This window comes from Pleurodeles waltl, chromosome 3_1 (genome assembly GCF_031143425.1).
Source record: "Pleurodeles waltl isolate 20211129_DDA chromosome 3_1, aPleWal1.hap1.20221129, whole genome shotgun sequence".
NCBI lineage: Eukaryota > Metazoa > Chordata > Amphibia > Caudata > Salamandridae > Pleurodeles > Pleurodeles waltl.
Window position 1 is genome coordinate 1,048,554,724 of NC_090440.1, and position 72,089 is coordinate 1,048,626,812.

Consider the following 72,089-nt stretch of genomic DNA (forward strand, 5'->3'; position numbering starts at 1 on the left):
ATATGCTAACGAAACAGCAAAAATAAATAACCAGGCTTGCGCAAAAAAGAAAGTCAAATATTCAAAAAAGTATAATGTAATGGTGAGCAAGGTTAGTCAAAATGGCCGCACTCATGAGGAGAAGTAAGAAAACGTAATTACAGAGTCAGGAAATAAGCTAGGCAGCCCAAAAAACGATAAAAATGCTCACCAAAACATCCCATAGTTGTTCCTAGTGAAACAACATTAAAAAGATGAAAAAAAAAACAGGTCCGGCAGTAGAAACTCGCCCGACGATGCGCGGAGCTCCGTAATCAGGTGGCCATCTTTGTCGGCGGCTCGCACGCACTCGCCTCTTATTTGTTTTTTTATTTCTGATATCATATCATAATTCAAATATGTTTATTAAGTATATGTAACAAATAAAGTTGCAAAAATATTATAACTACAAAATGAAATGACAGAGCATATTGTAATTAAACATTGAACGAATTAACTGCTTGATAGCCTTTATATCTAAAATCTAAATAAAAGTCACGTTTGATGGAATTTCCTTCTAACAGATATTATTTCAGTAAACATTCATTCATGTTCTCATTCTTTAGCCATTTTAGTTACCCATTCTTCAAATGTAGGTGATTCAGAGTTGTTCCGTTTTTCATGTATTATGAACTGGGCTACCAGCATTGCGATAAACACTTGACATAACTGGTTCTTACATTAGGTGGATCGTTAGTACAACTGAATAATGCAATTATTAAATTAACGTTAAAAGGGGTCTCAAATAAGTCACTCAGCGTACACAATATTTTCCCATATTTCCTGCAGAAGTGGGCACAACTAAAACATGTGAAGCATGTCTGCGTGAACTTGAGGAGTTCACCTTGGACTGCCCAAACTCTTATGGGCCAATAATTTGTATTAAAAGGACGGGGTTAAATATATTAGTTATTTGCTATAGAAGTGCATTCTCTGAAAAATTAGTCTTTCTAAGTATTTCAATATATATTAGTAATTTCCCATAGTTATCCAGTCAAGACTATACGTGTTTCTCAATAACTGGCTTTTTTTGGTATTCTTTACCATGTTGAATAGTCATTAAGCTTTTATACCAAAAGCCAATATTTTTTCTCTGGACGTAATTGAATTATAAAGAATGCCTGCCACATCATCTATTTTGAGCAATGTTGAATTATCAATAGCACTCTTCCCCTGAGAAAATGCCCTCCAGAACCATCGTTTTCGAGCAATGACTTGGTGTTAAAACCACTACAGAGGTTCCAACTTGTGTTCATGGCATAATCACTTATTAAATAAAAAACATTTTTTGCCAGGTTTTAGTAACCTATTGCATAACAAATGAGAATGCCTGAGCACAATCTTGCAATCTAATTTAGAGAATTTGTAATGGGTGGTATTACATTTAGAAAACAATTGTTTTTTCAAAAGAAAAACCTCAAATATTCTTCAATCTAGCTTTTTTGAGCTGTGGGACACCACAGCAAATAGGGACTTTTGGAATGAAATAGTTGCACATGATTTTGATGATGGTGTTATCATTCATATATGGGGAATTTAAAAAATGATCCATATAGTTAAGTAACTAGCAACTAAGCAATAGAGTCATAGGTTCAGTAAAGCAAGTCTCCCTGGGCTCTCTAGGTAAGAATATATAGACTGTAGCCAGCTTGGCATACGCTTTAATCCATATAAATAAGTGATATGTGAGTTTCCCTTGCTAAAAGGAATTGGGCATGCAAATTAGTAGGTAGACTTATAAACAGAAAAATGAACAGAGGTAAAATAATCATCTTTACCACGGTTACTCATCCCACGATTGGTAAAGTAGGCAGACTCTATCTTTCTAATAATGTACTGACTTTACAAGGCTTGATCATTCACAGAATGGAGATTGTCAGTCACATAAATACCCAAATATGTTTTAGGGCGTAAAGAGTATCCAGAATTAAGTATATCTGGAAGTACCTGTCTCGAACAGCTAAACAGTAATAGTTTGGTTTTCTGATGGCTTATTGGATATCCTCCTCTTGCGGTCAATGTAGGGTAGGGTCTAGAATCTACTGAATACCTTTCTATGAGCCAACAGCGGCTCCTCCGTTATGGTGGAGGAGCATCGCACCCCTGGCAAAAGATGCTAACTTGAAAAATATAAAGATAAGAAAACAGTTTTATTATCTTTTTCTTTTTCTTTTGGGAGCTGAGGCTTGGGGGCAGGGGCCATCCTCACACCAGCACTGCAGCAAGCACTGAGGGGGAGTGGTGAGCACTGCTGCAAGTGCACATGTCAGTTTGGCCAGCAGCATTAGAATAGCCAAACAGACATGCGCACTGATACCTCTCAACCCGAGCTGCGTTGCCAGGTGGAGAACAGCAGTCATGGGCTCCCAGCCCCAGTGGGAGCGCAAAACCAGCCCACTCAGGCCAATCCCGGAGCTTCTCTCATGCGGGGTGATAATATTATCAACATGAGAGAAGCATCTGGATTGGCCGTAGGAAAGGCTGGGAGTCTCAGTCTGTGCACTAGTAGAGGAGCAGTGAGGTGGTCAGCAGCAGGTAAGTCCTTTTTTTTGTTATTGTCTCCCCGCACTGCCCCACCACTTTTACCACTTATTCCTGATACTAGTTGCTACTGCAATTAGCACTTGAATAAGGTGCAGTGTCACTGGCATAGAGTCTGCTTTTTGCTAATGAAGCATGCCAGGCTATGATACTAGAATTCTAACATACAGAGGTTGCCAAGTGTTCACTTACACAGCACATAGGATTGGGGACATCAGGCATTGCTGTCTCCGCCATCTAGAGATACCAGTGGAACCAGCTGTACTATTAATGATCCCGATAGTGGCTGTAGCATAAATGTATAAATTGGCTATTAAATTAGACAACTCTCAATCATTAAATAACACATCCATTCGTATATCAATATTCAAAGGGAAAATTAAGAAAAATATGTGCAATACTGTAAAATTTAAAAATCATAATAAAAGCTTCCCACAAAACATAATCAAATGCTTTCTCAGAGTCCAATATAATTCTGGCCACTAGAAGATGCACAATGTGGGAGAAGAAAGTTATGGCTTTGATGAGAAAATGAGAATAAAATTGTTGACCGGCTACGAAACTAACCTGGTCCGGATGTATCAATTTCACAGCAAAATGTAAATATTCTATTCACTAGAGCTTTAATAATATTTTATAATCATCAGTGTTATGTTACGTTACATGTCTATAGAAATTAACACCCTGCCGATTTTTAGATCTTTTGGGGAAGCTTGAAATGTAACTTTTAAAAGTGGCAAGGGTATGTTCTCTACTATTATTCATTTACTAATGTTTTGATGATTGATGTCAGGTTGTGAGTAAATGTTTCATAGAATTTGAACTGGATCCCTTCTTCACCAATTGCTTTGTTGGTCAGCTTTTGATAACCTCCTCTATTCCTTGGAACGAGAAAGAGGAAATAGGCTCAGCAGCTTCGAATTTGCTCAATTGCGACATAACTGATTTATCTAAGTATCTGGTTATCTGATGCTGGTCTAAATTACGTGCTTGCTTATAGGCTGTTTATAATGATTGATGAAGATTTGTTAAATGTTGTCAGGATGAAAAGTAGACTAATTAGTAATGGGAATAAGCAATAGTCTGACTTTGTTTTGGCTACTTTGTTTTGCCTAGGATAGCGATTTGCCTGTATCTTGCTCTTCTACGAATCCAATGCTGGGTGAGTGGGATGACATTGCAGCTTCCCAATGATGTTTTTACTGTTGTACTTTACTTTCGAGAAAAGCTGTTCCTTCTACCTTTTCCTTTTCACTTTAATTGCTAATGTTCTTGAGATAATATTTTCCAGAATAGCAGACTTAAAAGCATCCCAAACTATGTTATGTTTAGCAGAGCTAATATTATGTTATTAAAGTCTATAATGTAAGTGGGTTTGCTGCTATCTTGTTATTATTATTGAGAAGTAGCCTGTTCATCTGCCACTCAGCTTTACTGCTACTGGGAATGGTTATGATGATAGTGCATAGCATCAAACACACAAAAGATGATTACGAGTGGTTAAACAAATTGCAAGTGTTTCTCCCATTGGCTTTTGTCTGTTTCATGTAATGCCCTTATTGGGGAAGGTATGCCTAGACGAAGGTCCCATGCACACTGTGCCACTGGAACCAAGTTACGCCCGACTGACAAGCCACAAACAGAGTGAACCCCTTGTTGGGTTGCTTGTGTTCGGATTCAGGGAGGACCAGGCCTTGCAGGTCAGGGTGGACTATTCCTACTGGAATAAGACTGATAGGCATGTGGGTGGGTCCAAACTTAGGTAGCATGGTGGGCAAAACAAGGATGGGTTGGAATGTTACCCCGATTGATTGCCACTGGTTCGACTAATTGCAAGCATTCCTCCCATCACCTTTTGTGTGTTCGGTGTATCACCCTAAGTGGCAAGGGTGTCACTAGATGTGGGCCCTGTGCTCACTGACCAATTGGAACCAAGTTATAACTTACTGACAAGCCCCAATCAAGGTGAAACTAGTCTTGGGTGGCTTGTGTTCCGATTCAGGCATGACCTGGTCTGGCAGTTTGTGCTAGGCTGTTCCCACTGGAGCGGAGTCAGGACTGGTATGCATATACCTGGGTCAAAACTGAGCTGTCATTGTGTGCAATAAAGCAATGGGGAGAAATGCTATCCTGGGTCATTGCAAGTGGTAAACAAATTGCAAGCATCATCTTTTGTGTGTGTTTGAGGTGCCACCCTAAGTGGCACGGCTATGCCTTAGTGTGGGTCCCGTTGTCACTGCACCACTGGAACCAAGCTACACTCAACTGACGAGCCCCAATTAGGATGAAGCCATTGTTGAGGTGCTTGTGTTTCGGATCAGGGAGAACCTGGCCTGCCAGTTCAGGCTGGACTGTAGAAGCTGGGTCAAGACTGATTTGCATATGCCTGGTCCAAACTGAGGAGGTAGAGTGGGTGAAAGAATGATGTGTTGGAATGCTACATCAAGAGATTGCCAATGTTTAAACAAATTGCAAGCATTCTTGCATCACTTTTTGTCTGTTTGGTTCTATCTTATAGCAGAATGATCTGGAAAGCAATTTAGTATGGAGATTAATGCGTCAGCAATTAAAAGGGAAGAGCCCAAATAGAAATCGGTCCTAGGATCTGATTTAAATCTCTCGGAGACCCATGTATATTCTAAAATGTCTGGATTTTAAGCTCTCCAGAGATCAATCAATTCAAATTCTTACCTGTAAGTTGCTTGGACCGCTGCTGTTTGCATTTTTACATTTGCGGTTCCAATTGGAAATTCCCTCCTAGGATAATTTCCCCCTTTTAATGTTGATATAGGAATGAATGTGTTATTTAATGATTGAGGGTTGTTTATTATGGGACCATAGGAGCAGTCAATTAAATTTTATCTTTGTTGAAATATTGAGAAAATTAAAAATGAGATTACAAAATTAAAATGAACAGTTTGTAAATTTGTGTGCAATTAAAACATGATTCTAGATATTCAAAAAGGAAAACATTGTGTGTTAGGTTCTGATGAGTGTGCAGGATCAAAAACAACAATTTTATCATGATGAATGTAAAGTTCTTCTAAAGTATATTTGCTCTTGTGGTGTTTCGTTACTGGCTTGATTGTTCTCCTACGAATTTCTATCTATTTGGATCTATGCACCTAGATCCCATAGACAAGAAAGGAGTGGTCTGGGACTTTTCATGTCACACAGCAGCTGGTCGTAGTTGATATCATGGTGTCATTTAGGGTATTTAGATTTGTTTGAGACAATTGGGGACAGCATGTTGTTCCTTAAGGCATCTAACTCGGTTCCAGGCAACTATGGACAGCTTCGGTCTGTGCACAGCCTTTATCATTGCGCTACCTCATCGGCATTTGTAGACTCGCAGTAATGTACGCTTATTTAGCCATTTACTCTAGGGATGTCCATGTAGGTGGAACCCATGCATAGCAGTTTATGATTATTGGGCTCCCATTTTTGCACTGGTATTTGACCAGACTTATGAATGTTATTTTTGTAATATGCATGGGCTATACACATTTCAGCAAAAGCTGAAAGCAACAAGTGAATGCTCTAAAAAAACAAGTTTAAAGGGAATGATACCCCACTAGATTTGAACTGGGGTCTTGCACCTTTAGAGAAAATCTGTTTTCTGGAATCTGTCACCACTGTTTTAATCTGCTTTTAACTTGCAAGCTATGTAATCCACCTATTGGACACCGGAAGGACCACATTTGATTAAGGAATTCTCTAACAGTATCACAGTGTTCCATAGTGCCCATTCCTGTCCTCAAAAAGTAAATGAGCACTACTTGCATTCCAGTTTCTCTGTTTGTTCAAACATGATTCCATTTAATACCTCAAAATATAATGGGTCAATACAAGTCATTCATGGGCACATATGTAAAAGTCAATTATTTAAATACTTTAGTCACTACAAACTTCTCAATAACTAAATTTCAGTCTTCAGAGCCAAGCTTTGAGTTATACCAATCACAGTGTCCTGGTCTTTTAGGGTATTTTCCCAAAGCAACATATAACACATGAACCCTCATGATGGAGTGGTACACCCATAGGATGATACTGATGATACTCCTTCCAAGGCCCATATTTATACTTTTTTTGATCCGCATTTGCGTAAATTTTGATGCAAAAGCAGCGCAAACTTACAATATACAGTTATATTTTGTAAGTTTCCACCCCTTTGCATCAACATTTTTTGCAAATGCCTCACGAAAAAAGTATAAATATGGGCCTACGTTTCTGCCCAGTGCAAGAATACGCTTGCTAAAACCACGTTATTATGCCCATTTTTACTGGCATGAAACAAATAGTAAGGCCCATATTTATGGGAAAATGACGGAGCGCGACGCTGCACTAAAATTGGCAGTGCTGCGCTCCATCATTTTCACAACACAGGCATGCGCCGTATTTAAGTGAATACGGCGCACCCCTGTGTTGTCCCCTATGCTGGTGCTAAATTTAGCTGCCCGCGCCAATGCAGGCATCCTTGCACCATCGTGCAAGGATGTCGTGTTGAGAGATGTGATTGTTTATGTGCGGGAAGGGACACCTTTCCACACATAAACAATCATTTCTGGCAATTTGTTCTTTCTATGCATGCTGCACAATGCAGCACGCATAGAAAAAGCACAAAATGAGGAGGAACAAAAGTATTACTCCTCGTTGTGCCTTGCTAACGCCACCCCCGGGGGTGGCGTTCGATTTTGGCACTGCCTCAGGTGTACTAAATCTTGTAAATCTGAGGCAGTGTCAAAATGCAATGGGTGTTGCTGTGGCACGCCCACAGCAACACCCATTGCACACCCCTCTAACGCAGATAACTGCCTCGGAGGGGCCCATAAATACAACAAGGTGTAATGCTACAAAAAGTGGCATTGCACCTCCTTGTAAATATGGAGCACATAAAGTGACGTTCCAGTGGAGCTAGGGGCTCAAAAATAGGCCCCTAAATGTGCAGGGAAACGGTCCAGGAAATGAAATCGAATGCGGAATTTGACACGGTTATTTTTGTGTCCAGCGTGTTATTCCTCATTGCAGGTCTGGTGATTTAAGTAGGATATACAGACTAGAACTGGGATCGCAAACCATAGTCTAAATACGAATCGACACGGAATGAAGTCATTAAAGCGAACTTAAAAGTGTTATTTTAAGTCACTGTCTGCGCCCAGGTTTTGGCCTCATTAGTGTAGTTTCATGTTACGATGTAAAGCTATGTCAGTGGTATTTTAGCATCTTTGACAGTGGTAAGTGATTGCACTGGACCGCCAACAGAATCTGCAGGAAATAGCAATGTTGGTTGAAGTCTGTAGCGGCAAAGCACAACTGTTAGAGGGCACAACAACACCACGGTAGTACAGCCTAACAAGATAAATATAACACAAAAGTAACACAACATGATATGCCAGCGATTTCACTTCCCACCAAAATAAGCCATTACAGCATAACCACAATTAAGTACTGTCATTTATTTGTCATTTATTTAATTGTTGTTAGCCTATCCGGCCATAACAATAATCACACAATAAATATCAGTCCATCACACTCAGAAAAAAACACATTAAATAAAACATCTCAATAAAAAGAAAACTGTGCTTAAATTTTGATTTAACATGTGCCGAAATATATCCGATTTGCCCTACATTATCATAAAACTTAATGCGTAGCCATAATTTGCATAAAACTTAACTTATTCTAAAAAAAAAAGACATTATAAATCTAATATTTAAATATCTTGTTCAGGCACAAATCATTTGGGACCTTACGGTGGCTGCCAACCGTTTAATAAAAACCCGATGCCTAACCCAGTTTTGCAACACCCTGCACCAATTTCCCAGGCTAGATAGCTATGGGATGACACATGTAGTTAAGTTTGTGCCAACTGTGGGTGCATTATTGAGCGTAGCTTCCATGCTTCCAATATATAAGTTGAAACTTTTGTCACAATGTGTTTCTCGTCTGATCGCATACATAGCACTTCCGCCTCATTGCACTTCCTAACTCCGTAGGATCTAAAAAGTGGACGTAAATACAATTTGCGGAGTTTAAGCGTGAAGTGACATAATAAAAGAAAGTGGGAAAGTGTTTCTGGGCCACCGTGAAGACATGGACAACATTCTAATCTATCCGGAGGAACGGGTTGCCATCTGTTGGTCACCGCCATCACAGGTAGTGTGCCCATGCGAAATTTAAAATAGAGAAGCCTTTTTTCCTCCGGATAAATACTGTCTATGAATATTGCTGGTTTAAGCTCTTGGTTAAACAAGATATAGCGCTTGAATAAGGGGCTAAGTGTCTCACACATACTCTCAGTCTTTTTCTCCCAATATGCCTTTTTTATGACAGCTAAACTAGGCCTTCTGATTTTTTCTGGATGGAGCCAGAGGTCTTCCTGGCCGATAGCAGCCAGGGTAGTTGAGATGTGTTTGAACCAGGGCAATTTCAGATGGCTTTGTAGCTTCATGATGTCCATAAGTACGTCTCTATATGGTTTGAGCTCCTCTTTTGACCAAATACGGATCCAGTATCTTATTGGAGCCAGAGCAATATAGTTCTCAACCTTTCTCATTTGTAGATCAATTCTTATTGCGTTCATTGGTGTGGCATTGCCTAGACAAAGTAATCGGCGTAGAAATTTATTCTCGGTTACTTGTATTGATGGAGTCTTTCTGAATCCCCAGATCTCTGCACTGTAAAGTGCTGCGGCTCTTGCTTTTGTTTTGTATGCGAGCAATGCAGAACTCACAGAATGGTTGCCTGTAGCTTTTGCAAATCTGAGTACTGCTCCAGCTTGTTGGGCCAGGGAGATGCTGCTTTTATAAATTTGTGGTTTCCATGTCTGTTTTTCGTCTAATCTGCAACCCAGGTAATCATAAGTAGCCACTCGGGCCAAAGGCTTGTTGTTTACCCTAAAGGTCGATTGCATCGTCTGTTTTTGGTTAAGAATCATAAACTTTGTTTTCCCCTCGTTAATTACCATGCTCCTTGAGGTGCAAAATGATTCGAAACCCCTGAGTAGTCGATGCATTGCTATCTCCGTTCTTGCCAGTAGTACAGCGTCATCAGCAAAGAGCAGGATAGGTATACTTTCATTGGCTAGTTTTGGTACGTCCAGATTTAATTCCCTCAGGTCTTGACTTACTTTATTTATATAACAATTGAATAAGGTTGGGGCCAAAACACAGCCTTGTTTTACTCCTCGCTCGATTGGAATTTCTGCCGTATAATCATTTCTCGTAGTATATCTGACCCTGGCAGTATTTCCTGTATGCAGTAGAATTAACAGCCTTAAAATCTTTCCCTGTATGCCCATTTCCGACAATAACTGCCATAATGTTTGGCGGTTTACGCTGTCGAAGGCTGTTTGAAGATCCACGAAGACCAGATATAATGGGCAGTCTTTTAGGGTGGCGTATTTAGCACAGATCATGTTGTACTTTGGCCTCTCCTAAAACCAGCTTGGTGTGTTGATATTAAGTCTCCATCCTCTAGCCAATGGTCTAGGCGCGACTGAATCATTTTGGCAAAAATCTTTCCAACACTATCAAGCAGTGAGATAGGCCTGTAATTGCACACCATGTCCCGAGGACCTTTTTTATGTTTTGGAACAATTATTGATTTCTTCCAGGAAGTAGGGATTACCTCGTGGTGCCAAACACTGTTGAATAGACGGGCTAGAGCGGGTAGCCATAACGTTAGTTGGTTACGGTAAGCGTCTGAAGGAATACCGTCTGGGCCTGGAGCCTTGTGCGGCTTTTGGAGGAGAATAACTTGTTTAATTTCTTTCTCACTGAATTCCGGTATTAACTCCATTGCACGTGGAGTGGCATGGGTTGCTTGCATGGAATTTGTGCTGGGGAGTTCGTTAGGGACTAGTTCATTCTGGGATTCATTTACTGATCTAACAAGCCGATTTGAAGGTACTGCATAGGTCTTTTGAAGTGGAAGTACCTTACTTGGGGCCTGATTCAGACCTTGGCGGGCGGCCCGCCGACAAATGACCGCACCGCGGTCAAAAGACCGCGGCGGCCATTCATACATTTCCGCTGGGCCGGCGGGCGCTCTCCAAAAGAGCGCCCGCCGGCCCAGCGGAAATGCCCCTGCAATGAGGATGCCGGCTCCGAATGGAGCCGGCGGAGTCGCAGGGGTGTGACGGGTGCAGTGGCACCCGTCGCGTATTTCAGTGTCTGCATAGCAGACACTGAAATACTTTGTGGGGCCCTCTTACGGGGGCCCCTGCAGTGCCCATGCCATTGGCATGGGCACTGCAGGGGCCCCCAGGGGCCCCGCGGCACCCCCTACCGCCATCCCGCCAGGAACAGGATGGCGGTAGGGGGTGTCAGAATCCCCATGGCGGCGGAGCGCGCTCCGCCGCCATGGAGGATTCTGCAGGGCAGCGGGAAACCGGCGGGAGACCGGTTTCCCGCATCTGACCGCGGCCGAACCGCCGCGGTCAGAAAGCCCTGCGGGGCACCGCCGGTCTGTCGCGGTGCTCCCGCCGACCTTGGCCCCGGCGGTCTCTGACCGCCGGGGTCAGAATGACCCCCTTGATCTTTGATTTCTGCCTGCCAGCCCTTGAATGAGACTGTATGGGTTATTGGTACTCCCGGATGCCGTCTTGGCAACTTCCTGGTACAAGGTGGTGAAATGCTTTACCCAAAGTTGTGGGTTAATATTCAGTTCTAGGTTTTTCGAGGGACCTTCGCAACCCCACCTGACTATCTCCCAAAACTTTTTGCAGTTCCCTGCCGATATTACCTGCAGTAGAATTTTCCAGAGTTTATGTGGGAATGTCTTCCTTTTGTATCTCAGTAATTATTTGTACTGTTGCCTGCATTCATGAAAATATTGCTCATTAAAGTCATTCAAATGCCGATTCTTTAGTGCTTGTTTTAAGATCTTTTTTAGTTTCAAACACTCTTCATCGAACCAGCCCTCCATCGTTTTAGGATTAATTTGAAGATGCTTGGTCTTTTCCTTTGTTGTTTGTAATAGCAGATTATTAAAATTATGCAGGAGGGGTAAGGCTTCGTTGACTGGTAGGTTTAAAAACGTGCTATGTAATAGCAACCAGGTTTGACTAGGTGTGCTCGTATAGGGTTCATCCTCATTTGACCTTAATATGTTTTTCCTATTTGGTCTCATAGTTATTGTTAAGCTATTTCCGTTGAATGGAGACATGGCCTTCCCTGGGCTCATGTCCGGATGGACTATCTCCATTAGCAGTGGGTCGTGATCACTCTCAATCCTGTCCCTTATTTCCATATCGATGACATAATGCCAGGCTTCGATGCTTATTGCCATGTAGTCGATTATACTTTGCCTTTTTCCAGATCGAAAGGTACATTTGAAAGTTCTATCGGAATTTGTTCTTCCGTTTAAGGTGCGGATTCCTCCTTCTATTAATGCTTCAAAGATTAGTTCTCCTTTCTTTGAGTCTTTACTACATTGGATGCGGGTGTTGGAATGTTCCAAGCATGGTCTTCCTCTACTACTTGTTCATCCCAGAGGATAGAATGAGGTTTAGTGTTGAAATCACCGCATATCAGTAAAAAGGTTTTACAAGGCTGGGGAGAGCGGTTGTTCGTATGACCTAGTGCTGGGTTCCTCCAACCCGTAGTTCTTTTATTTAGGATATGTTCCTTAAGGAGCCGCACACCTGGCATGACTTGGACCCGGCTAATATGAGGGAAATACACATTTACTATTTTGAGTGACCACTCCTCATATTTTACCGCAAGCGTCTGGATTTCCTTGCTTAATACAGCATGGGTTACTACGGAGTTTCCCAGTAGTGAAGTTCTGAACCAAATGATCAGGCCTCCCGTTGGTCTTCCTTTTTTTTGCTTGATAGCGGGTGAGTGGAAAGTGGAGAACCCATCTAGGTCAATAGCATTAATAGCCCAAGTTTCTTGGAAACAGCTGATGTCTTGTTTTTTAATGAATTCAACCCTTATCTTCCATTTTACTTTTTAGGCCTGCAATGTTCCAGCTTAGAATTTTTAATATGGGACTAGTTTTATCTTGTGTGTTCAAGCCATCCATTTTTTGCTACAAGCTTCTAGATGGTTGATCTTCGTAATTCTGTAACTGTGAGAAATTACCCCTGCTGTTTCTAGGGGAATTAGCCACAGGCAGAACCTCATATTGCTCAGATTTATTCCTTCAGGGAGTTGTTGTTTGGAGCTAATTGCTCCCTGGAGTATCGAACCAGAATTGCCTTTTGCCTCTTGCCTACCCAACATATTTTGGTTTAAGGCTTTTTCAAGGAATATTGTTGGATATGGTTCCTTTTGTGGAATAGCAATAGATATTCCCCAGGTCTTCATCATGTTAGAACATTTTAAGATCTGATCTGCTATCCCAGGTGAGGCCCAGACTGTTTCTGTTGATTCCCTGTTCTCTAATTCTTTTTTTGGTATGAATCTTACTGAGAGAAGGTCTTTGGATGTTACATTCTGTACGGCTGGCAGGGAATTGACCAGATGTAGAATATTAGACCTGTTCAGGATGTCATGACTTCCTCTTGAGGAGTACTCGGGGATAAACATGATCGTGGCTTCAAGGTCTTTAGTCATTTCAGTGCAGATCTCAGTATGCCCGCTACCTCCCTGCGACCATCTTCCTTGGAGTTGATTGTCTTTGTTTTTTCTGTTATGAGTGATCACTGCCCGACCAGTCAGTGTTCGTTCTACCTGGCCTTTTTCCCTCCCAAGATGTAACTCTTTGTTCCTATGTTCTTCATAAGGTTGCCTTTTTGGGGGCCAATTATCCCATTTTCCTTTAGTTTCCAGGTCCAGCACTGGGCGCGGTAGGGCAAGCGAATCAGTAATCCACCCTGACTGGTTACTGAAATTGAGATTTCCAGCGCTAGCCTGAGAGCAGTATTTTACCTTTGACCGGGGTGCGGGAACTGGGGCAGTTGTCTTGTCCACGCACTTGGTTGTTTTTATACTTTGTTTGCTTCCTATACACTCTGGGGTCTCTGCCCTTCTGCTTTCACCTTTGCTGTTGTCTTGTTCTGCCCCCTCAGTAATGGAGTTCAGAGGCTGCTGGCATTTTTCATAATGGTCTCCTACTGTATTTGAGTAATGTACCTGGGCTGAGTGTTCTATTTTTGTGGCTGGGAGGTACTTATTGATGCTGGTACTTGATTTGGATGTTTCTGTGCTCCATTTAGGTTGTCCATTGACTAGGGAGTCGCTTGCCTCCTTTGTCCCATGATTTGTACCAGGATCTTTTCCAAGCCTCCTTCCTTTATCTAAGTCATGCCCGACTGCTTGGTATCCCCTGGGGCCAATGGGTATACGGTTTATATGGGAATGGTGAGTGCAACTCTTGTCGCACAGTAATCCAGGATTTTTATTTATGAAATTAATGGCTTTGTCAGTAGATTTCTCGAGACTCTCGAGACTCTCGAGACTCTCAAACTTGATGTTTTCATCTCTATGCTGCTGTTGGGCAGGCTCAACACCTATATTCCTGATTTCCGCTATTAGGCTTATCTGTTGTGGCATGTTTAGAGCCTTTTTTTCTAGTAGTTTTTTATTTCTTCTAGCTTTTTTCCATGTGTTTTTCCATCTGCCTATTGGTTGAGACCTTTTACTCGGGGTCCTTTTTTCTACTGTATTTGAGGCTTTGATTCCAAATTCAGGACTTCCGTTGGTTCTCTCCATCTTGTCTGACTGTTTTTTTGCATCTAGGCAATTCTCTCGTCCTGGACCAGAGTGCCCTTCTCCATCTACTCTGTCTCTTGGCCTTTCAGTTAATCTAGATTCTGTTTTTCCTGACTCGTGATTGCACTCCTCTGTGCTTTTAAGGCTATGTCTGCAATCTTCGATTATGTCTTTGATTACTTTCGGGACTTCCAGTAATTTTTCCAGCAGTGGTCCACAGGCTTGTCTATCCGTCTTGTCCATTTTGTCAGCCATTGCCTGATGTAACAGGTTTTCCCTTATTACGCCCTCTACTAGGGCCATCCTGTAATCTATAGTCTGTATTGAGGTTGTAAATTGTTTAGTCAGCTCAAGTTGATCGTCAAATTTTTGAGACTGGGCCATGATCGTTGTTGCAGTTGACCCCAGTGTTGTACATATAACTTTCATGATGCTGAGAATTGGTTGATCTAATGAGAGGTCATCTCTGTTTCCCCAATTTTGCCCACTTTGCCCACTTTGCTCGTTGGTTATCTGGCCTTCTAAGTTCTTGTCGTCCTCTCCTCTATGGCCTTTTATTATGCTGCCTTCCAGGAAGTTTAGATCTTCTGACGTTATACTGTTTAGTTGGGGGTCTATATTACCAATAACTGAGTTGTCAGGCGAGGACAGCTCCAGGCTAAAGGAACTACTATTGAGTCTGCACAGCTTTAAATTAGTTTTTACAATTTGGCTTTCGCAGTGAAGCTGTGGCTCTGAAAGTTTATGGGTCTGTTTAGATGGTAGTTGGTCTATTTCAGGACCCATTAAGTTTTGGAGTACTATAAGTTCAGCTTGGGCACTTCGTGGAGGGAGTGTTAATGAGGAATTCCCGAAGTTTAATAGTCCCATTTGGGGTTCAGGATAAGGTGAATCATTGCTTTTTCTTTGTTCTCCTGGAAAATTGCCCCACTCTGGGAAATTATTTGACTCCACTTCGCCATCCCCGATAGGGTTATTCGTTGGACAGGATAGTCACGATAAACCATCCGATCGCTGCTGGAATAGGCAAGTATCCTGGTACCCGGTCTCTGAGAGCTCTAGTTCTAGTTCACCCCCCCCATGTTATTGCCACCCTTTCCCCCCGGTGACCGTAATGGGAGGTCACTAGCTTTGGAACTTTGCGTTTGCGGCTGTTCAAAGTTTAAGTTCACTTGGTTCACTTGGTTATAGTAGTTAGTAATGGTGTTTATCTTTAATTTAGTTTTCCTTGCACCCAGGCCCAGGTGCATCAGTGTATACTGTTGTCTCCTGAACAGAGGACTTACAAGGCCCCCCGCAGTTACTCCTGCAGTTTCTCCTGTGTTCAGTATTGCACACTCCACATCATCGGAGTCAGTATGGGCTGGCAGCAGAGACACTGACACCGCTTCTGTCCCACCCGACTCTCCTCCTGGTTCGGTTTCGTCGCCGGGAATCCTGATTTGGACACCCTCTGCTGTGACCTCTCCTTGATTTGTGAATCCCCCCTGGGATATCTGGACGATTCCAGGATCCTGGTCCTGGTCCTGGTCCTGGACCTGACCCTGATCTAACCCCAGATCTTGTGAACTGTTGAGTTCCTGCTCCGAACTTTGAAATTTCACTGGGTGAACGAGTGCCTCATTGGCCTCCCTGGCCTTCTTTGTTTTTCCTCTTGTCCCAACCATCCTCGAGGACCTTGCCGTTCTATGTTCTCCATCCGCCGTCCCTCCCCTTGGTTCCTTACTTACTTACTTACTGCCTTATTTTAGTCTTAGTCTTTAGGAGAGACCACCAACCAACCGGACCACCAACAACACCGGGTCCGAGGCTAGAGCGGGGGGCTGGGTGTGTCGACTAAACACCGGCACCGAGGCCGGGACCGTAGCTGAAGCAGAGGGTAGAAGTGGGGGGGGGGATCAGGTGGCCAAGGAGTGGTCAAGGAGTGTCCCGCACGCCAAGATCCAACCAAGGAGCCCCCCAGAAACAGCAGGAGTAGCTGCTCACCCGGTCTCTCCCAGTCTCTCCCGGTCTCTCCCGGTCTCTCCTGGTCTGCTCACCTGGTCACCTGGTCTGCTGGGGGTCCACCGGGGAGGGCAGCAAAAACTCCCTCTGACTCTCTTTCGGGCTCTTTTCGGGCTCCTCCTGGCTCCTGGCTCCTCAACCTGGGTCAAAACAGCAAAGACAGCGGATCTGGTGCTGGAAAGGAGCAGGGGAGGCACCCTCAGCCCCTCAGCCGGGAGGCAGCCGGGACACACACCGGCAACAAAAAGTCTCAGAAAGCAGTCCTCCCTCGGCTCGTGCGGCTCCCCCAAGATCGCCGCGGCAACAGCGGCAACAGCGCATCCGCGTCTTGCACTCCGCGGCGAGTCCGAGACATGAACCACCCGGCACCAGCGTCCGTTCTCAGTTCACGGCAGTAACGATCGCGCTGCTATCAAAGTCCGTGCCGTAATTAAGTACTGTAAAAAAGCAACACACCACAATATGACCCAAAAACAATGCATTCAAACAGAGAAACTTATATAACAATAACAAATAATACCGTTCTGAAAAACGGCTATGTTGTGCTAGCGTATTGACGTGCAGTGTTTTTCTATATTGATTGTGCTGTGTTTTCATTGAGTTACTAAATCGTGATGCATTGGTTTTCTGTTGTTATATTCTGATTTTGTGTGCTGATGTTGTGGGGTGTAGTGTTGTTTTGTCATGATGTTTTGCTGTTATGTTTCTGTGTTACACTGTATTATTTTAATAATGAGTCGTATCATTGCGTGGACTAGTTGTACTTTCACTGTACTGCGCCTGTTTTAAGATGCAAAACACTCTTGTCACATCACAAAAACACACTCATGACACAGACCTAAAATGCGAGGTAATCAACAATATGAACCTGTATTTGTGCCAACCAGAATGTTTTGTATCAACAATGGAAAGTCAACAGAGTTTAAAGGACTTGCATCTTGAAAAGCATAAAGCAAATATGCATCTATAGCATGTCTCAAACACACACTTCTAAAAACAATATAAAACAATTCTCAAGTATATCCAAACAATAGTGACAAAGTAATGGATGTGTTAACTAACAGATAAAGCTTGTGAAGTTCTCCTTTTCTTCCGGATCATAATTTCTGAGGAGCCTGCTCTTGCCCTCTGGTGTTTTATTACATGTCTTAGACGTCCGTCTTCTATTTTGTAGATATGTTTTCTTGGTAACAAATTTCTCTTATTTTGCAAAGTAATTTATCAGTAGACACACACCTAAAGGATTATCTTGAGTTTTCCCTTTCATTTTCCTCGAATTTTCAATTTTAAAATGTGATACTACCATAAACGCCGTTTTGTATCCCCTCTAATATTTAAAGCGCCAATTTTAAGATTCCACTAGTCCAAGTGGTAGTACATGTACAAAAGTGTGCCACTAGAGGCATATTGTTTTTTCTTTTTTTAGATTAATTGCTATACTTGCAACACCAAAGGCCATGTTATTATGATCCATGTCGAAAGCACATGCACTAACACAACTCAGCACTCATTGCAAGTGCATCGGAATCCCCAGCCAATTACTCACAATACAGCCACTTACCCCCTTTACTCTCAGATACGCTGTCATTAGCATTGAATAGAGAACTGCAGTAGACCACAGGTATTTCCAGGACAAATTTCCTAAATTTCCTTAAATAAAATCCTAAGTTGACCCTGTAAGAATTTGTCAGAGGTTGCTCCTTTGCAATGGCGAAGGAGCATCGCCCCACTGGCTAAGTCAGCAGCTAAAAAATATGACAATATTTTGTTATTGTTTTATTTTTCAGCAGCTGGCTCAGCCCGCATGTGCAGGGAGAGGGGGCTGGGAGGGGGTAAGGGTGAGGAGGAGTGAACTAAGTGCGCATGCAGTTTAGCCGGCTGTCTTAGGCCGACCAAACTGACTTGCGCACTTAGGTTTTTCCAACTCAGCTGTGTTGGAGAAACTGCACAGACCCCAGTGCACTGTCTGAGCAGAAGACCAAGCCAGTCAGGCCAGTCCCAATGCTTCTCTCATGCTAGGCATAGCATGGAAGCAGTGCCAGGATTGCATGGGGAGCCTGTGCTGGTGTCCCAGAGACTGGTGGGACACCAGGAGAGCAGAGGAGAGAGGTGGCAGGCAGCGGCGGCATCACAACGGTACGTTTAAAAAAAAAAAATTAGCATTTATAAAACATGCAATTAACGTGCATGCAATTTGTGGTGCCTTTACCACACATAACTTTACCACACATGGTAAATATAGTTGAAATAAGTATTTGAGTGTGTGTGTATTTATATTAGCCAGTGACGCACGTCACTGGGTTGTTATAGTTAGCATGGTGTTTCCATAGGAAATGCTTTTTTGCATTGCTAACAATTTTGGGCCAGTTTGACGAATCTCCCAAAAACTTTCCAAAAAAAGTGTTGCAGGGAAAGTTTTGGGGTGATCCATCAAGCAGAGCCGACAAAAAAGGAGGGTTTTCGTCTTTAATTTTTCCATTTTCCATTCATTTAATTTAGAATCAGCTTCACCCCAAACTGCTGAACAGATTGACACCAAATTTGCCAGAAAGTTAGATCTTGGTCCAGAAAACTTGCTTTTTGCTTTTTGGTGCTAATCTGTTCAGTAGTTTTGGAAAAATTGAGAGTTCAAAAAAATTGTATATATCATGCTGTGGAGGATCCGGGTAGCTGACAGAACTCAACATTAGCTGCCACCACCTCAACCAGGAAGTGGTGGCAGCCAACTTTGGGCTTGAGACTCAGGGCCTGATTACAAGTTTAGAGATCTTGTCACAGCCATCAGTGCAGTGTCGGAAACCCCGTCCACCGACTAGGTGGTCAGCCAGCCTAATTACGATATTGGCAGTTTGCTGAACTAGAGACCACCGGAGTCCAGTGGAAAATGCCAGTCATACACCGACCGCCATCCTGGCAGCTGGAGAAAAGCCGCTGCCACAGGGAGATATAGACCAGGGTACTGCCGTCCACATTACAATGTGCTTTTCTGTTGAGCCGACTGTGGCGGGGGGCCAAATGCTTTGAGATGTGGGAATTGAAGTAAATGGGGTGCAAGCTCCTCCAATTCCTTCTTTTCCCTTCATTCACTAGCATGTCCCCCTTCGTCCAGGGCCCCCCTTCACAGCAGCAACTTCACCCCTACCAAAATCCAAAACATTCAGATAAGTATAATTTTTTTTTTCTGCCATTGCCTGGACTAGGCATATTTGGCCCTTTCTCCAGCAATGGAATGGTACATGCGCAAAGTATTTTTACACGTATCATGCATGTGTGTACCCATTAGTCAAAACATACACACTTTTATCGAAAACAAATGTAAAAATATACCTTGTATTGTTGACCACGTCCACGTTGGTCACTGTCATCAAGTACACCACTGCAGGGCCAGCGGGTACATTGTAAGACGGCAAGTGGGAGACCATCAACTCTGTGGTCTTTATGGGATCCCCAATTTGGTCATCTGGGGGGCTGACCTCCAAACTTATAATCAGGCTCTCAGTCTAGAGTCCTAAAAAATGCAAAACAAAACATATCAGGGGGCAGGGTATGGATAACCTAACCGCCTAGCCTGGTGGTCTAGCTCCAAAGGGACCAAGCCTGAGGCTAATTTTTTTTTTTTTTTAAATGTTGAGCCAATTCGCAGAGATTCCATGAATCTGCTGCAACATTTTTAAAATAGAAGAAGCGCAGGATCCTGCACTTCCTTTTAAAACCCCCTTGTTTTGTTTTTTTTCTGGTGAAAGGGCACGTGGCCCCCTTTGTAAGCCTAATAGAGGCCCTGGAGGCCTGATCCACTGGGGCTGTCATTTTAATAAAGTAGAGAGGTGCATGTGTCCCCCCCTCCCCGAGCTGTTTTCGGTTCTGGGGAACCAATCCCCTGGGATCCCAAGTATTTTCTTAGGGGAGAGGTCTTGCAGCCCATCTCCCTGAGCTGCTTTTTTCCCCGAGGACCCCCATCCCAGGAAGCCCACCCAGGACACAGTACTTCCGGTGCAGGCAAGGAAACGTGTTTGCTCCCATCTGGCAGGAGCGTTTTTGAAACTCCTTTCAAACAGGAGCAAATACAAAGTCTGCTGCCAGCAGGAAGGAACTTTAAAAATTCACTTGTGTGGGTAAGGAAACAGATCATCAGTTTGCTCCCACCCAGAGGGAGCAGCATAAATAGCTCCAGGCAGGATCGTAGCCAGCTCCCACACCATGCAGGAAGCTGACTGTGGCCACAGAGGTCTTGGGGCTTGATGATGGGTGAGCTGGGAGGACACAAGGGAACCCATCTTTAAATAATGTGGGCCCCAGGTTATGATGTCCCCAGGGTCAAATATGTCTTCGGGAGGGAGGCTGCACACCCCCATCCCCTTTGAAATAAGTTACACCCCCTCTTGTGCTCCTTTCACAGCACCCATTTTTGTGAATGGTGGGTGCCCTCTGTGGGCAGCAAGGCACCAATCTTTAAATAATGCGGCCCCTGGGTATAGGGTCCCCAGGGCTAAATATGGCTTGGGGAGGCTGTGCACACCATCCCCTATGAAATAAGTTACACCCTGGGGTTTGGGGTCCCTGGTGTCATAATATGCTCAGGGGCCCAAGGCCCCACTCCCCTTTAAAATAAAAACAACCCTGAGGGTTGGGGTCACCAAGGCCTAATGAGGCATGCAAGGGGGTGCATGTGCTCCTCCTTTTAAAATGAATACAACAGTAAAGGATGGGGTTCCCAGGGCTTTATGAAGTTGGGAAGGTGGGCCATGCTGTCCCTTCCCCTTTTAAGCAAGTGAACGGGGTCTCTAGGCCTGAGAAGGCTTGGGAGAGAGTTGCATGGTCTCCTCCCCTTCAAAGAAAACAGACAGCCCTGGGGAATGTGGCCCTTGGGGCCTAATAAGCTTTATAAAGGCCTAATAAGGTGGACTCCAGGTCATAATAAGGCCCTAGGGAGAGAAGGCCATGCTACCCCTCCCTTTTAAAGTAAGGTATGGCCCCAGGGTGTGGGGTCACTGAGGCTTAATAAGGCAACCTGGCCCCCTTTCCTTTTCTATTATATTTGTCCCCAGGGGATGAAGTCCTCAGGACCCAAGAATCCTCAGAAAGAATAGCTGTGTACGCCTCCCATGTTTAATTGGTTTTGGCCCTTAGAGATGGGGTCCCCTGGGCTAGCTAAGACTTTTTGAGGAGGTGTGCACTCCCCCACTTTGTAGTTGAATTATGGGGTGTGCACCCCCTGTTTTGGGGCCAGGTGATGGGGTCCCGGTGGCCTATTAAGGCTTGGTAAAGGGGGCTGCTTGCCCTCTTCCCTCACTAGATATGTTTTAGCACCAAGGGACCCAAAGCCCTACCCTATGCTCCATTGCCAAAGGCTTTTTCCCCCCTTTGGCTTTGGGTTGGCTGCCTGTGGAGGGTTGGCTGCAGGGCCCACCCCACTCTACACACTGCTGAAGGCCCTGTGCAGCATGAGGTTGGCTACTTTTAGGGGGATGGCTACAGGGACTGGCCACATATATGTATATATATGTATATGTTCCATTTCCCAGACATAGAATTTACCAATTCATTATAAAGGGGTGCATGGTAACAGCATATGCATGGTAAGGCCATTGCATAGTAAAGGATGCATGGTAAAGGCATGCCTGGTAAAGACATTTGCTGGAATGTCATGCAATCCAACATATTGTTTTAAACTTACAAAACCAATTGAATTCACCAGTTATTGTTATATCTAGTAACTATTACTCATGCTCTAGGGTAACTATAACTCACTCCTTTTCCATGCAAAGTTTTCTTATTAATAATTTCATTGCAGATGTTGATGTGACGTCATGAAAGATGTCATGAGTGATGTAATATGTGGGGCAAATAGCAGTGCATGGGCCAAACTTTTAAAAAAATGTTGGTGTTTTCTGCTGCGATCCCACGTGACTCCAGCATATTTAAGGTGTGGGTGAGGGGGAATACAGTCTCCCTCTCTGTGCCACTATTGAGCCTCCCCAAGCCACTGTTAGTCCCCAGGAACTCCAACCCCCTGGACCAAGTTTCTTAACAAATGGGCAGAGGGCCACACACACCCTCCCCATGCACTATCAGCCCTGAAGAGCCTATTCCCTGCAGCCCAATACTGAAGAGTGTCACAGGGAGTCCAACCCCAGGGCACTATGATTCTCTGCCCTCGCTCTCCCGGGCAGGGAACAGCAACTTTGATGCTGCCCGGTAGGAGACGTCACAGAATGATGCTCTTGCCCGGGCAGGATCAAAGATAAAGGCCCTCATTCTGACCTTGGCGGGCGGCGGAGGCCGCCCGCCAAAGTCCCGCCGTCAGATTACCGTTCCGCGGTCGAAAGACCGCGGCGGTAATTCTGACTTTCCCGCTGGGCTGGCGGGCGGTCGCCTTCAGACCGCCCGCCAACCCAGCGGGAAAGAGGCTTCCACGATGAAGCCGGCTCGGAATCGAGCCGGCGGAGTGGAAGCTGTGCGACGGGTGCAGTTGCACCCGTCGCGTATTTCACTGTCTGCGCAGCAGACAGTGAAATACATGTAGGGGCCCTCTTACGGGGGCCCCTGCAATGCCCATGCCAGTGGCATGGGCACTGCAGGGGCCCCCAGGGGCCCCGCGACCCCCCCTACCGCCATCCGGATCCCGGCGGTCGGACCGCCGGGATCTGGATGGCGGTAGGGGGGGTCGGAATCCCCGCGGCGGTGCAGCAAGCTGCGCCGCCGTGGAGGATTCAATGGGGCGGCGGTACACTGGCGGGAGCCCGCCAGTGGTGCCGGTCCGACCGCGGCTTTACCGCCGCGGTCGGAATCCCCATTGGAGCACCGCCGGCCTGTCGGCGGTGCTCCCGCGGTCCTCCGCCCTGGCGGTCTTTGACCGCCAGGGTCAGAATGAGGGCCAAAGTGTTTAATAACATCAGCATCCAGTATGGTGCTGTCTGGGGAGCCAGCTGGGGCTGCCCAGATCCTGGGGTCCCCCCTGCAACGCCATACCAAAAAAAGATTATGGAGGCACCGGGTGGGCACTGGGACACCCACCAAATAAAAATGGCGCACTGTATGTGATGTGATGTGATGTTGCTTGCTTGTGAGAGGCTGGACTTGCGCAACAGGGATTTGGATTTACAGTGGGCTTTACGTATCGCAATAAAATATTACTTCATGTTAAAATAACCTTAGCAATTTACAGAAAACAGCAAAGGCTTAAGTAACATTGTAGTTAGGTGAAAATTTCAGTGACAAGTAACATTTCACACATACAAAACCCCTGAAATTCACCAGTTATTGTTATCGCTAGTAACTCTAACTCATGTCCTAAAGTAACTATAACTCGTGCCCTCACCATGCAAAGGTAATCACCCCACATACCAATCACAAATAGCACATTTTTGAGTAAAAACCTAGCTTACAGAAAAATTGTTGTAATTTCATTTAGCCATTTTTTTAAAGACTTTAACTAAAGTTCCTATTGGATATTGGATGTTTAAAAAGTGTTTTAGGACCCACCTCAGCCCTGCTTGACGGATGTGATGGTAGAATGTTTTGTGATGATGTGTCAAACAGCACCAAAGTATGTATGTATGTATGTATGAATGTATGTAAAAAGTGCATTTCTATGTTTTTAGAAATTCAATTTCCTAACTACAATGTCCCTGTAGCCTTTGTTTTTGTCACTGAATTTCTATGTTTTTTTTCAATGTAACATAATTTTAAATACTATACGTTAATCCAACCAAAGCTGTGCATGGCCAAGGGCTCTACAAGATGATGGCTGGCTCAAGCCTGTGTCTCTGGGTGTAAGAATAGCTGTAAGAGGGTGTCTCTGAGTGTGAGTAGCTTTGAGAGTGGGTATGAGAGGGTCTATGTGTGTGTGCGAATGAGTGTGAGAGTGTTTGTCTGGGTGTGAGAGTGGATGTGAAAGTGTCTCTGTGAGTGGGTGTGTGAGTGTCTGTGTAGATCTGTGAGTGGGTGTGACAGAGTCTGAGTGGGTCTGTGAGTGGGTGCTCAAATGTCTGATTGGGTCTGTGAGTGGGAACATGATTGTCTAAGTGGGCCTGGGAATAAGTATGTGAATCTCTGAGTTTGTCTGTGAGTGGGTATGTATGTCTGTTAGTGGGTCTGTGAATGGGTGTGTGAGTGTCTACGTGGGTCTGTGCATAGGTGTGTGAATGTCTGAGTAGGTCTGGGAGTGGCTAAAGGAGTCTCTGAGTGCATCTATGAGTGAGTGCATGAGTTTCTGTGTGGGTCTGTGAATGAGTTCATGAGTCTTTGAGGGACTCTTTGAGTGGGTGCATGAGCTTGAGTAGGTCTGTGAGTGGGTGCTTGAATGTCTGAGTGGGTCTGTGAGTGGGTACATGAGTGTCTGAGTGGGTCTGTGAGTGAGTACATGAGTATTTGAGTGGGTCTGTGAGTGGGTGCATGAGTGTCTGAGTGGCTGTGTCAGTAGCTGTGTGAGTGACTCTGCCACAAAGGAATCTCACCTGCCCTTTTATTCAACAAGAGTCCACAGCTTTGCACAAAATATCTACCCAAGTGCAGTTCTTTCTGCCTCCTTGGATAAAGGTCTAGTACGTATTCTACGCTACAGCTGCATATTGAAGCACAAGGAAATGTCACCAGTAACGTTTTGTGTTTTGGTAATGTGATTGTTCCTAGTCCAACTTTCTCCAGAATACTGGGATAACATTAATCCTCCTATTGAGAGCCCACCAAGACTACAAAGACGTAAATCTCCACCAAACCAGGGTTCTTCCTTTTATCTGTATGAGGTAAGCATTTCTTTGTTTTGCGAAGATGTCCTCATATTGCTCGGTGTTAGAAATGGGGTCTCTGGTTGGCAGTCAGTTTGCACTCTGTCCAAGCGGGGACCCTCACTCTAGTCAGGGCGATGGAGAAACACACATAGATAACCCCTGGTTATCCACTTGGTAGCTTGGCATAAGCAGTCAGGCTTATCTCACAAGCATTGTGTAAAGTATTTGTACCAACACACACAGTAATACAGTGAAAACACTACAAAGTGACCGCCCCACCAGTTTAGGTAATATTTATTTTAACCAAACAAGACCAAAACAACAATAATACAACATACACAAGTCAAGATATGAATTTTCAAAAGAATAAGAGCTTTACTCCAAGGAAAACAATGGGAATGTTGATTTTACACAAAGTACCTGATTTGCGTAAAAAATAAAGCTACACGGATGAGTGTGTGTCAGAAAAGTCAGCAATGCGCCGATTCCTTACTCACAAATGAGGCTGGGCGTTATTTCTTCTCTGGTTGAACAGGCGATGCATCGTTTTTCTCCCTCGCAAGAGAGCAATGCATCAATTTCTGGACAGGGCACCTCAGATCTGCGCATGTTCACAATGACTTTGACACCCAGGGACGATGTGTGACAAGTACGGTCGCACGGTGTTAGAAAACCGCACTGCGTGGGGTTTGTGTCGTTATCAGCTGCTGCAAGCGGGTGTTGCTTTATTTCTCCAACTGTGATGTGTCGATCTCCCAGCCGCGATGCAGGTGGAGCGTTGATTCTTGCTGCGAAGCAGGTGGCGCATCATTTATCAGCGCGTTGGAGATGTGTGTCAATAATTTCCCCACATGGCGTTCTGTGCATGAATTTCAGCTCTTGTTCGGCAAACGTCACCTCTCAAAGGCCCAGGGACTGGATAGGGCCCCACTTGGCAGGACAGGAGTCTCAGCAGAGAGTCCAGGTGCTGGTAGAGAAAGTCTTTGATGGCCCTGAGACTTCAAAAACAGGAGGCAAGCTGAGTTCAAGCCCTTGGAGATTCTTGTTCAAGCACGAATGCACAACAAACCCCAGTCTTTGTTCCCTTTCACAGGCGGAAGCAGCAACTGCAGCGGGCAGCACTTCTCCACAGCTCTTCCCCTTGGCAGAGGTTCCTCTTGGTTCCAGAAGTGATCTAAAGTCTGGGGTTTTGACCCTCTACTTATACCCCTTTCTGCTTCTGAAGTAGGCAAACTTCAAAGGAAAGTCTCTATTGTTCACAAGATCCTGCCTTGCCCAGACCAGGCCCCAGACACACACAAGGGGGGTTGGAGACTGCATTGTGTGAGAGCAGGCACAGCCCATTCAGGTGCAAGTGACCACTCCTCCCTGAACTCTAGCTCAGATGGCCAATTAGAATATGCAGGCTATACCCCAGCTCCCTTTGTGTCACTGTCTAGAGGGGATTCACAAGCAGCCCAACTGTCATTCTGACCCAGCCAGGTAATGCACAAACAGGCAGAGTCACAGAATGGTTTACACAAGAAAATTTCTACTTTCTAAAAGTGGCATTATCAAACTAACAATCTAAAAAACAACTTCACTAAAAGATGTATTTTTAAACTGTGAGTTCAGAGACACCAAACCCTATTTTTCTATCCGCTCTCAAAGAGAATCTGAACTTTAAGAATATTTAAAGGCAGCCCCCATGTTACCCTATGAGAGAGATAGGCCTTTAAACAGTGAAAAACAAATTTGGCTATTTTTCACTGTTAGGACATAAAAGGCACATCAGTATATGTCCCACTTTGAACATACACTGCACCATGCCCATGGGGCTACCTAATGGCTACATTAGAGGTGCTTTACATGTATAAAAATGGAAGGTTTGTGCCTGGCAAGTGGGTTCACTTGCTAGGTTGAATAGGCAGTTTAAAACTGCACACACGGACACTTCAGTGGCAGGTCTGAGCCATGTTTACAGGGCTATTAATGGGGTGGCACAACCAGTGCTGCAAGCTCACTCGTAGCATTTGATTTACAGGCCCTGGGAACCTCTAGTACACTTTACTAGGGACTTACTAGTAAGTCAAATGTGCCAATCATGGAAAAGCCAGTTACACATACATTTTACACAGGAGCACTTACACTTTAGCACTGGTCAGCAGTGGTGAAGAGCCCAGAGTACCAAAACATGGGAAGCAGAGGCAAAAAAGACAGGGAGACCACGCCAAGAATGCCAGGTCTAACACTCAGCATCAAGAATGCTTCACCAAAATTGGTGGCATATACACTGGGGGCCCTTTTGTAAGCTGTCCACTGTTGTGGCAAAATGTGGGAAGACCTTTGCATACTGCTATGGTGGACAGTGCAGGGCCAAGCGGGCAGAGCTTCCAGGTCATTTGCACAGTAGCAATATAAAGGGAGAACCATGGACTCTGCTCTCACCAGGAGAGGACAAGAAAGAACCCACTTGTCTATGGCACATACAAATTGCGCTCCAATAGATCACAGATGCATTCACCTCCACAAAGGATTTCAGATCATTTTTCAGTATTGCTGAGTAAACACACTTGCTTTGCCTTTGCCAAGCCCAGGAGTTAGGATGATTTATTCTTTCCAGGAGCAGAGTTGTGTTTGCTCTGACGTAGCAGGAGCTGTCAAAGCTCCTGCCAAGTCAGAACAAACAGCTATGTCCCGGGGATGGGCACCCCAGAGCATAGCAGGAGCAGGACTTGTGGGGTGGCAGTCCCCAGGGCCAATATTGGGTTAATTTATCCCCACTCCATTGCTTAAACACCTCGGGGAGGTGTTGGTCCCCGGGGCTGAAGGACAGCAATGGACAACCTTCATTCTTTCAATTCAGCACTGGGGAGGTGGTGGTCCTTGGTGCTATAGGGGGACCACATTTCCCCCTTATTTTGTTACAGTTGCCACGGGGAGGTGGCAATCACAGAGGCTGTGGGAGCGGGGCTCATGCCCAGCATTTATAATTGAAACAGCCCTGGGTAGGTGGCAGCCATGGGACTACAGGGGGCCACCTACACTCCATATTATGAAACAATTGCCCCAGGGAGGTGGAGGTCCCTGGGGCTACGTGGGCCATGCGGCCCCATGCATATAATACATTGTTAGCCACTACCCTGCCCACTTTTCTTATTTTTTATCTTTTTTCAGGGACATGGCTGAAGCCAGGTTGCAAAATGGCTGCCAACACTGCCTTGATGAAGTGTTAGCAGCCAATCAGATCTCAGCACAAGAGTGGGAGGGTTCGTGGAGCCTTCTCATCCCTATATATACACATGTGAATTTTCTTTAATATCTCAACAACTACTGAACTTATTTGCACCAAATAACACAAAGGGTGCTTTCTGGGCCAAGAACTACATTTCTGCCAAATTTGGTGTAATTCGGTCCAGCGGTTCAGGCTGTACACCTGTTCAAGAACCCTATGGGAATTAACATGGGGGAAATATGTTTTGGGACCCCCCTTTTATTCAGCACACACTTGAGAGATCACCATGAAACTTTTCAGACAGCAGCTGACTTGAGGGTTGAATTTTTTGGTAAAATTTCATGACGATTCATCAACCAGCGCCAAAGATATAGACAACTAAAAAGGCTTTTTCCATAGAAACTAGGTCCTAACTTTAACTATCTAGCGTTTTTAGGCCATGGGGACCCCATCCACCTGGGCTGTTTCTATTTTAAAAGGAGAGGGGAGCTATGTGGGTCCCGTCCCTGAGTCTTCTCTGGCCCTGTGGATCCCATCCCCCATGGCCATGCTTCTGTTTTTTTAGAGGGGAAGGGGTCTGTGTGCCATCCTTCCCCCAGTCCATTTTGACGATAAGGAACCCATCCCCTGCAACACTCATCATTTAGAGGTGGGTGCCCCGGTGCCAACCCAGGCTCCCAGCAAGCACAATATTGAGGATTGCGAGGGGAGCTCCAGGGCACCATGGCCCCAGCTAGCTCCCCACATGGTGCGTGAGTTGGAACTGCTCCGACCAAGTGGGAGCAGCTATTTATACCACTACCTCTGGGCGGGAGCAATCTGTTGTTCTGCTTCAGTTAGATAATCTGATCTCAAGTCTGCTTCAGCCAGTGGGAGCATATTTAAAACTTCTCCCTGCTGGGAGCAGACTTTGTGTTTGCTTTTGTTTGTCGGGAGATTTGAAAATGCTCCCACCAGACAGACACAAACACATGTTTCCTACTATTGTGCCCCTAGGGTGGGCTCCCCGGGACACAGCAAGTGAGCTGTCCCTGGGGGTTGTGGTCCCCACAGCCTTTTAAAAGGTTTGGGGAGGGGGGCTCACAGCCCCTTCTCCTAACTGAATACATTGGGGCCCGAGGGATCTGGTCCATCAGGCAGAAAATGGCTTGACAAGGGGGTCCTTATGCCCCCTCCCACGTAATGGACACAACCCAGGGGTATGGGGTCCCTGGGACCTTAAAATGGCTCCGGAGGAGAGCCCTACTGATGTCCCCCTATGCTCATATAAAGTATTAATATATTTTTTGTGCAATCCTGTGGGTCTCCTGTGAGATTGCAGCAAAATTTGCTGTTTTTTTTTTTTGGCCTCAAGGAGGTTCCTTCTAAAAAAAACAACAGAGGGCCATGGGGTACCCTGTCCCTTTATATAATTGTTTTTAAAGATCAGAGCAGGGGACTAAGTCCCCAAGTTCTGAAATGTCTGCCAGCAAAATGTCTTTTTAGTTGCTGGCAGGCAATCAGAGTGCTCACTCCCACAGGAGTCTGACTCTCATGAGAGCAAGATGGCCCAAGGGAAGTGAAGCTCCTTAGGCCAATAAATATCCTCTTTTTTCAAACTGGCTCTCCTGCGAGCCAGTTGTGAGGCTCATTCAGACACAACCATCCAGATATACAAAGATATTTTAACCTTGATTTCTCAAAAATTAATGAACAGATTTACACCAAATAACAAAAAGCATAATCTGCGAACCGAGATCTACTTACCACCACATTTTGTGCAATTCCGTAAATCATTTTTTGCTGTAGTGCTTCTTAAAGAAGTCAATACAAAAGCAATCCTGACTATAACTACTAATGTGTTAATATATATGAATTGATTTCTGGTATTATTGTGTGTATTGATGTTTTTGCAATGAGACACTCCAGGATGGTGCCCATATTTCTGCTGAGAATTTAATGTTTTCACATACCAATGTTGAGATTAGAAGCATGCATGGAGGGGGAGTAAGTTCTAGTAAACTATGGCCCATATTTAAACTTTTGGACACAAAACTGCGCAAATGCAGTTTTGCGTCAAAAAGTATGGCGCCGGCTTGCGTCATTTCAGAGCGCCAGCTGGGCACCAAATTTATGGAATCCCACAAGCCGGCACAAACGGTGGGCTAGCATCTGGGAAAAAGACGTTAGCCGGTTGGGGGTGGTGGTATGGGGAAGGGGGTTTTGCCTCAAAAAATTGCACCAGGCTGGTTAGAGGCAAAAAAGCTGCTAATCAGCCTAGTGTCATTTCCTGTTGCAAAATCATCCATACCACATGACTAATGTCTTATACAATTCTGGAGTCATGCCCACCACCCCAAAGGCCAGCACAGGGGACAAGGGTCCCCTGGGCATGTCCATTGCACCCCATGCCATATGGGGGGCCCATTTCAGGGCCCCCAATGGCACTTTAAAAATATTTATTTAATACTTACCTCTAATTACCCTACTTACCTGTGATCGGTTCCCCCATCCTCTGGTGTCCCTCTGGTGTGGGTGGGGGTGTTCCTGGGGCTTGGGGTGGGCACCTCTGGGCTCTTTCCATGGTGTTTGACCATGGAAATGGGTCCACAGGTCCCCTAATGTCTGCTCTGACCCAGTTGTTAAATAATGGTGCTATGCAGGCTTAGTGCCATTATTTAGGCACTAGGAGCTTTGAGTCATGTTTTGGATGGCAACACCTACCTTGCATCTCATTGATGCAAGGTGGTTTCACACATCCAAAAAATGACTTTAACTCCAATATTTTGATGCTAGACGGGTCTAGTGTAAAAATATAAGTATGGAGTTAAGTTTGCTCTGGATTCGCGTTAAAGAAAATGACGCTAATTCTGCGCAAACAGAGTATAAATATGCACCTATATTGCTGAGTTTCAGTATTTTTTGTTGTGTTTGTTATTTTTAAGCATGTTTTTTATTGTTTTCAACACATTACTATACCATCACTTTTTTGGGTGCCCATGGCCAAGATGGTGGCCGAGACGGACGCTTAGAGAACAGCTCCGCCTCAGGCCCATAAAAAATCCTGCCAGACATCGTGCATCCACCAGCCATGAACAGCCACATAGTGATGGGAACCGAGCAGAGGTGACCTGGAGCCTCCGGGGGTCAGTTTAACCCTGCGGCTGCTGGAATTGACGGCGAGCTGCAGCCTGCATGGAGGTGAGAGAAACAAGTTCCCATTCGAGAGGCACTTCCGCCCACGGCAGGACTGAGTCGCGGTCCAGGTTGGCGGCATCATCGATGCTCCCACTGCTCTCCCAGAGCGCCCTTTGGATCCCCTGCCGAGGGACCCCATCGGCCATCATTCACCACGCTAGTGGATGAGAACCCGCTCTACAGACTGGCGCTGGAATACCAGAGCTGTGTGGTGAGTTTGGGAAGACGTGTGCATAATAACAGCCCTCATTTACGCCTGGTAGGGAATTCGGACTGGAGAAAAGGGTGCAACTTGAGCCCAGCACTGTTTTCCCTGGCCGCATTATTTCCCTCGACACCGTATTTGCTTGGGACAGCATAAGAAGCCCTGCCAAGAGGGAAACTCGAGAAACACATTCACCACAAGCGCAGTAACTCACGCAGTTGGCCACACCCGAAGGTGTGGCTAACAGACGAGAAGTAAAAGTGCACAGGGGAATCGAGGAGAACATACAGTCTGGTAAGGACAACTGAGTGGTGATAGGCACCATTTATAGAACGCTGCTGCTGTGGAATCTTGAGGCTCAGATCCCTGGGAGAGGACTGGCTGTACAAATACTGGGAGTGGGAACTGAGCGGAAGATATGGTGGGGAAAACCAAAGCTGTCAGATTGTCATTGCAGTGTGATCAAGAGGACCCTCCAGAGCTGTCGCTGAGGACATTGGCCCCACTGACTCTACAGCACTTGGAAGCCACCCTACAAACGTACACAGGACAATTTGAGAAAATACTGCAAACTATCATGAACACCAAACCGTCCCTGGAGAATAGAATAGACGCTGTTTCCCAAGATGTTAACTTGCTTAGAGCTGATCACCATAACTTGACGGACGGGGTAACGGCGGCGGAATCAACCATACAATCCATAGATCCCACTGTTTCGGAACTGCAGGATCACGTGAAGAGGCTAGACTTGGAAGTGAAAAATGTACACTAAAGAGCAGAAGATGCTGAAGGGAGATCATGCCGTAATAATGGGTTTTCCGGAAAAAGTGGAAGGTCAGAGTGCAGAATTATTTCTAGAACAGTGGATCACAAGCACGGTGCAGAAAGGGACAATACCAACATTTTTCTCCATAGAATGGGCTCAAAGGATTCCAGGAAGGCCACCGACCCCAGGATTGCCTCCCTGAACACTTATCACGCGTGCTTAAGTACAGAGATAGGGACATTATACAGCAACATTTTCGGAATAGTGGTCTTGAGCGTTGCGAGAGGGCCGCCATCACAGCTTACCCACACTTCACGGCAGAGGTGCAACGCCAATGATATTCCTACGCAAAAATCAAACAACACCTCCGGGAACGTAACATTAAATGTGCTCTGATGTTTCCTGCCAAACTTCGAGTATCTATGGATGATCGAATTCACATCTTCCCCACACCAGCAGATGCCTCGACATGGATGCATGCTAAAGGCATCGCCCAACCCCCAATGGAGGGCGAGGAATGAGAGGAATGGCTAACACCAGCTGCCCGTCGGTGGCCCCAGAAAAGATCTCAAGCAAAACCCACAAAAATACAAGCAGCTGCAGAACGTGTGAGTTTACTGCGGGACACAGCAATCCACACCGAAAACTCTTTCGCGCCACTACAAGATAGTTCACAGATCCACTCAGGCTCAGATACGGGAAGCTCTAGATCATCACTCCTGGGTGTGACTGAGGGCCCTTATGTTACTTCCTAAATGGCAGACGACCTCTAAGCATGGTGCATAAACCATCCAACCAGGCACCCACATAGGAAAATGAACCAGTCGCCCGCGGAGGCAGGTGATGAGGGCCTTTCCCTGATTGGATGGAGGAGAATGAGGGTCTGCAAAGGACAACCACAGTACCCCCTATTTTGAACTGAAGGCGGGATGAAGTAAACAGGCTAGTAGATGAGAGTTACCCGTACTGAGTCAGTGCATGTTATATAATATGAAAGGAGCTGAGGGTGGCTTTGTCTTGGCTATCATCTATCCTTTTAAGGGCCAAGGCACAGACCCCCCAATGGAAGCTGCCACGTCACCCCGGATGGTTTCCACATGGACAGCCCTCATCTGTAATTGTTGTATCTTTTCTCTTTTGTTAGTATTGGGGTAATTAAAGGTGTGCCCATGTGCCACCTGTTTTGGGGCTCAGTGTTGTTTTTGGGCGGGAGGGGGATTACACAAAGTATATCTCAACCGGTTGCACTACAGTCAATCGCAATGATCATACATGCACATCATAAAAAGATGGAGATACATACCTTCATTGATGGGAATATACTAAATTACACACCAACAAGAACTCTCATAAATCATGGGCGCACACACTATACACACTATACAGAGCTATAATAACTTATCATGGAATGTGCGCGGTATGGCCACACCAGCCAAGAGACACTGAATTCATTCATTCCTCAAGCATCATAATGCTCACTTTGCTATCTTACAGGAAACACATTTGCTGGACAATGAATTACAGAAATTGAGGAAGTGCTGGAGAGGTCAGATAAATGGCACTTCTTCCTCTGCATTCGCAAGGGGGGTCATGATATGGATTGCACCAGGGGTACCCTATGTATAACATGCCCAGAAGGTAGACACAGGGGGATGCTATGTTGTATTGGAGGGGCAGTTGGATGGCAGATCGTTATCGATCATGGGAGTCTCTGCCCCCAACTATGCACAGGGTGAATTCTTAAAGACAATCACTGCTGCCCTCCTAGGCGACCAGTTGGCACCTGGCCTTTGGTGAGGTGACTTCAACTGTGTACCTGATGTGGATTTAGACCGTTCATCCCCTCCTTTAGATGGAGCTATAAGCAGGAGAACCTCTAGTAATTTGATATCCTGGGCTAAGGACAACAGAATGTATGACATGTGGTGTATTGGCCATCCAACACATAGGGAGTACTCCTTCTACTCCCTGATGCACGATCTCCATACCAGAATAGACTTGATTGGGGGAACCTCCTCAATGTGCCCTACGATAATACACTCAAATTATCTTCCTAGAACGATCTCTGACCACTCCCTGCTACTGCTTACTATACAGTGGTGCACACTGCACTCCACCATACCCACCTGGCGACTACAAAGTGAGGCACTTTTACATGTCCCATTTAGAGAGGAATTAGCCAGTTGCATTACACACTACCTGAGACTAAATACTGGCTCCACTGCTCTGAGAGCCACGGAATGGGATGCTCATAAGATAGTGATAAGGGGCACTGTATATTAGCTACGTGGGGTGTGCGTCGTTTATTGCACAGGGAAGTTATCACACTGGAAAGGGATATGCAGGCCCTGGGAATAGATATTGCGAACCATAGAGTGCCATTTGAGCGCCTTCGTGATACATGCAAACTATATGACGAGGTGGATCGGCGCCTACGTTGTCATGGTTACCAATATCTAATATCTAACACGATTACATGCAGAGGGCGACCGTTCTGGTAGACTTTTGGCATGGCAAGTCCACGAAGAATGGCAGCATACCCCAATAGAGGTGATTAGGCTGGCTGACTGGACAATGGTTTCTTCCCAGGCTGCCATCAAGGAAAGATTCAGAAACTATTACACTGTGTTACACCAAGCGCAACCGGCACAGAATAGCCAGCAGTTGAAGCTGTTCCTAGATGAGACACCACTCACAAAGCTTTCCCCGCCTAACAAGGAGGCACTTGAGGAACCCCTGCATTTGGAGGAAATTAAATTGCCCATATGTCAAATAGCTTGCAATAAAACACCCTGCACAGATGTCTTACCAATAGAATATTATGCCACATATTCAGCACATCTCTCCCAACCCTTATTGTCTGTGTTCAAGTAGGCGTGGACCCAAGGGGTGCTCCCGGGCTCCCAACGAGAGGTGCTGATAGTGGTACTCCCCAAATCTGGCCATGAACCCACAGACGTAAGATCAGACAGACCATTATCTCTCCTTAACCTTGACTGCAAGATACTAGGCAAGGTGCTTGCAAATAGACTCGCCTCTGTCATTTACACCTTGGTTCATGAAGACCAAAATGGTTTTACACCAGGTCGCAACACATTCCTTAACATACGAAGACTATTATGCATTCTCTGTGATACCCCACCCACAGCATACAATAGTGTAGCTGTATCTCTGGACATAGAGAAAGCATTTGACACTCTAAGTTGGGAATTTTTATTTGCCACACTGAGGCATAAGGGGTTTGGACAGGGATTTGTGTGATGGGTGCAGACCTTATACGCCAATCCATCTGCTAGGGTAAAGACAGGAGGACTGATATCTTAGAGCTTTCTAATTGGCAGGGGAACCAGACAGACTGCCCACTGTCACCCCTGTTGTTTGCGCTCACGATGCAACCTCTTGCTGCTCAATTAGGCGTGCGAGCCATGCACTGGAGGGTCAGTAGGATGGGGACGTATCATGTCATGTCGCTTTATGCGGATGATGCATTGATCTACCCGGAAAACGTCAGGGATACACTACCTGATGTGATGTTGTTATTAGACACCTTTGGAGCAATTTCAGGCCTTCGGGTGAACTGGTCCACATCTTGCCTATTTCCCCAAGTCAAACTACCGACTGTAGTGGTGTTTAGACTCCTTTAAATATATTGAAATATCTGGGCATTCAAGTATATCATAAGACAGAGGCCTTAAGAGACGGCAACTTGGGTCATACGCTTCGATCAATGAAAGGCTCGCTCCAGTTTTGGAGTTCACTATCCATTTCTCCCCTGGGCAGAGTGGCGATAGCCAACATGCTGATCCTACCAAGGTTATTCAAATATTTTGCAGCATTGCCCATAACCGTTCCCAATAGTTTCTTTTGTGAACTAAATAGCTTACTACTGGAGCTCATATGGGGACAAGATAGACACGAGGGGCATATTTATACTCTGTTTGCACAGAATTAGTGTCATTGTTTTTTTAACTTTAATTCAGCACAAAACTAACTCCATATTTATACTTTGCCGCTAGACCATCTAGCACCAAATTTATGGAGTTAAAGTCATGTTTTGGACCTGGAAATCTACTTTGCCTTAATGAGCTGCACAGTAGGCATTCCTGTGCAAACAAATGACTCTATGGCCTTAATGCCATATGTATACTCCCATGCAAAAATGGTGCATGGAAGGGAGGAGGGGTCAAAAAATGGTGCAAAGCTTTCTTTGCCCCATTCTTTCATGCCTGAGTCAGGGCAGGGGATAGGGGACCTGTGGGCCTATTTCCATGGTGGAACACCATGGAATAAGCCCACAGGTGCCCTCCCCAGGTCCCAGGGACAGCCCCACCCACACCAGAGGGACTGCGGAGGATGGGGGACCCCATCCCAGGTTCGTACAGGTAAGTATTTTATTGTATTTTTTAAAGTGCCATAGGGGGCCCTGAAATGGGCCCCCATACATGGCACAGGGTGCAATGGCCATGCCCAGGGGACCCTGGTCCCCTGTGCTGGCCATTGGGGTGTGGGCATGACTCCTGTCTTTTCCAAGACAGGAGTCATGTGGTATGGATGGTTTTGCATCAGAAAATGACTCTAGGCAGGTTAGAGACTTTTTTTTCGCTCTGACCTGCCTAACGTTATTTTTTGTTGCAAATCCCCCTTCTCCCATGCCACCAGCCCCACCCGACTAATGTCATTTTTTTTTTTTTACACTAGCCTACCCTTTGCACCGGCTTGCACCATTCCATAAATATGGTGCCCGGCTGGTGCACAGAAATGGTGCAAGCCAGTGCTAAATCTTTTGGTGCAAAACTACGTTAGTGCAGTTTTGCATGAAAAGTATAAATCAGGGACGGAGTAGCACTCACAACCCTGCAGTGCCCCTTGCAGGACGGGGGCTTGGGCGCACCGAATTTTAAACTTTACTACGCTGCAGCTCAACTGCAGTGGCTTATACGTTGGTTGTGTGCTCCCGAGCACTCGGAAGTGACATTGGTGCGGACACATTTGGAAGACACCCCCTTATACGCATAGCTATCTGAATGCACACAAAAGCGAATAGGGGACAACATTCTATTGAAAGCAGCATATACAAGCTGGCGACGATACATACAGAGCGGGAAATCTACCCCCCCTTTTCACCTCTAATCCCGATTGGACAAATACCGGGTGGCACACAATTACTCAAATCTCATTCCATTACTCTCTGGGTAGAGGCGGAGATGGAGATGGTAGGGGAACAGTTAAAAAATGGTACATTAATGTCATTCGAAGCTATTATTGAACTTACCTCGTTGGGCCCAGGACACTTTATCACCTATCACTCTATGTGCCATTTAATCAGAACAGCCTGGGGACAAGGGAGAAAGGGAGCCTCTGAGTTCCCCTGCCCTTCACACATTGTTGACAGATATTGGCTCGTAAAAAGTAATAACCACCCTGAATAGGGCATTATTGAGAAATGAAGTCACGCAACCAGAGGCGGCACTTAATCGATGGAATTCAAATCTCCCACAGCCCTTGATGCCCAAACTGTGGATGGAAGCACTCAAACAGGTAAAAGGGGTATCCAGCAACCCTAGATTTTGTAACACACAGTTTAACTTTGTTCATCAGACGTATTTATCCCCATATCGTATCCAACGCATGTACCCTGCCTCAAGCCCTGGACGTCCTAGTTGTGGGCTACCTGCAGCTCGATTCTATCATATGGTATGGGGATGTATCCCGTTACAGAAGGAATGGCAGGTAATAGTAGCAGACGTCTCAGATATTACAAATTACACATTCACCCCCATTCCAGAGTCTTGCCTATTGGGACTACGCCCTAGATCCAAAAAGCATACACATATCCATAAGTTTGCTGATTTGGCATTCATCATGTACAAAGGTTTAATTGCTATGAGATGGAAGGCACCTTAGCCTCCAGAGGTCTCCAGTTGGCATCATCTGACATTAAAATCGGCGCGTACATAAGTGCACACACTATGATCCCTACATGATAAGGGCCAGCTGAGCAGGGGCTATAACACATGGGAAACAATAGTGACAAAATTAGAGGCCAAAAATGACAATCGCCCACCGTGATAAAACCAATGGACAGGAGGGTCATTGCACTATACATAAGCATCTCTCACTTATACAGTATGGTCTAGTTACAACCAGTCTTTGTACAAATCTGCAATAGGTAAAGGTGAAATCTTATAGTGTCATGTATTTGGAAGACTGTTCCTTATAGATCTGAATCGCACCACAGAAATGGTAGGACTAGCTAACCAAAAATGGATCAGGAGGGAACACTGAAGGTGAAAAACTTAATTTGCCCATTCGCGAGCCACATAGGTTTGCAATTATAAATGTTAATGTGTATGCAAAAGTTATTAACAGAGGGGTTGTCCAGAAATTTAGAGTGGTGTCCATGATTTACAATACATTGGATGTATCCAGGGTAATGTAACATATGGTAATATATGGTAATACTGTGCTACGTCATGTATCAAGATCAGTGGACAATGATAATTTAATGCAATTCATAGTAACCTGTTTCAGTACCTGCTGCAGATATGTTTCAAAATTAATAAAAATAGATAAAAAAAAACTATAACATCACTTTAATCTTCAATTATAAAGTTTTTTAAAGTTTTTTTAAAGAAACTAAGATCTTATTACCATAACTAACTACACATCACTTTAACCTCTGATTTGTTTTCAGTGAAAACATATACACACACAGTTCAACACTCAATTAAAAAGATCCAACATTAGGCCTGCAGCTGAATGCCTGGCATTCTCCTTCCATATTCCCAGACATGCATTTTGCCAGATGGCTATCTGGACCCCATAGCATAGAGCGAAATGAAATGCGGGAAAATCTTCTCCAAAATCATCTCAACTTCTCCCAGTATGAAGCTGGAGGACATCTCTTGTTAGCCATTTTTGATCTCTAGATTATTTTTTCAGTAGAAGGAGGGAGGTGGATTCTTCTCCTCCTGAAGGCTGGCCCAGGAGTTATCATTTTGGCAATACTGATATGTACCTTCCTGTTGGTCGAACTCTATCCCTGCATAGGGCTGCTATGCAGATCTATGCAGTTGTGGCATAAAAACTGGGATGAGGGTAGACCGTAAAGGGGTCAATATGCCTAATCTCAGGAGTGACACTCTATTGGCTCCATGTGCCACTGGGAAACATTTTCTATTTGTAGTGTACATATAATGTTTGTAGGTGTATATGTACACCTGTACTGTGTACTTATCCAAATACAAGTGGTGCGTTATTATTGCAGGGCTGACAGTTAGATTGTGTTCTGTTTTGTATAGAAAGAAGGGTCAAGTTATTTTCATGCTTTGATTATTGTGTTGTTTGTCATTGAATGGGAGTATATTTTTAGAACATATAGGGCAAGATTTATGAAAGTATCTCCCAATGCAGTGCAGCAGCCACAAATGCTGCTCTGCCTTTGCGTGACAGGGAGGGAGCAGGAGAGCACCATAACTACAAATATATGGCACTCTACTTCCCTTTTCCTAGCCCCTACACAGAGTTTTGCTGCGCACACCTTTACACCATAGTGAAAGGGTATGTGTGTGAGCCTAAAATACATTTTACCCTGGAAGGGTTCACTTTCATTACAAAATACTATGCCTAGACGGGTTTTAAAACTTTGCTGACTTTGTATGTGGGCTGTTCAGTGCAGCATGCATGCAAACTCAGGAAAGAAAGTAGAAATGAAATTACTTCTTCTTTCAACGCATGCTTTCAAATTGCATTACTTTTTAACACAAAGCACTGTCTAATATTGTTACTATCTATCGTTATTATTGTTAGATTTTGTATCAAAACCATGGGTGGTTGCATGTGAATGCCCATTTACCATCATGTAACAGCCCCTTGACAATAAAACACAAAGCACTGATTTGCACTGATTTGCTTTACTTTTGGGCAACCTTGCATTGCAAAATTAGTTTTACACTGGAAAGAAAAAAAAAACATTTTGTCCCTCTTTTTGACTTTGGCTGTCAGGGAAATTTCCCTGACTGCCAAAGCCAAACCTGCCACCAGACCGCCAGTGCTGGCATTCTGCAGACTGCAATACTACGAGTGCTGGCAGCCGTCCACCACCTTTGTGGTGGAAAGTCACCTTGGAACAATCAATAGAGACACTGGACTTATTGACCTAGGAATATTTTGGAATCTTTTTAGACATTAGTAACATGGCACTCCTTAAGATATTCTTATGCATGAAAGGACACTATTGACCACATTTGTAGATGACTAAGCGATGCATCTGAATCCTGACCATCGATCTTGGCTCCAAAACCATCTTGTCACTGGCTACCAATTTCTTAAATTATTCTATAGATTTGGCATTGCTAATCTGAGTGTTGATCCCTTGGGTGGTTCCTCAATTTGTTAGGATACAAGACAGATTGACCTATAGTGTTTTAACATTTTTCCTGACAATGATCCTGAAACAGTTTATTAATTTTGCTAGGGCACCTTCAACCATCCTTCACCAACATGCCAAATGATCCTTGATTTGCAACTGTCAAATGTTAAAACTCATACCTTCAGCGCCAGTATTTCAATTTTCCATTTAAGTTCTTTTGTAAATCCACTTTAATGTTTTAACTTGTCTTTTTCAAGTTTTGTTTAGAGTCCAAACTATTTTACATCTTTTTAACTCACAGGTATTCAAATTTAAATAAATTATATATAATGTTTTAATTTTATTCTGTTGTACCTTTCCATAGAACCACAAAAGCATCACAACTGCCTTACATTCTATTAACCACCTTAATGATCTCTTTGTGGGATCATTGTATGTCAGTCTAGCCACCTTAGTAGTGGAACAGATCAAAATCGATGTTTTCCTTCTGGTGCTTATCTGATCACAAATTGTAAAATGAAAGGGTGCTTACCATTACACTTTTTATGTTATAGACCAACCTCATCTCAACTTGAATGTCTAAGGATACTTATCATTTTCATGTAGAACCTCCAATCTGCTGTCACATCAGTGGTTTTTGTGTGTGTATCAACTAGGAAATAATAAACAATCAAGCATGATCTACATTTTAAATCTCTTTAATTTCAGGTCAGTCTTTAAGTAATCTTTTGAAATCCTGAATATTACACTGAAGATAGAGGTAGTGCTTTATGTTGGCTAATTGTTAGGTATTCCTAAAATCCCTTCAGTCCAACTGTAGTTACCCTGGTATAAACCCACACAGAAAGGTATTAATCCCTCTGGCTTTTTATCAAAATAACTCATCACATTTTTGAGAGGAGTGTCTCCCAAAGAGCCTAAAGAAATTCCTGACTTCACATTAACTGCTCCTCCCCCTTGATGAAACACACAATCTAACCCCATCTTTTGGATTGTCTACAATCTATATCCATCTAAAGTGCATATTTCCCTCATGAAAGTTCTCTTATAACATAATGCACTTGGAGAATGGTTGTTCCTTAACTTAAATAATGAATGTATGAATACAAATGAGGGAATCCCACAGTTTGAATGGACCTACAAGTGACCTGTAGCAGTACATTCGTTATCGTATTGCTGCCCTAGAATATTCAGTTGTGCTGTTCACAAAACAATAGGTAGGATTTGCCTAATTGCTGCAGTAGAGCCATCTCACCTGGAAGGAACATTAAGGTTGGTGATAAAGAATAAAGGTATGGGCATACATAAATGCAAATCATAAAGAGACATATAGCTTTACACCAGAAAAGAACAGAGGGGAAATCAAAGACCACCTCATCATTCCCTAAAGTGGTCAAAGAGAGGGTGAAATGCATAAGTATTCCAGACCGAAGAGCATTCAAAAAGTAGGCATTTGTTCCAAAAGTATTTGCATGTATACTGCCTTTTGGCCAGCTGATTAAGAGGCAAAGGCCATAACAATCTCTGCCTCAGCAACCCATTTTAGACTTGATCAGTTGATTAATCAATAACCAAGCCAATGCAAAGCTTTCATTGTGCAAGAGATATGTTCTTGCTCCTATGGGTGTGGGTAGCAGTTTAGGCTTAGACCCATCAAAAACAGTGATGGATGGAAAACTTGAATTAGGCTAAGCCACTGGCAATCACTCGGACTGCATCTCAATCCTTAATTTTTCCCCCATGATGCCACATCAGTTTGAACCCAACCACATTCAAATCAATCTTGATCAGCTTCAATGGAAACAGTTCAACCCTAAATACCAAGCCAGAACCTCCCTACACAGAACACAAGCAACCCAGGATGGGTTTCATCCTTATTAGGGCTCATCAGCCAATCATGGGAGCCACAGACAGACATACCTATCACATTTAGGGCATCAGAAACAGAGTGATGGGTGGGATGTTTGAATTAATCTCATCCAATGGCAATCTGTTCAGGCTGCATCCCAGTTGCAGTTTTTTTATGTATTAGATGGGAGCTTAGATGCATATTGTAAAGGCTAGCTGAAACCTGTATACTGCAAGGATAGCACCAATTATGTATAGCAACAGTAAGAGAGAGGGGCGTTATCCACATATCCCATCCAAGGAACAAATAACTTTATTAACAGCATTGATTTATGCTGCAAAATCTGGTCACCACAAAATCTACCCTCACATTGTGACTTTGCGGCTTGTGGGTGCATATAGCGTCCATTGAGAACAGCTTAGAGAACAGGGGGCACATTTTGTCAATAGGCACACTTAGGATAACCATTGTGGCAGTGATATTATACTTTTATCCACCCCTGAATGTTCTTGAGGCACCTCACAGCTAGTTGGCAAAAAATAAAATTTCTTCAAGTTTGAGAGGAAGCTAGATGTCATCTACATACATTTGAAAGCCAGTCTTAGAGGAATAGTGTAGGGTAACACTTAAGATGTGTGACTCGGCAAGAGCTGAGCTCCTTCCATCCAATCTCTCGAGTAAATTGGATGAATTGGCAGACATCCCCCTCACAAGGTGTTGCAGACCTCTGTGTGCTCACTTTGACCCATTTTTCAGAGGGATAATCGTCCTGGTATGAGCAATGCGGAACAATGATGTGACACCACTATAGGTCTAGGCTAAGGTCATATACAAAAGCATTGGTGGTAGATCTTGAAGTCTATAGATTAGATAGTCTCAGTGGATGATTGCTCTTCCCTTTTCTCTCTTTAAGCCACATTAGGAGATGTGTGTTGGGCAGCAGAGAAACCTAGGTGAGCTGGTTCACCACTCAGCAGCCACTGTCTTTGCTGTAAGGAAATGAGGCACACAATTGGCTGCATACTCACCACAATGGGCCAAGGCTATGATCGGCAACTGCAACACCTGCAGCCGACCTTGAGCTCTACAGACTGGATATTATTGGAGTGTAATTCTGTCCCCCTTTCCTCCACACTCTCTGTAAGACATACTGGGAGGGATGGGCTGACAAACAAAGAACCCAAGAAGCATCCACGAACCATAAGACAGCCACTGTACCAAATGTGAGGAACTGCACTGCACATAGATGCTTGCTCTTTTAAGTGAAGCCAATGGAAGCCTGCCCCTGATTATAGAAGCCTAAGGGTGGCCATGCACAGCAGGGACAAAGCCCTGACAGGAAAGCAAGGTTTATGACTGTCATCATTCCCCTGATTCTCAGTTTTATCTTTCACACTGTGAAATGGTAGGTCCAACGTGGCCCGGCAGCTATGTAGAGGTGGCCTTCATTGATTATACTTTGATACTGCAATAGTTACTCCTGAGATAATTTCATCTGTGACTCATACACAGTGCATAATAGATGTTTTTGGTGTTTGTCTCATGGCCCAGGTTATTACAAGCTATTAAGGAGGAAGCATTATCTGCAGCTAAACATTGAACTTTTCATTAATGGACGGCACCTTACTCATGTTCAGACCTGATTGCAATGCTGAAATGCACCAATCAATCTGTAGTGTGTCTATATTGCTGTCAAACTAAGGCCAAATTATCACAAGTGTGCCCCAAAGTGGTTTTACCCCTCCACTTAAACTCCCTTGATATGCAAGCAGAAGTCACAGAGAAAGCTCCTATTTACAGAATCCATGTTCGGGGAATATAGAGCACCCTTCGACTTGATTCCTTCTCCTGGTATAACAGAGGGTAGGTGTTGTACCCAACCCTGGATAAGTAGAATATCTGATTATGGACTCCTAGAACACGCTTTGATTTCAGTGCCTGTTGACTGGAAAAATCCTAGGTTGAAAGATTATCTGAAGCAAGAGTGAAGTCTTGCTTGTACTAAGAGCTCTACAAGGGTCATGGGTGAGAGCACAATCTTTGCTGGCCACAACCAAATGTAGGGTACCTTGTGGTCCTAACCAATAGAAGGGCTTAAATCTGATGGTAGAAGGCCTCGGGTCGCCAAATATGGACATTTCTATCTCTTGGCACTTCAATTCCCACAACTGATCCACATATTACTCAATTGTAGAGACCACCAAAGTGGGCAAGGATTAAGGGGCATATTTATACTCTGTTTGCGCCGGAATTGCGTCGTTTTTTTTGACGCAATTCCGACGCAAAACTAACTCCATATTTATACTTTGGCGTTAGACGCGTCTAGCGCCAAAGTCCATGGAGTTTGCGTCATTTTTTAGCGTGGACACCTACTTTGCGTTAATGAGATGCAAGGTAGGCGTTCCCGTCTAAAAAATTGACTCCGAGGCATGTGCGCCGTATTTACACTCCCGGGCAAAATTCACGCCCGGGAGTGGGCGGGTCAAAAAAAATGACGTACGGCCGCTTTTGCGCCGTTTTTTAGCGCCTGGAAAAGGCAGGCGTTAAGGGACCTGTGGGCTCTGAAGGAGCCCAGAGGTGCCCTCCTATGCCCCCAGGGACACCCCCTGTCACCCTTGCCCACCCCAGGAGGACACCCAAGGCTGGAGGGACCCATCCCAGGGACATTAAGGTAAGTTCAGGTAGTTTTTTTTTTTTTTTTTTGTGGCATAGTGGGGCCTGATTTGTGCACCCTACATGCCACTATGCCCAATGACCATGCCCAGGGGACAAAAGTCCCCTGGGCATGGCCATTGGGCAAGGGGGCATGACTCCTGTCTTTGCTAAGACAGGAGTCATTTCTATGGGGGTTGGGAGTCGAACAAAATGGCGCAAATCGGGTTGAGGCGAAAAATTTGCCTCAGCCTGACTTGCCCCATTTTTTGGCGCCCAAGCTCCATATCCCCCTACGCCGGCGCTGCCTGGTGTACGTCGTTTTTTTCCACGCACACCAGGCAGCGCCGGCGGCTAACGCCGGCTAACGTCATTGATTAAATACGGCGCCCGCATGGCGCTTGAGAATGCCGTTAGCCGGCGCTAATTTTTTTGACGCAAAACTGCGTTAGCGCAGTTTTGCGTCAAAAAGTATAAATATGGGCCTGAATGTGCACACATGGGTAACACCCAGGGATAGCCTTGTTCTAGTGTGACTACCTCCATGGCAGACTTCAAGAAGCATCAATAATTAGAGCTGTGAGAAACACACGGCTACTGCTACGTATGGAAATGATTAGTGTCATGAGTAGTGTCTACTTAGTGGCACACAGAAGACTCAAGATAATACACCATATAGGCATCATGCTCAGGTGACTGTGGTACAATGTGAGTTTTAAGATAGGGGTGACGCGTGTTAATAGCTCTATGGTCAAAATACATACTAGGAACCATTAATAACTTGAAAAGGAGGATCGACTGAAGTGATTCGAAGAACTCCATTTTGAAAAACACCTGTTATTGATGCAAACTTGGAGAGACCACAGCTATCCCATTGCATTAAGCGTGGATTTGGTTCTGGCCAAATTGTGCCCATACCAACTCTGATTCTAATATGCTTAATGAGATGGGGTGCATAAAAAGGTGTATTGTCAGTATTTTAAAATGCTCTAATTCACAGACTATTTTTCAGATCTATAGAAAAGCTGACAATCCCTCGCTGATAGACAAGACTCTTAGATGAATATACTGAAGAGGAACGAGCTTCCTTGTCCCATGGAAATGATAACAAAAATAGGTGAGTCCAGACCTAAATGTGCTTTGCTTACTTCAAAGCATTACAGTATTGGACCCCAGCTTAATTGCATACTTCAAAATTGAGAATGGACAATTGTGATACAAATGTAGGACCCCAAAATGTGACTTGATGAAAGTATGATGGTGCTGTCCTAACCTGACACAATACTAGAAGGAGTGGAGGAATATATTTGCTTCCAGTACTACATATGTATTTATCCCATCAGACAATTTAACACTCATCTATGGTACAACTAATATTGGATTCACCTTCCCCCTATCATTGGCAGAGATGAATGGCCACGTAATTTTCCACAGCTGTGATATGCACTGTTCACCATTAGAAAATTGCCATGGTACCTTCTCATAGTGAATGGTACTCTGAACATATCAGACTTGCCTCACGTGGACATATACTATATAGGTCAAATGATCAAGAGGTCATACTCAATGAGAGACGGGCTATTGTTCCCTGAGCAAGAGTCAATAACTCTCCCAGCTAAAGATGCTTTCTCCAGTTCCAGCTCTGGAGGTATGATGAGTGGCAGCACTGGCTCAGAAAGTGTTAGAAATGGGGTATTTGGTTGGCAGTCAGGTTACCCCCTGTCCAGGCAAGGACCCTCACTCTAGTCAGGGTAAAGGATAATCACCCACAGCTAACCCCTGCTCACAACCTTGGTAGCTTGGCATGAGCAGGCAGGTTTAACTTCAGAGTTCTAGGTGTAAAGTATTTGTACCAACACACACAGTAACTTAGTGAAAACACTACAAAATGACCTAACACAGGTTTAGACAACTAGGAAATATTTATCTAAACAAAACAAGACCAACATGACAAAAATCCAACATACACTAGTCAAGATATTAATTTTAAAAGTAAAAGAGTCTTAAATCCTTTTCTAAGCAGATAAAACACTGTTAGCTTTGAAAAGCACCTGGGTAGCGTCAAAATAACACGCACGGGTGAGTGTGCGTCGAAAAAGGTAAGTGGTGCATCAATTTCTCATCCGCAAGCAAGACCGTGCGTTGTTTCTCCTTCCCCAGTCAGGTCAGCGTGCGTCGTTTTTCCTCTCTGCAGGAGAGCGATGCGTCGATCCAGGCAGCACTCGGGTCTGTGCAGGCGTTGCATAGTTTTTCCACACCCAGCAAGGTGTGCGCCGAAAATCTTGCTGCACAGCGTTAGCAAAACTGCGCTGTGTGGGTTGCGATGTTACCAGCCTCCATTAGCGATGCGGTGCATTGTTTCTGCAAGATCTTCCAGCCGTGCTGCAGGCAGTGCGTCGATTTCAGCTACGGACCCGGAGGTGCGCTGTTTCTTCAGCCGCTCTCGGAGGTTGCGTCAGAAATTTCCCTCCATTTCCCCAGCTTCACCTGTCAAGGCCCCAGGAACTGGATAGGGCACCACTTGGCAGGGCAGGAGCCTCAGCAGAGAGTCCAGGTCCTGGCAGGGGAAGTCTTTGATGGCCCTGAGATTTCAACAACAGGAGGCAAACTCAGGATAAGCCCTTGGAGATTTCTTCACAAGCAGAAATGCACAACAAAGTCTAGTCTTTGTCCCCTTTCACCAGACAGATGCAGCAACTGCAGGATAGCTCCACAAAGCACAGTCACAGGCAGGGCAGCACTTCTCCTCAGCTCTTCGGCTCTTCGCCAGGCAGAGGTTCCTCTTGATGTCCAGAAGTGATCTAAAGTCTACAGTTTTGGGTCCCCTTCCTATACCCCTTTTGGCCTTTGAAGTAGGCTTACTTCAAAGGAGTCTCACTTGTTTGTGAAATTCTGCCTTGCCCAGGCCAGGCCCCAGACACACACCAGGGGGTTTGGGACTGCATTGTGTGAGAGTAGCCACAGCCCTTTCATGTGTAAATGACCACCCCTCCCCTCCCTCCTAGCACAGGTGGCTCATCAGGATATGCAGGCTACACTCCAGCTCCCTTTGCATCACTGTCTAGAGAGAGGTGCAAATAGCCCAACTGTCAAACTGACCCAGACAGGGAATCCACAAACAGGCAGTGTCTCGGAATGGGTTAAGCAAGAAAATGCTCACTTTCTAAAGGTGGCATTTTCAAACACACAATCTTAAAATCAACTTTACTAAAAGATGTATTTTTAAATTGTGAGCTTAGAGACACCAAATTCTGCATGTCTATCCGCTCCCAAAGGGAATCTACGCTGTAATCATATTTAAAGGCAGCCCCCATGTTAACCTATGAGAGGGATAGGATTTGCAACAGTGAAACTCGAATTAAGCATTATTTTACTGTTAGGACATATAAAACACATTAGTATATGTCCTACCTTAAACATACACTGCACCCTGCCCATGGGGCTACCTAGGGCCTGCCGTAGGCGTGTCTTACATGGAAGAAAAGGGAAGGTTTTGGCTTGGCAACTGGGTACACTTGCCAAGTCAAATTGGCAGTTTAAAACTGCACACACAGACACTGCCGTGGCAGGTCTGGGACAGGATTACAGAGCTACTAATGTGGGTGGCACAACCAGTGCTGCAGGCCCACTAGTAGCATTTGATTTCAGGCCCTGGGCACCTCTAGTTCACTCTACTAGGGACTTACCAGTAAATCAAATATGCCAATCATGGATAAACCAATTATATACACATTTTGTATAGGAGCACTTGCACTTTAGCACTCGTTAGCAGTGGTAAAGTGCCCAGAGTAACAAAAACAGCAAAAACAGAGTCCAGCACACATCAACAACCTGGGAAACAGACGGCAAAAAGTTAGGGGAGACCACACCAAGAATGCCAAGTCTAACAAAGCATAATGCATGCTATACAAAGTTACTTTTCCATTCAAAGTTATCATAAATCTATATTCTCCTTTAATCACATGTCGAAATTAAGTAGGAAACAACTTTTTCTAGCAGTTTTCCCAATGGAGATACAAAAATAAAGATTTTAACCTCATTTAAATCTGTTTGGGCGAAAGTCTAGCAATATATAACAACACTCTGCCCTATGGATTTACATTAACACTCACTAAGGAAGACCTCTGAATATTTAAAAATATTTTTTTCCTATTTAGCAAAGACACTTTTCCCTGCAATGTTCCACTGCAGTGCTTATAAACTGCAGCACATCCAAAGCACAGTGGTGCTCCTGGTAGGCATACACTAATGTGGGTGGTGTACATACATATTGCAGGTCACATATGTCATTAACTTTCATGCTATAATTGCATTTCTGTGCCATCTTCACTCTTTTTTACTGGAATTAAATAGGCCAAATGGATCAAACCAATTTTACCGCTACCATAGCACACACTCTTTTGACCTGAATAGGAGTGCCTCAGAGCACAGAGTCTCATTATGAGAAGAATTGGCTCCAGAAAAAGGCAAAAAATGGACATTTGATGGAGGAATGGGGTGAAGTACACGTCTTTGAGTGGAGAGGAAAGTGCAATAAAAATGATGTCACTAGTCAAACTCCTGTTCCTTTCAAAACCCTGTTTTAAATACCTGTAAATAATTGTGTTACATTTTTGTGGGGAAAGCTACGTATATGGAGAGGTGACATGGTTCTGCCTAATTCAGCAAACTAACAGAGCTTGACGCTTAAACAAACTTTCGCATGGGTCAAGTCAGGAGCCGAATCGATACCAGGAGAGTACTTTTACAAATCATGTCTATCTATCTCAATGTTGAATGAAAATGAGGAAATGTATATTACACAACAGGATCTCTGGAAGGTGTTCCAGAGCCTAGTAGACAGCTGAAGTACAGTGTAAAATGTTCAGATATCTTGTGAGAACTCCATATCATATCGTATGTGCTCTTTGAAAACATAGATGGCCAGTGGGAGTTCAGACGTACTGGTAGGAATAATTTGTCAAAAAAAGACTGTTAGTGTTGTTACCCTCTCTCAAATCTTCAATAGAGATAAAGGAGCAGATTTATGAAAAGTGGTGCTGCACCAAGCGCAGCGCCACTTTTCGTGCGCCTCTTAGAACCCCCTAATGTCACCATGTGTGCGCCATATTTAAAATACGGTGCACCATGGCGGTAGTTAGGGGACTAGCGGCAATTTTGTTTATGCTAAAGAAGGTTTATATTGATTACAGTGGGCCTCTGGGCGCTTTGCTGGATTAGCATAAAAAATGATGACACTAATCCTGCAAAGTGCCCAGAGGCCCACTGTAATCAATAGAAACCTTCTTTTAACGCCTGCTCTGAGCTTTGTCCCTATCTAGCTCGCCGTAGATAGCAATGTGCTGATCCTATGCTTAAAAATGTTGCTAGAGAAACAGACATTTGAGGTGAGCAAATCTAGAGTGCTGCTGGTGTTGCAGAGGGCCCCTTACTGGAGCTGCTCTCCACCTAAACTTGGGAACTACCCAGATTTCTCTCTTCTTTTGTATGTATATATATATAAAAACAGTTCCCTGAATCACAAGAGATGACACAGACTTCAAAACACGGGTGCAGAAATAGTCGTTTTGTATGTAGGCTTTTCGGAGGACTGTTAGTATGTTGTACAGGCTACCGGAGCCCAACACGGACCGCTGCATCAGTGGCTCCTTACCACTGGGGCTTGATATATAGATATATAAATAAATGACCTGCAGAAGAATTCCTACTTATCACCAATTCAAACAGACTGCTGGGAAGGAAGGAATGGCTAGCAAATGCCAAACTGAATGGCTATACTCTCCAACCTATCAACTCCACAAAATTCTTGGGCTTATATACTAACTCCAACCTCAGCTTCAGAACTCAAATTACATCATAGACGCATCTGACTGTCCTCCACAAAGTGAACCCTTTCTTACCAGAAATTAACTTAAAAACAGACATTAGTATAATTATTGCTTTTGCCCCACCTCAGCTGTGGCAATGCTTTCCTGGTTGACATTTCCAAGGCTAAGTTGACCACCCTCCTCCCCTGACTCCACCTTGCCCTTGACCCCAAACAGTGTCCTATCTAATGCAGGCCACGTCATCCAAATCTAACAAAATATAACGCAATCACTCAGCACTATAAGGAGTTTGAAGCTGGTGCCCTATTTGCACCATGATTCATGGATCTGTTTACACATTTATGCGCCTTTGTGGGAATGGAGTTCACAGCTACCCATCCTCATTGGTTCAAAGTATTTCAATTCTGAGTAAATGTGAGTGCTTTGAATTGAGAAGATGATGCTGCAAAGAGCTAAGTATGTTGATTATTCTGAATGATGCAGGTTCAGTTTCACGTCAATTTGAAGTTTTCTTTTAAAATGTATACATTTAAATATGAAAGCGTATTTTTAAATAAGTAAATAAATAAAGAAAAGCAAATAAATAGCAAAAATAAATAATAAATAATTAAATCTTATTTTATTGGTTCTGGCCAACAATTTTGTAGGTTGTTTTCTGCAATTTGTTGTAAGCAGTAGGGATTGAGTTGATGAAATATGCTCCTTTCTTCAGTTTTTACTGTGAGTGCTAGCGTCTGAGAACTCCCACAAGAGCAGCTTATTTCTGCAGGCTGCAGTCTGCCATTTCTATGAAAAGAAGATAAGATGTATATTGTTAGGGAGATAATAGCAGAGTGGGGATGTACACTTCCAAATTTCCTTCCTGATATGTCATTTTCATGATGAGGTTTGCCTGCTGGCGCTAGTCACACAGTTTGACTAATGACTGTGTGTACGATACATTATAGAAATGACAAGTCAGCGCAGGGCCTGCTGAAAGAACATCATTTATATTATCTAAAGAAAACATGCTTAAGTGTGGCGTGTTTAGCAAAGAGAGCTTTTTATAACTATGTTGGCTCGCGTGAAAACTTGTGTGAAGCCTGTCTAAAACATGAACGTGTTTCAAGAAAATGGAGGATTTCAGACCCCACTTCTGAATATTTCAGAGGTGTTATACATATTTTTATTAGCTTTTTTTCAGGTCACTCCTACAGCTCTAAAATATACCTGACCCAATACCTCTGAATGTACAATGTCAAATGTAATTATGAGAGGGCATTACGTGAGCATTGTGCGCCCTTTCAAAAGAAGGAAGTAAAGCGTGGAGTCACAGGTGCTGCTAGTGATATGTGTTGTCTTCCGACGCCGTTTTCTTTGCCCTTCTTCATGCCAATAAGAGCGCTTTGCGAACTCGTTGGTGACATCTGGAGTTGCCTGCAGGCAGAGCATAAGTGCCTTTTCTTAAAGACGAAGTCATACAATTCCTCTCTTAAAACTTTGGAAGGCAAACCACTCTTTTCGAAGTGTTAATTCTTCCGTGCATGAAATTATGGGGGTAAATGACTGCCAAGGTAAACAAAAAAAACTAACTGCAGTTGATGCGGGACATCCCAGGTGGAGCTGCTCTGATTTACGATGTTTAATTCAGAGCACAACGGAAGGCAGCGCAGCCAATGGGTTTTGGAGATGTCCCAAACTAGGCACAGAGATCTGAGAACAGGTCAGATGATGACAGCAAAGGGGTAAGACTTGACGTCATCCTTTCCAAGGATATGTTTGAGGCTCTAATTCTGGAGGTCATAATTCCAACACAATGTAATCTAAGTGTTCACTGTTCTCACATATTCCTGGATTCTTTTGTGTGCTTTATTTGGACGTAAAAAATTCAAAAAGATGTAAGTGAAGCATATTAGCAAGTCACATGTTTACATCCAAGCAAGGCCAAGTCAGCTTTTCATCGTTCCGAGGTTGCTAAGCACAGTATAATTATAATACATAATAGTAACGCTTATTATTTACTTAGAAACAGCAAAAATGTGGTATAAATTTCTATATAAAAATGTTGCATTATTGTGCATTAATCACTTAATGCACTTAAATTTAGGATTTTATGCCGCTTTCTCAACTTTGAAGTTGCATTAGAACTCTAAGGCAGTGTGATTTCAAATAAACCCTCCGTGTCTCGTGTTCCTCCTCCCTCCCCAGGTGAACTTCATAAAGTACATTTTGGGCATCGACCCCGTCCTGTTAATACCATTGAAAGAGGTGATTTTCCAGCCTCGGTTGGTGGAAAGCAGACGCCTGGGAGAGTCCATTGTTTCCTTTGAACAAGACGAGCAAACCGCTGATTCCTGAAGCAACTCCCACAAAATACAAAGAGGCCGTGTTTGTTGTGGGTAAACAAAATCCTTCCTTTGATCTGACCGCCAAATTATACAATGGAAACGTCACCGTTCCGTTTTTTATCTTTTGGTTTTTGATTTTTTTAGATTCATCTTTAGCTGATTAAGGAAGAAGTGTGACTTGAAAATCTTTGTCACTGGTTTTTGGGGCACGTCTTCTTCCGTAATAATAACAGGTTTTGAGCATGGAAAGATGTAAGTATCCGAAAAGCTGTTGGATGTTATTGCAACCTCAAAATGGGAACTTGTTCTCTTGATCTTTCACTCCAGTCCTATTGCGACCCCCCGGGTGTCCTGAATGGATACCGCTCTGTCAGGGCCTGTTGCTGTGGCTACTCGTCCTCTCAGGGACAAGGGATGCAATGAGGGGGATTGGCAGACTCGGTTTGCAGCGCCTGGGAGCACAAAGACCGACACAATGAAGAGGAAGTGGTGCTTTTATTGCAGGATTATGGTTCTTAACCTTGCAGCACCTTACACCTGGTAAATGTCAACAAGTAAGCCTGATGCGTCACAATGTGACAGCGATTCCCCTGTGTAGTGTGCACAAGAGGCCGGATTCAGGGAAAGTAGTTTGGAGTACCTGAAGTAGTACTCCAGGCACTCTACTTCACCTACTACAAAATGCAGTTCACAAACCTACGTCTGGAGATCTCCACCTCTCCCGGGCCTGAGTCACAAACCTCATTCTGGAGTATGCAAAGTAGTACTCCAGTGCTACTAGTCAAGTACTGCAAAATGAAAGTCACAAACCTCTGTCTGGACACATGCGCATCTGCCTCTCCTGTCTTTCCTGTATGCAAATCTCTGCCGGGTGAGGATAGCATTGCACTCACAGGTATGCAACTTAGTAGTAAATAAGGGAGAGACAAGGAGGAGAGGTAGGAAAATGGTCAACAACTATTACAAAATGGGTTGGGTTAACGGAAATTTAAAAAGGGGTTTGCAGAGTAAGGGAGGAAATAAAAACACACACCCATAAAGGAGTAAGACAATTGCTATTTATAAAACGCACTTCTAATGCTACTGGCAAAGATGAACTCCAGCCCAATCTTGGATGAAGTTAGGCACTCTTCATGGCCAACCACTGGCACTGCAACACAATAAAATTGAAATCTGTTGATGCAACCAATAAGACTAACATCCCGTAGGAAGTAATGTATACAATGTAATGCAATCAGAATTATATTAATGCATACACACATACACATAGATACATGCCGAAATATAAATATAATGAATGCTAAATTGTAATATTGTTTAAATACAATTAAATAATTACATTTAAAACAAATTACATTCTAATTTACTTTTAAAAGTAAAAAAAGAAAGTTAAATAACAGCATAACTTATAAAATCAAATAAAATTGTATTTAAGGTGAGGTGCCTTAGTTTTAAAATATTGACCAAAAAATAAATGTGAACCAATAATTCTTTAAATTCATTTACAGTGTAATACAAATGTAACTTTATGAGGAAGTGTGCTGCATATTGTTGTTTAAGTATTCCTAATTTTTGATTTTTTCTTTTAAATTATTTTACATTTCTATTCTGCATCATTCTTTTGTTTTTAAATAATAAGCTTATTTTCCATACTAAGGGCAGGGACCACGACAAACTGGTGGAAAGTTACTAATAGTAACTTTACACTGGCAAATTCAGGAAGAAGTCTCTACTCCCTCATCAAAGGGATTTAGGGTATTAAGGCCCCTATATTTACTTTATTAGCGCCGCATTTTTCGTCATTTTTTGATGCAAAAACGTAGCAAACTTGCAAAATACCATTGAATTTTGTACGTATGCGCCGTTTTGCGTCAAAAAGCGGCGCAAATGCGTCGCTAAAAAAGTATAAATATGGGCGTAAGTCTATACCCATGTATAATTCTCCACTCTGTAATAATTAATAGCAAAAAGCAGGAGATTTACACGTATGAGTAGACCGACACCTGAGAAGATTCACTTTGTGAGTCAGGCTCAGACTTCATGGTCCATGTTAAAGAATCTTTGCAGTGGTGCAAAAAACATGGCATATGTATTTTGCACTATGTTGATGCTTGTGAAATACAGAGTAGAGCAAACATAATTTGCCTTAGTCATTGTTACAAAGTATTTTGCATCTATGCAGATGTGAAGAAACTGAATTAGGGAACCATTTGAAAACCTTTCAAACACACTTCTTTGCTTATAATGCATTGCACGCTTAAGAGGATTTGAGAAATAAATCAGCACAATTTTATTTTAAATAACAGTAACTCTGATTGTGCGCACATTTTGCTACTTATGGAATAATAGAAATTAATTTGACTTCACCTCAAGCATAAATCCATGTTCCGCCTTGAAAAAGGAGAGAAAAGAGGAATCGTGGTTTCCTGTCATCTGCACTGTTACAAATACTACATGCTCCTTAAAACATGACACAGTGGAGATACTTATGGAAATGGAATTACCCTGTTTATTGTTTGTCGAAATTGTTAAGCTTCTATTTTTATTGCTGCAATACCCTTCTTTTCTTTGTGACTGTCTCGGTCCATAAGCATTTGAGGACGTGCTGATACATATTGTATTTAGGAGAAATGCATCATCTGTGTAAGTGAGACCAGAAGTGACTCCCAGGCTCCAGTCATTGCTCAGTTTGTACATTGAAATCAAGAAACGCACTCGGGAACCCCCTCTCGGCTGACGCACTTGTAGTTCCCCCAGCTGTATCTGAGACAGTCAAAGTGCTCGTACATTATAAAGCAAAATCAGGGGAAGTGTTTCTTCTATGGTGCGCTTTTCAGCGGATTCTATAAATATGCAAATGATTGTTTTTGCAGCAGATGTGACCAGATGCCAACTGAACCATCAAGTGCACCTGAGTGCATATATACTTGTGTTATGCTGGTGCAGATATACATTAGACGTATGTGCCATCTCTATAGATGTCGGTAGGGCGGCAGCTGGCATCCATGCTTCAAAAGATTACTCTGGTCTATCTTAACCATCCCCACTCCTTGATATTGTCCCATGTACTGTTACTGTACTATTGAACAACATTTATGGTTGGATTGGCACAGCTACTAAAAAAATAATACATAAATGGATAAGTAAATGAATGAATTAATAGATACATAACGAAATAAATAAATGCACAAATAAATATGTATTTTCAACACGTATTTAATGCACCCTAATACAGATGTTGGTTGGTGCAAGACGTGGACATCCATGATAGGCCAGTCTAACCCCTACTTCTAGGATATTGACTACTTCCTCTGTGGTCACAGCGGGACATGTCAAAGCAGCCCACCCAGCCCTGCTGTACAGGACGTCGAGGTCCATCTCCACAAAGGTCCCGTGGTCCAGCTGTAAGCCTGATGTTTGGTGGGGCACTTATTTGTGAGTCTTTTGTGCACCTTCTGTTGTTCACGTGTTAGTTAATGCAGCTTCATGTACACGTACACAATCAGCCATCTACACGTACACAATCAGCCTTTTGTCTGATGACAGTCTATGAACTTCAGTATTTATTGCAAATATCTTTCTACAGCTGCCCAGTGCCGGGTGATAATACAAGTGGTGACTTCCTAGCTAGTTTTTCTGGTTTAACGGGTTTGCTGTGACCACACAATATTTTCATCACCCCCAAAGAACATTCTCTGCTATCTTGGTGCAATATTTTGAGAAAGCAATCTCCAGCATTTTTTTAATTGCAATTGAACATCATAATTTAATTATAGATGAGAAAGAGTGTGTGCATGAGATGTAAATGGAGTTGTTTGATAACATGTTACAGATTCGAGCAAATCATTTTAAAAAACAACATAAAAGACAGGTGCGAAGTCTCCAACCTCCGCGTTGCCGTTCGCATTCGTTCATCACCTGCATGAGAGAGCGTTTGAATTAAAAAAAAAATCTGAATACTGGGACTGAGGAAAAAAGAATGTCGAATCTAAAACTGTTTTTAGGTGGTAGGAAACTTTCGCAGAGAATATACTGATGTAGCTTGTTTTCCACATCCAGCAGCTCAAAGCATGCCGTCCCATGTGCAATACAAATACCTTTAACATGAGTAACCCGTGCTTAATGAGATGCCTAGGCAAACTCTGTCATGAATGGTGGCCGCTGATAGAATGATCGCTTATTAGGGCACAGGTAGTATACAATTTAGGAACATTTGTATATGTACAGCTCATATATTCCTGTTAGATCCGCACGCTAATCCCTTCTTCCCCTCCCTCTAAACTCCAGTCTTACACTTTGGGGTACTTTTCAGTAATCTTTTTCCTAAATCAAGCAGGAGTACATTTCAGAAAGTCTCAGATGTCAGACTTAGGGAATTTGAAGCTCTAACTGAAAAACGTTGGTGCATTTGAAAATGTACAACTGTTCTTTAGTGTATTTTATATGTCAGTGACATAAGCGTGGGAAATAGCAGTGTCTCCGCTGTCGAATACCCCTTTTATCTTCTTTATCTCAGGGTAAAAGTAACATTTTGGGTCATTTTACATTGTAGAAGGCACCTAAGCACTCCCACTGGCAATATCTGATTGTATAGTACCTTTCCACATATTTATAGATTTACTGCCCTTGCCACATAATGCACAGTCATCCACATAATTCGAGAATTTGGACAAAAAATGCGCCTTTTATCTTAAAGGAATACAAAGACACTAAAAAAGCCACACATGGAACCACACAGTAGCAGAACCTTTACAAAGGTAAACTGGTCACCTTGTAGCTGCTGATGACTGTATTCAGGTGTAACACTGGTATGGTGTTAGTAAATGTTTGCCCACATAGTATCCAGGTGTGTCAAAATGGCAAAGTAGCAAAATAATACTGGCAAAGGCTGTGTCAAGTTATTACATAATTTGCCTTTTCTTGCCACAGAATCTAGTCAGCACTTCTGTATAATGTGGTCCTCCACGGTTGTAGAATTCCAGTGGTGCAGTACATAATGCATGTCAAAAGAGAAATTAAAATGCCATTCCTTAGAAAACAGTATAACAAAGTCCACCATATTATTGAATGGCAACGAAAATACTACCACTTGATTATAATGAATAATTACTGTAGAAAACAATTTACTGTGAGTGTACAACAACAGACCTTACATAAGTGGATATTGTTATTACAAAAAGGCCCATATTTATTCTTTTTTAACTGCGCATTTGTGCCGCTTTTGACGCAAAAATGGGGTAAACTTAGAAACTACAATTGTATTTTGTAAGTTTGCGCCGCTTTTGCATCAAAAAGCGGCGCTAAATGCGGAGTTAAAAAAGTATAAATATGGACCAAAGTGTTTTAAAAACTTAATGCACATGAATTATGTCTTACCCGTGAATTAGGTGCTCTAATTTACAGCTTTGAATTCCCCTCAGTTCTGATTTCTAACCCATATACTTAAACAAAATACAGGTAATATTTTGGGGAACTTCTGATGTTTAGACACAACAAGGCCTTCTGTCTTGTGTTTTTTCCCCTCAGAACCTTTTTAATGTCATTTTAGAGCCTCGTTGCATGGTTCCATTATCTAAAATTATGTATAGAGTCCAAACAGTCAGTAACATTTTGTGTTAAATCATTAGGAATCCTCAAAATAACAATAAAAAATCACATCACCTGACGAAATAAGCAAAAAGATGATAATTTAGCAGTATATTAATATAATGTCACTTTGGGATTATCATGTTGCAAGAACCACTCAACAGCAGTATGGCATTATCACGCATCCTTGCAAGTTGGGAGTCCTGTAAATAAAATGCTAGATTATTTCCATCTTTTACATTTTCAAATACACTTTGATATGTAAGTAAGCATTGACTGAATTATCTATAAAGATGCATGCTGGGCACGCAAATGTCTTCTAATAGAAACATCCTTTGGCTTGAACTGGATCTACAAAATCTTACGTTGTTTGTAAGCACTAATGTCCTGATGCATCAAAGGGTTATAACTATTCTGTGTCTAAGGGGAAATGTGTTAATGCATAAGGGCTTAAGATACCTATAAGGGTGTTTAATATTATATAGGCATATTTTATACATTTTACAAATATATCTTCACAAATAACCAGCATAGTTATTCATGTATTACGTTTAGACACCTTTCTTGGCTTTAGGTTGCTTGGCTTGAATTTAAGGCTGATTTGGCAGTCTTGTCAGTTGCATTACATTTTGCTCATCCTCGGCTACAACCTTGTCTAGTGCTGAATTGATGGGGATGCAGATGCTGACTGCATTTGAGTATTATATTAAGAGTGACTTCTGTAGCACTTAAACAGAATATGTGCCACTTGGTACAGGGCGAATTCAATATAAACTCTCTGATGATGGGTCTCCAGAAAAGGTTTAAAGAGGGCGTTATCTGCAGCAGCTGGTGTTGTATAGAAAGATGCACGTGCTTGCATTGTTCAGATCATTATTTACCTTTTAAGAAATGTCATACAAATGCAAAAAAGAATGGAGACATCATTCAAGAGACAAAACCATGGACGTCAATTTACCGAAATTCCAGGGGTAGGGGAGGTAACATCACGTGTCCTTTCACCTCCTCTCGCGCACACATACTTATACATGCACACAAATTCACACCTACATACACTCTCTCACACACACACACACAACAAACATTTAAGAGGTCTCCACTTTTTTACTTACCTCAGCTGCCACAGAAGGGTATATTCCAGCTACATGTACTCCATTTGTATAACACATTTAGTGAATAATATACTATTATTCACTATTAGTGTAATAAAGATTGATAGAAAACAAGCAGAGTGGAGCCCCAACCTATGTCCATAAGGACGCGTTGCCTCTGTGTTCTTGACACTGAATTTGCCACCTCCGTGGCCAGGGGTCGCAAAGGCAGTGGCAGGGATAGCAAAGGGCGGACCTCTGGTGAGCCCTAAATGACGTCCATGGATGATATGTGTGACCTTTGCCCTCTGAACCCAAGTGCTTTAAGGTAGGAGCCTGGGTTGTTTATTTTCCCTGCTGCATGATAGGTGCTGCAACAAAGAGGATAAAAAGTAGCTGTGCTTCTCCAGCTGTAGGTTTTGTGTGTGACAGAGTGGAAACCTAGCTTCGGAATACCCGATGCATCTTGAGCTTTGTGATAGCAGCACTTGTGTGTACAGTCATCTGCAACACCTGTTCTTTGCACAAATTTATGAAACATACTAAAGGCAAGAGATCACAACCAGCCTCTTTTCTAACTATTTCAATATTTATCACAGTACAGATGCCGGAAGTGGTCTCTCCATTCTGCTTCTAATTATCAGATTTAAAAAAAAGAACAAGCATAGGCACTGCCACTAAGTCCGGCTTTGAATGAATGTTGTATGGTAATTTGAAGCATTATAAGTAGATAGTGTTTACATGGATATGTATTTGTGTGGAAGCAAAGAACTTTGGAATAAAATTGGTGTGGGTTAAAATGTCACTTGACAGTTGCACTGTCATGCCAGAAGTAAAAATTCAGGTAGGTTAATGACTTCCCTCCTATCTGTGCTGTTGCCAGAGAAAAATACTACAAATTATCTAGTCATCTAAGACACTTTAATAACATTACTATGGTAGATGTGTGCCCCTGAAAGTTCAAGCACAGGCAGCTTTGAGGAGGGCAAGCACTTTTTACTGGAAGCACACAACTTCTGCCCACTCAAAACATGTACTCTGGCCTCACAACATGTGGGTGACGCCAAAGATATCCTCTCCTTCCCCCCCCCCCCCCCCGGGGTTCTTACATAATTATGTGGCTGTCAAGCTAGACCATAAAAATAGGCAGAAAAGGCAACGTAGTCTTGTTTTCCCTCTGCAACTTATTAAGCTGAAAAACAAAGGGCAAGCTACACTCTGTGGCTTATTCCTACTGCACCCAAGGACCAATTTTTTAAAAGCAGATACTTTCCTAAATAGATCTGCCTTCCAAAATTTGAATTGTGAATTTTATGAAGCAAGGCTGGCTGGGTTTACCTTGGTTCGTTGGCGAGGGGGTTCTCTTCTCTGATATATTTGAGCGGAATTGCACATTTAACAGTACAATTTTCATCTAAAGTTCATAATACGATATAGACATCATAATCAATTGTGTAGACACATCTAGGAAATATTCCTATACGTTTTAATTTTGCACAAGCATGTCTGAACCTCCCCAGGGATATTGTGGTTCGCCTAGTCAGATGTCTTGCTTATTTAAATAAGGACAAAGTCAAACAGTCTTCTTCTCAGTTTCCTTAACCATTATCTACACCCACAGGTTTTACCAGCAGTTCATTTATTCTGGCTATGCAAATTTACAGGGCCACCAATAATGTTTAAGATGTCTATTGCATTTGCCCCTTTAACTTATTTTACCTGCCACCATCTTTAAATTTCAATTCCCACCTACTCTAAGTTGAACAATTAGGTTTTCAAGTCTTGCCTGAACAATGAAATCTAACTAGAGGGGACAGGGGGTGAAATGTAAATGCTACATTGATTGGCAAACTCCATTGGTGGGCAGGAGAGGTGTTTCTCAGGATAGACAGACACCACATGCTCAGTTCCAGCACTGCTGCTGTGGTTGCACAGATCTGACACTTGTATAAAACAGCAGACAAACCCCAAAGCTTACCTCGATTCTGCAGATGGTGGCTGGGAACAGCAATAGTGATGTTCAGATCCTAATGTGATTGATCAAAGAAGTAGATGAAATGCCTACACATGAGGCATGGAATATCAGATACATCAGCAAGTGTTTTCTGTCATTGGGGAGATCTCATCAGCATTAAGTGTGCTCTGTTCTCCATGTATTGCCACTTAATTATTAAAATAAAATATATTATGAAAAGAGAATCATTTTGGCCGCAAACATCAGCTGGACACTTTCTTAAAATGCACACACTATTAACAGTCTTTCACGTAGGGTAAATGCAGCCAATGCTTTCAAATAAAAACATGCAGATAATGCCCACCACATGGCAAGAATGTTTATATTATATCAAAGTCACCATAGCATTTTTACTGATATATTAATAAGTGCAGGTTCTGTTTTTGAAGCACTACTTTTGGCCTCCTTCGTCACATTGGTCTGGCCATCAACACCTCAAAAAGTACACTTTGGTAAAGAAACTGAAATCCAAGAGTGCACATTGAAATCGGTGCTTGTCTAGTGTGTTTCCATTTTGGATTGCAGAATAGAACGTTACATCTCAAAAATACAACTTTCGTAGTTTTAATAGCAGCAAAATCATCTTCACTAGTGAGCTGTGTACTGGCAGAATATATGCAGGCAGCTTTAGTCAATGCATTCAGTAGGATTCCTCATGGATTGCTATGGGTTGCACGTTAGCTTCCAGAGCCTAATTTTACAATTTCTACGTGGTATTATTTCACTAACAATTTTGGCACTAACATTATAGACATTTTAGAATGGAGTCTATTCCTTGTTGTTGTTGTTTTTAGGAAGTGTAAAACATCTCTTGCTGCTAGGCTTGCTTTTGTGCTGATGGTATCATGCCCAAAGGTGATTGTTAACAAACCCTCTTCTGGTCATCACATTGTTTTGAGCAGTTTCTTAAACTTCCCAGTGGAATTTTTGTTTTTTCTGTGCTAACATCCAAGTTGTTTTCTTGCCTCTTTTTTATGCAGTATTATTTTTTTGTTCAATGGCATTCCCCGAACGGATTGTATAATTCGTGATTGAAAACATGTGGTGACACTTTCAAACAATCACCTTAAATATCAAAGTTTAAAAGTTGCAAATTGCTAAAGTAAATAAACACCCTGCTTTTATCACTTTCTTGCTTCTGTTGATGTGTGATGCACAACGTGCTTATTATTGCTACATAAGCCCTATCCATTTATATTATTTTGTATTTTCCAGAGTTGTCGTCTGTAAAATTCATGATGTGCAAAGAATTCTCAAAACATAGCACACACTCGCTGCTACTTCACTTGATATAGTATTTATTTACAACATCTTAAAAATCTCCTCGCCTTTTGTGGAGTATCTGTCTATAGATTTTTTCACTCAATAATAAAAAGCTAATATCCCTCTAAGACTTGGGTATGAGGGTGGCTTCAATAAGAACAACTTGTGCACCCCTTTGGAATACCAAGTACATTGAAGCTTGCTCTGAGTATCAACCAATCCTCAGATGTGAGGTGGTGTGCAACAAACCAAATATTATATATAAGAAACAGGAAAATTAAACCTCCACATCAAGTAAGTGTTTTAAAAATATTAAGAAAAGTAAAACAGACAGGAAGAAAAACAAATAGGTTTTAAATATAGCTTGTTTTCCGGTCCAGGGAGGACCTGGCCTGGCTGTTTAGGCTGGACTGTTCCCAAAGGGAGCAGGGTCAAGACTGATTTGCATATGGCTGGGTCCAAACTAGAATAGCTTGGTGAGCACAAACAAATGATGGATTTATGCCCAGATCTGTGACTGCGCCTGAATGTTTGACATTGTTCAGCATTCCGTCCATCATCCATTCTTTTTGAATTTGTTGCCTTAAGTGGAAAGAGTATGCCCAGGCATGGGTCCAGTGCTCGCTTTGCCACCTGATTCAAGCTAGTCTGGCTGATGAGGGATGATCCCCTGAAACCAGTCCCAGAATGCTTGTTTTCAGGTCCAGGGAGGACCTGGCATGGCAGTTCAGGTGGGCGGTTCACATGGGGAGCAGTGTCAAGAATGACTTGCATATGGCAAGGTCCCAACTGGAATAGCGTGGTGAGCAAAAAAACTGTGGTTTTAGGCCCAGATCTGTGACTGGGTGTGAATGTTTGACATTGTTCAGCATTCCTTCCATCATCTGTTCTTTTTGCACTAGACCGAAGGCAGTCATTTAAAAAACGGTGTAAAAAATATCTTATAGAAATTAGCAACACATAATGAATGTGTTCAAGAGTATCCACAGAAGCCATTAAACCTGGGGGAGGTAATTTTTTGCAGTTGTACATGGTGTAAAGTTGGCTAAGGGCATCAAAGCTCATACAAGAGAATCGGACCTTACACATTTTTAGGGTTGAGCACAAAGCACTTCGTCCCTGGTGTAATCTCTCTGTGGGCATGTAACCATGCCCATGTCAAGCCCATCAGTTTGGTTGGTTTGTGGGCTTGCCTTTTTAAAATTAGCTTGATTTAATTAGTGAACGGCATGCCTACGTCATGCCTTTTCCGGTGCTTAGCCCCCCCCAAGCGCACTGGTAAACTACTGAAAACATACAAGGCTCTGTGTTTTCAGTATGGTTTCTGCACTATTTTTTCTCTTTATTTCATGGGTACCACAATCTCGCTGGGCAGTAGTAGAGCGCTTTGCATGACATCGATCCTGTTACATGGATAATTGTACTTTTGCCGGTAACATGGATAATTGCACTTTTGCAGATACGTTTCACTGCGAGCGAAGTTCTGTTTCCTTTTGTGTGTTTGCTTTGCGCTCATGGGGCCGTCGGCTTGCTTATGTGAAACTGTTTTACTTTTCAATTTATGAGGCAAGAAAAGTCCAGTTAGGAGAGACCCAATGTATTGCAAATGCTTGTTTAGAGAATGTGCTTTACACAGAATCAAGGGAAGTTGTGCCAAGACTGGGATTCAAACTAGGTTCCCAAATTCCAAGCTAGGCAGCTCTAACTGGTGGCCACATCACTGGCCATTTTGTTACCAGGATTCTGAAGGCTGTTACTCTCTGCTTGTGGTGTTGGCTGTCAAGTATGATGTATTTGAAGGCTAACAATTCAGCAGTAACAGTGATTTCTAAGTTTTAAGTCTGGTTGATCTGAGTCCTGTTTAAATCATTTGTAACAAGCTCATCACTATTGTTACATCTCTTAACAACCAGTTCCCTGGATCCTTAAATGGGTCTTCAACCTCCTCCAGTACTAAACCTTCTAAATCCCCCTTCACTTTAAGTTCTCGAGAGGCAAGTTCTCTCAAATAAAAACTCAGGTTGGTTTGTTCACATTTCATTTTGAATTATGTTAACTAACGCTCCCAGATGGTGTATTATGTTATAGAGGGCAAAGTTTCATGGCGATGTTGGAACATATCATTTATTTTCTTCTGATCAGTAAGCATGGATTTGTGTGTGCAAGTAAGTCTTTGTTCTTATACCATGATGGATTTGACGTGCCAGAGGCTTCATTATGGTTTGATCAAAGATGATTCTAATCCATTCCTACAATGTACAATCCCACTTCAATTAGAGTGTGATGTAGGTCATGATCTGGGAGAATGCCTGACAATACCAAGCAAGAACCCTTTTCAAATGACAATACAACATGACTGAGAACAGTCTGTGGCTAAGGAGCTGTTCCTTTCCATCCGAAATCACCCATCCCAAGCCATGTAATCCAAGATCACTTCAAAAGTACTCCAGCACCGCACAGTGAGGTGGTATAAGCTATATGATGGCAAACCAATTGAATAGCAACTGTCAGGGCCAAGTAGGAGTGTACAAAATTAAAGTATTTGTTTTTGCAAAATTAGGCGATATTTTAGGAAAAATTACACAAGATTACAAATAATTATGCAAAATGCAAATCAGTCATTTAGTGCTATATTTGAGCGTGATATTTGCCCTTGCATCAATTTTTGACATAGGAACTCTTTTTGTGCTAAAAGAATATAGCAAAAAATACAACTGCAGCAAACAGCAGCTAATTTCTGCTTTGGTTGTTTGCATTCTTCCCATGCTTGCACATTATCATTTTGCCACGAACGGCATGGTAATTATCAGGGGTGCGTGAAGAATTCCTATCCGCCGGCAGAGTTTGCAGTGTTTTACCCACTCCGTGCTCCGCACAGAGTCCTGAAAAACTCTGCAAAGGGACGCCGAGCTGAATTTTTTCTCTTGTGTGGCTCGCCAACGTTGGCGAGCATGAGCAAGAGAAATCACTATGTTGGCAAGCAAGATTTCTGAATGCAGGCAGTCAAGGCTGGCCAGTACCACCCGCATTGAGAAAGCTGCTGCTCATATTAAGTAAGCTGACGAGCGAGTAAAATAAATCAACTTGAGCGGCTGAAAGAAGTTAGGCCCGTATTTATACATTTTTAGCACTGCGTTTGCGTCATTTTTTGACGCAAAAGCGGCACAAACTTACAAAATACTTTTGTACATTTGCGCCACTTTTGCATCAAAAAATGACACAAATGCGGTGCTAAAAAAGTATAAATATGGACCTAAGTGTCCTCTTGTGTGCATGTGATGCTCTTTGCACTGATTTTACAGTGCAGGAGAAACTCCTGGAACTGAAAATCAGCGCATACAGCGCAACTTACCCCAACACGGCCACTGGCAGAACTCTGTGTAACACAGCAGAGATTGTTCAGCACTTGAGGGAGTTGAACTCCACCCAGGCTTAGTAATTGTGTTTCACAGCATAATGGAATAATTTCTTGAATTTTGCTCCACAATCATGGGGCAAAATTCCCGAAATTATGCAAATTACACCGGTGTTTTGTAAATTTTGCTTAGGCCTGGGCAGCATGCACATTGCAGGCCATATCTTCTTCTCCTGTCTTTGGTGTGTATCCACTTGAAGCTCCAGATTGGCAAGTGTCTTGTGGAGGGGAACTAAGTGGAGTCAAAAGCTGTGAAGTGCTCCACCCATAAGTGTGAATAGACTTTTTGTTTTTTGAGATTGCTATGACACTCAATATCCCATATTTGATTTACAACTATGAAAAGAAATACCTCAAATACAATTTCCAACATTATCTTTTCTGATCAAAAGAACTATTGGGTACACGTTTGATAACAATGTACACCACCATGTCCAAGATCCAAATTAAAAATGCATTTATATCCACGCTTATGATGCAGGGTTCCTGCAGGAATGGTTTCTTGGGTAAATGCAGCTTTCTAGGCTGCATGACATTCATTTTCAATTGCAGAGACAAACATCCTCTCCATACCTTACCCGGAAGCAACAGGAAGGGTGATCTACACTTAGCGCTGTCTCATAATGAGCAAGTTATAAGCATTTTTGGCCCAAATTTAAGAAATATGGCACTGCATTATATCCAGCGCCACTTTTCTTGCGCCCATCAGTGCCCCCCTAAGACCATTATGTGTGTGCTGTATTAAATATATGGCACACCCTGGGGTAGGTTAAGGACAATAGCGTCAACATTTTTGACACTATTGTAGTACATTGCAGGATTAGGGCCAAAAATGTTGGTGCTAATCCTGAAAGGTACATAGGGGCCCATTATTAGTAATGGTGTGCCCCCTATTAACACTTGTTCTGTGCAGGCACTAAAAATAGCCGCTAAAAATGGCGCAGTGGAATCACATAGATTCCACGGTGCCATTTTCGTGATCCCCTTAATGGAGGAACGCCTCTTGCATACATTATACCTGGTGCAGGCATAATGTGGTGCAAGGGGTTCATAAGTGGCGCAATGCATGCATTGAGCCACTTTGTAAATGTGGCGTGGTGAATTTGGCCTCATTGAGCCACATTACTGTCATAAAAGTATGACGCTAATGTGGCGCCAGGAGGTACAAGGCCCTCTTAAACTTGGGCCTTTGTCTTTTTCTCTGACGTCAGTAAGACCCTACTCCGTTTAGTCCTAGATTCGTAAAAAGAAAAAGAGATGACATTTTAGCAAGCAGACGCAGCTATTGTTGGCGTTGGTGCCGAACAGAATTAGAAAATCCAGCCATTTTGTAAGCAAGAATTGGAAAACAAGGATGAAAACTGACTGCTGACACTGAGATGTGGTTGTGTTTTCATACTTCATAAAGCACGATCCCAGAAATGGCTTACCTGCTTGCACTACTGCCCATACTCCATTAGTAGTTCTTTGCAATCAGATTTGGGCTACGCATTGGGTCATGTTTTGAAGCCTTCATCAGCACAGCTACTTTCTCTGAAGTGATTTTTTTAACACATTTTAGCCCATATTTATACTTTTTGTAGTGCCACATTTGTGTCATTTTTTGATGCAAAAGCGGCACAAACTTGCAAAATACTATTGTATTTTGTACGTTTGCGCCGTTTTTTCCGCCAAAAAGCGGCGCAAATACGGCGCTAAAAAAGTATAAAAATGGGCCTTTGTAGCCTACTCAAAGTGTTAGGTAAACGTGTTTCTTTAGTTACAGTCACTTTATTGAAGGATGGATGACACATTTTTGCCATAGTGCACAGAATCTGTCCATAATTTTTGCCGCACATTGTTGAAGACAAGGACTAAAAGATTCTGTTAATTCCACTATTTAATTCAGCATTAAGTCTTAACATACTATAAGCACTGATATACATTATCCCCAATTTTAAGTTCCTGCAACCAGCTTCGCTGAAGCCCATTTTGTCATCTAGTATTGCATTTATTTCTTTTCTAGGATTTGCATATCATTTTCTTCATTAAATTATTTGTTCCCTGTCCTGCCACTTGAAAGAGATGCTAACATTGTCCTTCCAATGCTTTAGAGTATTTATCAAACCAGGAATTTATTCCTACCTTTCTTTTCCTCTTTCTGGCTTCTTGAAATCCCCTGGATTGAAAGCTATCCATCAATTCGATCAGTTCCCATTGCAATGTTTTGCTAGTGGGTGAATTGGCACAATCTGTTGCACATAATTCGAGATATTAGCTGTTTTCCTTACTTTAGGCCTGGAGCATCTCATTCTCACCTTTTCGGAATTTCCATGGCAGTTTCAGCCTCATTGTTTTTTCTTTCTCTCTCTACCTGGGGACTTACTCTAATTCCGATTGCAAGAAGGTTATGGTTACTTAATCTGAAACTTGACATAATGATGTTAGTCATTCACTAATATCAGCATGAAACCAATCCCCATAATGTGCTTTAAAAATGCTGCTAGTTGGTATTCTTTTATGTTCTGTGTATACTGAGTTATTGGCTGAGTGAGAACAGTTTTGCAAATAAACTTACTGATCTATGTTTGTCTGCTGCATTTTACTTGTTACTCTTAACAGTCTAATTCCTAAGTCATTCTAATAGTCATTAAGACATTTTCTGCTCAAGTCAACTGCATAACTTCAGTAAAGACAGGCAAAGCTAAAATGTCTCCACTTTAAAAGCCGAGATTGGCTTTACCAATGCTTTTTTAATCGTCGTTGAGTTGCACGTGAACACGTGCATAGTGACATACGCACAGGCACGTCGGACAATCCTTCAATGCGTTTTCTACTAAAGAAAACCCATTCCATGGTGGCTGCAGACTCGTGTGCATGGATTGTGGCATTTGTGCATGCGCGTGTCATGACGTCATGATACATGCACAGCCATGCGCCAAGACAATGGCAACCATTTTCCATCTACTTTTTTTAACATGGTGGGCAGCCCTTTTAGAAAGGTAAATTACAACTAAGAAAATGTGAAAAATAAGTTACACTTCAGCGCAAAAAAGGGAGCAAGTGACCCAGTAGCAGTTTTCCTGGCCTTCAAAAATAAAAATAAAAATAAAAAAATCATTACAAAATTACACTGGGAGCCGACGGGGAATTTGATGAGTTTCGGGGAGCAACAAAAGGGAACTGTAAATAGCATAAGGAGGCAGAGGAACAGGAAGGGAGGAGGTACAAGGAAACATATGTGCTCCTGTTGAGTGCTGGCTACAAAGGGGGAAAAAACTGCAAGTCGTCCAGTACGAATAGTGTGAGACTGTGATGCTAGTAGGTGTGTCATGCCCAAGGATAAGCAGAAAAGGCATTGAATAAAGGACATTCTGCTGAAACAAACCACAAAGCCACCACTCATCAGCATGGTACTGGCCCACACTACACTTAGGTTACTGGAAGCAATCGGCCTGCCAACAAACTTATGGAGCTGTTCCTGCCCAAGGCATTAAAATGACCTATATATTAAATAATCAAATTAAAGAATAAAATATTTAAAAAGGCTCATACTCTGCATGTTACAGGTTTCCTTTAATTGCGGATTCTCCTGTTAAATTAAATACACTTTGCTTGGACGTCTGGACCGAATGTTGGGGCAAAATAATATTCATTTCGCTCATCTCTAGCAGATCTAAACCAATGAGCTAAAAGTGTGTAATTCATCTAAACATACACTTGGCTAATTTCTCAAATGACTTGTTTGTCGAGTTACATAATTTTCACAAATTTCTAATTCAGGAAAAATATATATTTCGTTCCAAGTGAATTGTTTACATTCGGTTCGAATTAAAAGTGTGTTGCTCTCTGATGTGATGTCTAATTTCAAAACCAAAAGGTGCCTTTCTGCATTTGAACATGATCTTTGTGCTTTGTTGTGGACCAGTCAATCAGCCTAAACACATATGAAAAGAACTTCAATTGAAGTGAAACAGACAAATTGTGTTTGCTGAAACCTAAATGCAATGCAAAAATATAAAGTAATTCGTTTTAATCGTATATTTGCCGCCATTCTTCCTCATTTCACCAAATGCGTTTCTACAGATGATATCTGTGGTGCCTGGAAAATGTGATGTGAATTGGTGCAGCGACCATGTTGCTGCAGGTGAGCATATGTCTCCTTTGTGCTGAAAGATCTCTGATCCTTGGACCAATTTTAAAAGATTCTACATTCACAAGAGTCATGTAAAAATGAAACAACCCACTGATTTCTTTATAACTGGTTTATTTTGATACAATACATCAATTAAGGTTTGGGTTGATTATAGTAGCTCTAATCAGCTCTTAATCTCTTCTGTAAGCAAAAATATTCTAGTTTTGATTCCGTGATCTTTGTGAGGGTAGAGAGTATCCCCTCTTTAACAACGTAATCAATAAAAATCTTCCAATAAATTAAACTACTTTTTTATGGGAAGACGTTATTTCCTATTTGATCTTATTTGGAGAGTTGTTTTTTTAGGTGCAAATATTATATTATTAAGAAAGACAGACGTTATATGTAATGTGAACAAATAAACTCGTAGCTAATTTATCCATTAAAAGTAAAATGTTGTTTGATAAAAACATAAATATGCCGCCCTGTGGTTATACTTTAAAGTGGCCTCGAGCAGACATAGGGGGTTATTCTAACTTTGGAGGAGGTGTTAATCCGTCCCAAAAGTGACGGAAAAGTGACGGATTTACCACCAGCCGTATTACGACTCCATTATATCCTATGGAACTCGTAATACGGCTGGTGGTATATCCGTCACTTTACCGTCACTTTTGGGAGGATTAACACTCCTCCAAAGTTAGAATAACCCCCTTAGTTCTTTGCTCAACAATTGCAGACAACCTTGTGAGTTGGTGAATGTTTTTTTACCACCAATACGGTTGTTTGCCAACGCAGGGCTCACTAAGGTGGCTGGAGAAATACAAGCCCTTTACTGCAGAGTGAATTATTCCAGGACAACATCCAAGAAAATGCTTCATGCCAATGCGTATTCACACCACCAATCTTAGCATCAGGTGGTGGCTGCGGAAGTGATGTCACTTTCACGCTCACAGGATGTGATACTTTGTAGAGTTTGACCATTGAAAGTCTTTATTGTATGTGTTTAATCATTCTTTAGTGATAACTCGTGGAGGTAGCATGTTCAAAAACAGAGATTGATAACAGGCACCAACACATAGCTTCATAAGTCTCACAACAGACAAACTTGACTATTTAAAATTGGCAACCATACATTTCCCATGTACAAAATAAAGGAAGTTGTAATAGTGGCTTATATTTTCTTTTTCTTCTAAAAACAAACGAAACTGAAAAACGTGTCCATTCTCTCCACATGCACAAAGGCAACAAAAAAAACTTCCAGG